The following is a 72,089-nucleotide window of genomic DNA, read 5'->3' on the forward strand; positions in this document are numbered from 1 at the left end:
AATGACTAATCTGTTAACATGTTAAACATGAATGTGTATGTACAATATTCACCAGATTGTTTACTGTTAAGGGGAGGGAGGTAGGAAAGGAGGGTAGGTGGAAATTATATAACTTAAAAATTTGCATATGCATGTGGAGAATGTTGAAAAACTTTCATAAAATGTAATTGGAAAAATAAAATATCACTTGGGAAAAAAAAAGAGCTCTGGGATATATATAGTTCACCTAGGCTTGAAGACTCAATACCTTCAAAATATCAGTTTCCTATTCATCATTTTTGTGCTATTTCTCATAACCTGAAGTCCTTGGTATAGAAGCCAGAAGTCAGATAAGAGTTAAGTAATTCTTTTTCTCTGTTTTCCATTTTAATTTCTCAACTCATCCTGAGCAATAGTTCTATCTCTTCTATGATCCTCCTTTTTTACCCCCACACAGTAGGGGAAATATCCTTTTTGTTGTCTTTGACATTATCATCCTCAACTTCCTCAAATTCTAAGGTGAATGGTCACTCCTCACCATCCTATGCCAATGTTCTGTAATTCACACTTCAGCAATCTTTTTTTGTTGTTGTTGATAATAAGTTTTACTTGTTGGTTCTTCCATCTACTAAAGAATCAAATTATCTTTAAGATAAGCCAAGAATTATGAACTAATCTGCTTTTTACAGAGAACTTTAATATGTGTCCACATAATTGAAGTTGTTCATGAGTAAATTATCATGGCTCCAGGCCAGGCTTGTGATCTGTCACTGAAAGTTCTCTTTCTCTCTAGGTATCTGTATGTCTCATTTATTTTTCCTTTGGTCTTCACTGCTTTTAAAACAGTGGGGTCAAACTCAAATAGAAACAGGTTCCCTTATTTACTCATAGGGATCTTTGCAGATTGTATGTATATTTTTAAATTTTTAAAAATTTATTTAAGGCATAGAGCACTGGCCTTGGAGTCAGGAGTACCTGGGTTCAAATCCTACCTCAGACACTTAATAATTACCCAGCCGTGTGGCCTTGGGCAAGCCACTTAGCTCCATTGCCTTGAAAAATCTAAAAAAAAATTTATTTAAGGCAGTGGGGTTAAGAGTGACTCACCCAAGGTCACACAGCTAGGCAATTATCATTAAGTGTCTGAGGTCAAATTTGAACTCAGGTCCTCCTGACTCCAGGATCTGTGATCTATCCACTGTGTCACCAAGCTGCCCCCACAGCAGATTATATATTGACTTAGTTTTAAAATGTAATGTTATAGGGGGCGGCTAGGTGGCGTAGTGGATAGAGCACTGGCCCTGGAGTCAGGAGTACCTGGGTTCAAATCCAGCCTCAGACACTTAATAATTACCCGGCTGTGTGGCCTTGGGTAAGCCACTTAACCCCGTTTGCCTTGCAAAAACCTAAAAAAAAATGTAATGTTATCTATATTTTATTGTAGTACTTTTATCTTTTAGTTAAAAATTTTTTCCAATAATTTCATCTAGTTCATGGCTATTTTCCCTAATTCCTCCATTTGGTTAGATTACATCTTTTTCTAAGGCAAGGAAACTGTCACTAAGACTTAATTGTGCTAGGGTCTAAGACATGTCTACAATCTTCCTTTCCCTTAAGGGCATAAAAGACGTGTAGAATTAAGGACCTTCAGAGTTGTTAGATGTCTCAAAGTCTTGAGAGTTACTATACCCTGTTAATAATATTCATTTTATTATGGAGATGGGAGGTGCTCTGTTTAACAGACCTAAAAGCAATATCCTTTCTATGCTATGACTCTGCAAACCTTTCTTAAACTTTCAAGTGATCATTTTAATCCAATATCAGAACTGAGTCAGGTCCAGGCCATGACAATTAGAACAGTAAGGAGCTAGAACAAAATAATATTATAATGCTGTTAACTTAAATTGTAGCTAAATGTGTTATGTAACCTTGAGTGAGCCATTTCACCTCTGTCCATCTCAGCTTCCTTATCTGCAAATATAACAAAACAACTCCTACTCCTCCCCCAGAATTATTGTTTTATTTTTATTTTTATTTTTTTTAGGTTTTTGCAAGGCAAACGGGGTTAAGTGGCTTACCCAAGGCCACACAGCCGGGTAATTATTAAGTGTCTGAGGCTGGATTTGAACCCAGGTACTCCTGACTCCAGGGCCGGTGCTCTATCCATTGTGCCACCTAGCCACCCCCCCCCAATTATTGTGAAGATCAAATGAGATAATTATCAAGAACTTAGCACAGTGTCTTGGATTTAGTAAGTATTCTATAAATGTTAGTCATTATTGTTTATTATAATTATAATTATACTGAAAACTGTCAGGGCTCTGTCAGGAATTGATAGATGAGGACTATAAGGCAGGAGATTGAGAACAGAAGTGAGGATGAAACTTGGGAACCAGATATAAGAACGTCCTGAGTTTATCCTATTATTAACCACCCAAAGTATGATTTCATCCACAAAGAGAGCGAAGGAGGGATTTCAGCACCAAGTAACTGGGGAGGTTGAAAGACAATAACCTCTGAAGATATGGGCCAGTGAAACCAATGTGGAAACTGATAAATTTCTGTGGACTTGGTCAGACCTCAGATTTCCTTTTGCAGAATCAGTTAAATCAGGTATAGACTTCAGAGGAAGATCTCCTTTAGTCTCTGCATAATTGGCTAAGAAGGGAAATTGTGCTTCCTGACCCCAAAAAGATTAATTTCTGTTGAAGCTGATTTTCTATTGTGAGTCTACAAGGAAGTGGGGGTGATATTCCTAAAGGAAATAGATTTACTTGATTGTGGCTATGTGCCAACCATTTCCCAAATGACTTGCCATGCCTTTGAAAGGGACAATTATCTATTGCCTTTCAGGAAGATCCCTACCCAAATGATATCAGCTTTATGTATGTGTCTTCCCTGCTGTCAACCTTACTGGAGTAGACTGTTCCTTTGATTTGATTTCAGCAGGAGATCTAGACAGTGGTGACCAGGGCAGATATTACTGCCAGCATGAACAGGCAAAGAGACAGGAGGAAGCAGAGAGCTCAGAGTAGGGTGAGTAGTATATGATCTCATCAATGCTTTTTTCCCTATTCCTATATTGAGACTAGTCAGAAAAAGTTGGTTCTCACCTAGAAAGGAATCCAGTATACCTTTATTATCCTTACCTAGAACTATTTCAGGCAGACCCCCTGAAAGAAATTTCTTGTCCCAAGGGATGTATACCAATATACCCAGAAGAAAATGTAAACCAAACAATACAAGATCAAATGTGACTGAAACTGTAGTTTGAATAAAAGGCAATGTGAGGGATAAATGGTGGGAAATCAAACCTTCAAAAACCTAGGGTTCAGTCCATTCAGTCAAGTTTTTGGCAATTCAGTGTTTAGAAAAAATTCCAAGTAATTTTAGACATATTCCAGAAAAAAAATCAATTTCCCCCTTAATAAAAAAAAACAACTCTTAAAGCTACGGGACTCTTTCAGTTCTGGGGTGTAAATGTTCTTCAGCTGGGTATCCCAATTGACCCTTATTTGCTGAGTCAGCTAAAAACTGACACTTTCTAATGGAGTCAAGACAAGCCGAGTAGCTATCCAATAGTCTCTGTCTCTGCACCTTATAGACTTATACTTTTTGAAGTCTCTGTCCATAGAGACCAAGTTGAGAGGAGTAGACCAGAGTGGCCAGACCAGGAGTTGCAAATTCCCCCAAATGTTCATTTGCTATATCATTTTAAAAAGCAGGTGCTTGTTTTTTTCCTGGACCCTAGTTGTTATTGAAAAGATGGTACAAGGATATATAATCACCCTTTGTTCAGAGTTATCCATTAAGAGTTGGATGAGGCAAAATGGCCTCTGTAGAAAGGCACAGGAAGCTTCTATCATCAAATGGGAATGTACCATTCAAAATCACAATGACCTGGATCCCTCAGGATTTAGTATCCTTCATCTAAAGGAGACAACTCTTGCAGCAATTGAGACCTTTATTAGCCCAATGGATCCTACTTATGAAAGGTTGGTTCCTAAGGAATATTGTTTTGCCTGATTTATCAGTGATTCCATTCCCTAAAGGAGACCTATATGTAACTGAACATCAGTAGCCATTAATAAATAGTGAATGAGGATACCCTAAGGAATGGAAGTCCAGGCAAGTGTTTGTCATGGACTATGCTATGGACCTCATGGCTGTCATATAAAGGATGATTCATCTATATTGATTTCATGACAGTGGTCATGGGTCTGGCCAAGTGGTCTGGGGTTTGGGGGGAACAGGACTGGGCAATCAAATTTATTTGGTGAAGAATTTTCTAGATGCCTTTCACTTTATACAGTTTGTTTTGGGATATATCAGCACCCATGAGTGATATTATTTCTCCTCTACTAATCTAAATAATCAGGTAGAAGCTGATATAGAGTTTGGGGTGTTGACCCATTGCCAATCTGGACATGGGACCCATAAAGCATGTTGAAATGGACCCCAGACAAATGATCTCCCAACTAATTGTAAGATAGTTTGCTACTTCTGCCCAAGTGAGCTTTTTATGCCATTTGCCATGCCCTTTATACACATTATCCTTAACCTCTCTACAATTGGAGAATTGGTTCTATTTCTTCAGCAAAGGGAAAGCGTTTTGACTCTTTGCTCATCAACAGCTTCATTATCATGTACTTGGTTACCAACTTTGGATGTCCCACCTTCCACAAACCATAGTCATGACAAATAAATACCATCTTAGCGAAGGTGTGGACTTTTGCTCCAAAAGTTATTCAGATACACCTTTCAAGGATCCTGTCATGCAGGATGAGTGAAGGAATAAATTAGCTAAGTGGGAGATATGACTTTCATTTCTGGCTCCAACTTTGACTTACTGGGTCTTATGAAATAAGTCACATGGCCTAGATGGCCTTGGCGTTTACTTAAGAAAAATAGAAGTGATGATAAACCATGGGGAAATGTTGATTTTTTTTATATCAGAACTGAGATCTCCTTGCTATAGGGAACTCCCTACAAAGAAGCTCCTTCTACCAATGCTGAAGTATTTTCAATTTATAATCTTATAGCATTATCTGTGACACTAAGAGAAAGATTAAATTACTTTATCAGGGTTATACTTTAATTAATTCCAAGGTCAGCTCATTATCCACTGAAACAAACTCTCTTTCTAGGGAGACAGATTAGTCTAATTTTGCAAGCCTGAAGTTTTGAGGAAGATACTATGACTGTACCTGCAGGATCAAAAATAAAATCCTTTGAATGTTTGACTTCCAAAACTCTTTATAACCTAGATTATTCCCACTTTTCCAGTCTTATATTTTACTTCCCACTTACACATTTTACAATCCTGTGACCTCCTTATTGTTCTTCAAACAAGTAACTCCATCTTCACATTGAATATTCTCACTGTTTTTTTCCCCATTCCTAGAATATTCTCTCCTCCTCTCCACTTCCTAGGTTCCCTGTCTTTCTTCAAATCCTTTCTAAAAACCTGTCTTCTATGAGAAGATTCTCCTTAACATTAGTGCTACTTTCTCCCTATTGATTATCTTTTTTTTTTAGGTTTTCTTTTTTTTGCAATGCAATGGGGTTAAGTGATTTGCCCAAGGCCACACAGCTAGGTAATTATTAAGTGCCTGAGGCTGGATTTGAACTCAGGTACTCCTGACTCCATGACTGGTGCTCTATCCAATGCGCCACCTAGCCACCCCCCTACTGATCATCTTTAATTTATCCTATATTTAGATTACTTGCACACAGCTCTTTGTGTGTTATCTCCCCTATTAGAATGTAAATTCTTTGATTACAGGAATTGTCTTTTGTCTTTCTTTGTATCCCCAGTCCTACATTTCCTGATACTTAATAAATATGTATAGACATTAATTAATGGAAAATTAAATATAGTTTGCCTAGTATTTCATTTTTCACAGCACAGTTCTCATTTTACTTTCAGTACTCTTGGATTAACATTAAAATTAGTGAGTATTCCCTAAATTAATGTGGAGTAGAAAGTGACAATAGTCATGGGGTTAGAGAACCTTGGCCTAAAAATGTAGTATAGATAATCTTCAGGTAGACTGATGGGTAATCAAAGTTGCTGCAAGGCTAAGGCCCTGGTGACAGACTGTGCTTGTATTTAAAGATAGTACTTGAGATAAGCCTCTGTGAAAATTTAATGATAGTTAAATCATTGGAGGGTAATAAAGGGGACCCAGATAGAAAAGAACCAGGTGTGGATACTAACATGAGGAAAGCCCTGGATTTAGTAAACTTGGTAGTTTTTCCCTTTAGCCTCTGGTCAGTTCTGACCAGTAAGTAGGTCAATTAATAAGCTAGAGTTGATCATTGATATTGATTGTATGATATTGTTAATTGATCAACAAATATGGTACCTGTAAAAATGCTCCCAAACAGTGGCCCCAAGTATAGCTCAGGGAAATGTCTGAGAATTTCAGTGTTTGAAGAGAATAGGGTTCTTTGGTCAGCTTGTCTAATCATACCATTTCCTGGCAAGTAGTGCAGTATAGACCCGCTAAGGTTGGATGAAGAGGGGCAGGGGTCTAATTATCTCAGTGGAACAATGATGTTAGGTAATGGCAAATTACATTTACTTTTTTATGCTGCTCCAAAATGAAAAGGAACTAGTAATAGTCTGATACTCTTAGAAATTTTGCCTAGGTCCTTGGCACCATGGGGATGTGTCTAGCCTTGCTTCTAAGGGATGTTTAACCCTTTATGAGTACACTTTCCAGAGAGGGACAGTGTGTTCTCAGTACCCAAACCTACCATAGGCTACAACTGAGCTTTCATTTGTGAAGTCTCTACTCACTTCTTGCTCCATCATCCCATCCCTAATACTTAGGTCTTCAATTGAGATTGAAGTTTTTGTACAACAAAACAAAAAACTAATTTCAACTAGGCAATAAAAGACATAGAATACAAACTTGGTCATTTTATAAAAACCTAATATATTCAGTTAATGATTGTAGCAGCCTGGTTCAACATAAATTTCAGTTCTCGTGGGGATTTCAGCAATTCTTGATATTTCAGAGTTCTTAGAGATTTTCCTATCAAGCTATTTTTCATAGTAACCTACTTGGGTTATTTGACACAACTCACATGGACACAAATTAAGTAAAGAAAATGAATTAATGAGAAGAGATCTTGGAACCTAGGAATCTGTGTTAACTTCTCTCAGCTCTTTGTAAGCCTTATTGTATCTTAATGAATTAATGCTAGGCCTTCATTCTGAAAGAAGACCATAATATCAGGGAGGTGATGCCATGACAAGCATGTGAATTGGATTTGAGTGAGGGGGTTGCTGTGCTAAGTCACCAGCCTCACTTTCTCCTCCAGAGCCATCTGGGTCCAGTGGTCAGATATAAATCAGGACAACTGGAGATGGGCCTGGATGCAGGGCAATCAGGGTTAAGTGACTTGCCCAAGGTCATACAACTAGTAAATAACTAAGGCTGGATTTGAAGGCTAGTGCTCTATCTTAACAGGGTTAGGAGTAGCTGACTTGGGGGAATAGAAAAGGCCCTATTTACGGGAGAAAAATTTTAATTTCTTTGTCAGTTCTTCCCCAAAGGCACAACCAGCATTTGTTTTTGGGGGACATAGGGTGGGGTGGAAGAATTATTAGCAATAGAATCAACAAACATTTGTTGTGACCTTACTGGTTGCAAGATACTAGATACGAGTGGGAGAGAAAAGAGAAACTGGTCTGAGAACAAATGTTTTTATGTCTATGAACCTTAGGATCAGAACAGGGTGGGGTGCATAGCAGATTGTGAAACCTTGCTTTATAAGACTGGACTCTGATCCCTAGAAGAGAAAGGAAAGGCACAGACTCAGAGGGAAGGAAAAATTTTTTTTATCTTCCTTGATCTGTTGAAAAACCTCTTTTTACCTTCTTACCCTTTTATCCTTTCCTTCTTGGGCCTTGCTGGTCCACATAATCTAGAGATACAGAAAATGGTGATCATGGTTGTCATTTTAGGTGAGATTTAATGCATAGTATCTAAACACAAGCAAATTAGTGATATAATCATCTTGTACCCCAGATTGCTGAGTCTGGAGCCTGGGAAATTCATCTGGGGGGAAGTTTCCCAGAAATGAGTGACCTTGCCTTAATTCTTTTCTGCACTAAGGGAAGAACTCTCTAGCTTTGGAGTGGTCCTTATGTCATCATACTTCCCTAGGATAGTGAGGGGCTCTGTGTACAACTTTGCTAGGAGGGAAATAAAAACACTGACAGTGAGCCCTTTCTGCCATACTAATGGCTTTGATTCTCAAGTATAGCTTACTGTCATCCATACTCAGCTTCAGACATATCTGTCTTGGGGTTCTTCCTGACTTTTCTCAGTTTCTGTGTCTCTTTTGTTAAATATTTGACCTCCTGCTGACTCTTTAAATTAAGGTTCCCCCCCCCCCCCAATGAAGGAGAGTCATTGCCTAGAGAGGCAGTTCATTTCATTTTTAATTAGAAACTTTTTTTTCTTGTTTTTGCAAGGCAATGGGGTTAAGTGATTTGCCCAAGGTCACCAGCTAGGTAATTATTAAGTGTCTGAGGCTGAATTTGAACTCAAATCCTCCTGACTACAGGGCTGATGTTCTATCCACTCGGCCACCTAGCTGCCCCAGTTAGAAAGTCCTAACTGACAATAAGCCTACATTTTTCTCTTTATACTTTATACCAATTGTTTTAGTGCTGCCTTAAAGGAGCCAAAACAGAACAAATGTAATTACTCCTTCACATGGCAGTCCTTCAAATATTCCAAATCTATCCTGTCTGCATTGAGTCTTCTGCTTTCAAAGCTAAATATCACCTGTTATTCCAACAAGTCCTCTGATGATATGGACTTAAGAAACCTCACCATTCTGGTGAACATTCTCTGACATAGCAATATCCTTCATAGTACCTCAAACTGGTACTCTAAATATGGTTTGAAGAGAGCAGAGTGTACACAACAGGATTATTACCAATTCATTTCTGAAAACTTTGCCTTTCTTAATGAAACCCAAGATTTCATTTTTTTGGCACCAGATCACACAGTTAATTAGATTTCACTTGAATTCCACTAAAACCCAGAGATAACCAACCCTTCCAGACAATCTACTGTCTAGCCATAATTTCCTCATTTTTTACTTATGAAGATGAATTTTTGGAACTTAATTGTTAAGACCGTTAACATTGATCTCAAGGAAATCTTAATAGAGTCAGCCCAATTACCTAGTCTGAAAAGATTTTTAATTTTGGATTCTAGTTGTAATACAAGTTTTTGTCATCTGTGAATTTGACGAGCATATCATTTTTGTCTTTGTCCAAAGTCACTGATATGTAGAGATATGAGATGAATGAGATGAAATTGTTAAGGATTACCTGAAATCCAGCTATTCAATCAGTTCACAATTCATCATAAAGTCTAAGTAAAGAACACAGCATTTATCCGCTCATTTACCTGGCAGAAAGGCAAACAAGGTTTGTCTCTCCTGACCTATTTTTGCTAAAACCATGCTAAGTCATGAGGGTCATTCTTTCTAATTTTGAATGTTCAGTAACCATCTAATAATATGGAACAAAGATTGCATTAGAACATTTCTCCCATGAGAATGGCAATACACACTTTGACTCTGTGGGGAGAAGATCAATCAGAATGCTTTCTTCATGCTTTAGAAAAGGAATAAATCATATATGTCCTTCCCCATGGAGTCAAAGTATGCATATCCAGCTACATGGGAAGTGATCCCATACAACTTCTTCCCTCCATCATACTTATGTTCCAGATCTTTGCCAAAGAATTCAAGTCAAGCTTACTGATCTATAACTTATAGATATGCAATCTTTTATGCTTTCCTAATTAGTTTATAATCCTACTCACCACAGTAACTCTTCTCTACCTTTTCATTCTTCCTACTATTCTCTCAGCTGAGAATCTTGCCTTGTATTTGATTGAAAAAAATTGAGGCCTTTTATTAAGGGTTCCCCATTCTCCCCTCCTCATCTCATATCACTCAAGTATTTTCTTTCACTATATCCTCTACTCTTATTTCCCTTGAGGAAGTGACCCTTTTCCATGCCAAGACAAACCTCTATATGCACAAATGATTCATTTCATCCCATCTTTTCCAGAAAGATGCCCTCTTCCTCATTTCTCCCCATTGCTTATCTTCACTTTCTCCTTGTCTACCAGTTGCTTCCCTACTATCTCCTCACATGCTCATGTCTCCCCCCTCATCTTCAGAAACCCATTTGAGCCATCCATTTCCACTAGTAATCTTCTTCTTTTTCCTTTTTTTTGAAAACAAAACTCCTTGAAAAGATTGTCTACAATAGATTAATAGCTGATATTTTTGTTCAGTAATATTTCCTATGTCCCATACATTGTGTTAAGTGCTTTACAATTATTATCTCACTTCACAGGAACACTTGGAGGTAGGTACTATTACAGACAAGAAAACTGGTGCAAAAAAGAGGTTAAGTAAATGTCTGAGGCTACATTGGGACTTGGGTATATCCCCTGCATCACCTAGGTGTCTCTATTTCTTTTATCTCTTTTTAACTCTCTATTGTCTTATCATTCAACTGAAACCACTTTCTCAAAAATTACCAGTGATGTCTTAAATGCCAAATCTGATAGTCCTTTTTCAAACATTCTTCTTATTCTTTATTCAGTCTGTGATATTGTTGATCACCCTCTTTTCCTTGATAATCTCTTCACTCTGGGTTTCAGTGACACTACTTTATTCTGGTTCTCTTTCTTCCTACCTATCTTACTATTTATTCCTTTTCAATCTTATTTGCTAGATTTTTGTCTAGGTTATATCCACTAACTGTGAGGCTCTCTCCTGGGTCCTCTTCTGTTCATCCTCTAGATAATTTAATTTGGTGATTATATCAACTCCCAAGGTTTCAATTATCATCTCTATCCTGATGATTTTTCAATCTATTTATCTAGTCAAACTATCTGCTGACTACTAAACTGCCTTTCAGTTCCAGTTGTTTATTAATCATCTCAAATTGGAAATGTCATAGACATCTTAAACTCAACATATCCAAAATTTTCCCTCCTCAAATTCTCTTCTTCCTAACTTATTGTTAAGAGTACCATTTTCCAGATAGTAGTCAACTTGATTTCTCTCACTTTCTCACTTCCCATATTCAATTTGAGGACAAGTCCTGTTATATTTACCCTTCATAATATCTTTTTGATATACTCCCTTCTTTTTTTGTCATTGCCACCCACTTGATGCAAGCTCTTATCATCTAAACCTAGTTTTTTGTTATATAGCCTATTTGTTGCTCTCCCTGCTTCAAGTCTTCCCTCAAGTCCATACTTCACTCAGCTGTCAAATTCATCTTCCTTAGGTACAGTTCTGAAAGCACATCCTCCATCTCAAATATTCAATACATACAAATGGTTCCCTTTTACCTTGAGGATCAAATATATGTGTATATGCATACACACATACATGTAGATAATGTCTTTCTACATGCCCAGATCAACTAATCTAGAGGTATTCTACTTCTTGGAGAGGTTTCCCTCCCATCCTGAATTCCTCTACTGTGTGGGTATGATTAATTTTCTTTGACTACATTGCTAGAATAGTTTGCACCTTTAAAACTTTCATGCTAGTACTCTACACATCCAGAGGGAAAGATAAAAAACAATTCACCTATACTGTGGTGTATGAGAAGGGAGATACTTTCCCCCCTTCTCTCCTGTAAGGTCCAGTGGTTTGGTATGTTTCTGTTTCCATTATTTTGCTTTTATTCCAGTTTCAAGTAGAGGTGATAATCTTTATCAAACTGGAAATTTAAGCTAAGACTTCAATAGAGCTAGGATTCTATGAAAAATGTTATAGCCAGTCAGCTGAGCAGGGGAGTCCAGACAAGGCAGGAAACCTGGGACTTGGGCCTAACAGAAACTTTTGATTTGGAATTAGGACTAGGATCAATGGGAACTGAGCTAAATCTGGAATTTAACCCTCTTTCCTTCAACAGAGATTAGAGTAATATGGGGAGGGGAGATTGTGCCCATGTGCTGGGAGAAAAAGTTTATATATTTATTTTTATAACTTTGAAGAGAATTTCCCTCTGTTAAAGTTCATCTGACTATTAGTGGGTAAATGGAACTAAAGTACAGTCAATGGCAGAGAATCTAGATATGCCCAAACTTCTTTAAAGGTATTAGGGAAACTTGGTTTACAGGTGAGATGTAACATAATTGATCTTGAAGCAGTGGGAGCCAAGGTGGTCAATCTTTTGTTTGGCATTCAAAGTCCTTCACAAACTGGACCTTTTCTATCTTTTTAATCTTCTTAAACCTCACCCTCCTTATTCTCTAACCCCCACCCCTTGTTGTATTCTCTAATTCTTTGACACAGGCCTCCTGATTGCCCCTTAATAAAGGAACTCCATCTCCAGATCCTGAGTTTTTTCACTGGCTGTTCCTCATGTCTGAAATACTCTCCCTCCTTTTTTCTTTCTGGATTCCCTGACTTCTTTCAAGTCTCAGCTAAAATTCCATCTTTTACAAAAATTTCTTTCCTGATTTCCTCTTAATACTGGTGCCTTCCTTCTACTGATTTTCTGATTTATCTTGTGTATCTTTTTGTTTGTACATAGATAATTTGAATTAGTAGGTGACTTGAATTCATTAAGGGCAATTAAGTATACTCTTATTGTATTTTTATTTATATTTGAAATCAACTCCCTTATTTGTTTTTTTATCCTTTCCAATACAAAGATAATTTTCTTTTTAAAAATATGCTTAAAATTTTATATATACATATAGAGATACTTATAGCAGTTTTTTTCTGATTGTGGGGAGCTGAAGATTGGGGGTGGGGAATGGCTGGACAAATTATGGTATGTGACTGAGATGAAATGCTGTTCTATTTCGAAAAATGATGAACAGGATGCTCTTAGTTAACCCCCCCCCCAAAAAAAAAACAAACTTACATGAGCAGATGTAATGGGAAATGTATTGTATACAAAGTAATAGCATTATTGCCCAATGATCAGCTTGAATGACCTTCCTTTTCTCAGAAATATATCCCAAGAGAACTCTGAAGGACTTATGATAAAGAATACTATCCTTCCCAAAGACAGAATTGATGATGTCTGACTACAGATTGAACCACACTTTTTTTTTCTCTTTATTTTTCTTAAGGTTTCTCCTTTTTGGGGGGTGGGTTATGTTTACTTTTACAACATGACTAATGTGGTTATGTTTTTTATGACTTTTTTTTTTAGGTTTTTGCAAGGCAATGGGGTTAAGTGACTTGCCTAAGGCCAGACAGCTAGGTAATTATTAAGCATCTGAGGTCGGATTTGAACTCAGGTCCTCCTGACTCCAGGGCCGGTGCTCTATCCACTGCGCCACCTAGCTGCCCCCATGACTACATATTTTTAACCTATATCAAGTAATTTGTGTTCTCAGTGAGGGTGGGGGAGTCGGGTGGGAAGAAGAGAGAAAAACTGGAACTCAAGGTTTTGGAAGTGAATGTTGAAACTTGGTTTTGCATGTAACCTGGGGAAAATTAAAATTATTTATTTATTAATTTATTATTTATTTTCATTCAGAATTCAAATAACAAATAAGAGGGACATTTCTATATGTATGTATGTATATATAAAAACAAAATATAGACAAACACATAATAGGAAAATATATATAAGAAATAGATAGGAATATGTGTACTTTTGCAGATATATGTGTATGTATATATGTGTCAAATAGATGTATAAATACATATATTTATATATAGACATACACATAAACAAGTATATACACTATATTTATATACACATAAAGATTGAGGTTCTCAACTCTTTCAAAGTTATTTTTCTTTATAACTTTTTTTCAGTATAACTTTCAGGACAAATTGTTCTGGTTCTGTTTACCTCACTGTTGCACTAGGTCAGATACATCTTTATATCCTAACAATATTTGTCGTTTCCCCTTCTTGTCAGTTTTGATGATATGAAGAATTTCAGAATTGTTTTAAATTTAATTTCTCTTATTAATAATGATTTTTTTTAGGTTTTTGCAAGGCAAATGCGGTTAAGTGGCTTGCCCAAGGCCATACAGCTAGGTAATTATTAAGTATCTGAGACAGGATTTGAACCCAGGTACTCCTGACGCTAGGGCCGGTGCTTTATCCACTGCGCCACCTAGCCTCCCCTTATCACTAATGATTTAAAGATTTTTTTATATCATTACTTAAATTTTCTTATTTTGAGAAGCACATATACTTTAGTCATTTATCAATTGCTTTTTTATATTTCTTGGAGAACAAACCATTATCAGAAAAACTTAGTGTATAGATTTTAATAGTTACTTATTTTAATTATATAAATTTTGTTTATGTAAAGCATATTCAATTTTATGTAATTGAAACAGTTCATTTATCATGTATGATACTCTCTTTCCTTGTCTGGTATTGAATATTTCTACTATTCATATCCATGCATAGTACTTTCTTTTTAAAATTTTAAAAAATTGTATTATTAACTTTAGAATTAAAACAAGCATTTCCATAGCATAGTAGAATAGAAAAAAATGACTATACATATTATTTTCTTCTCTATTTTTTTCTTGCAAGGCAATGGGGTTAAGTGACTTGGCCAAGGCCACACAGCTAGGTAATTATTAAGTATCTGAGGCCTGATTTGAACTCAGGTACTCCTGACTCCAGGGCCGGTGCTCTATCCACTGCACCACCTACTGCCCTCTAATTTTTTTCTGATGTGACCTTTTATATGCAAATCATGTATCTTTTGAAATTTACTGTGTTATATGGCATAAGTCTATTCCTTACTTCTCCAGACTGCACTTTAGTTTTCTCAGGAATTTTTATATAATAGTGATTACTCACCCAGTAATTATGGTCTTTGGGTTATCAAAACTATACTATCATTTTTTATGTGCTTTTATATGTTGGCTATTTAATCTGTTCTAATCAATGATTAAAAACATTTTTTTATGATTACTGCTTTGTAACAATTTGAGATTTGGTAGTATTAAGTTTCTCTTCTACTTCATTCCGTTGTTTTCTTTTAGAGTCTACCTTTTTTTTGCAAGGCATTGGGGTAAAGTGACTCACCCAAGGGCACACTGCTAGGTAATTATTGTCTAAGGCTCGACTGAACTCAGGTCCTTCTGCTCCACTGCACCACCTAGCTTCCCTTCCCTTTAGAGTCCTGACCTAATTTTATTTCTGTATTTTTTCTTGGTTTTATAAAATAATCCTATGGTATTTAGATTCATCTAGCATTGAATAAGTAAATTAATTTAATGAATATTGTCTCTTCATTATATTGGCACAACCTATCCAAAATAATGAACATTTTTTCAATTATTTAAGTTTGTCTTTTTTTCTGAAAACCATTATTTATAATTGTATTTATTCTTAGGTATATTTTTGGTATATAGACTCTTTTTTATTTTTTAAAGATTTCATTTGAGTTTTACAATTTTTCCCCTAATCTTACTTCCTCCCCCCAACCCCCTTCAGAAGGCAAATTGCCAGTCTTTACATTGTTTCCATGGTATACATTGATCCAAATTGAATGTGATGAGAGAGAAATCATATCCTTAAGGAAGAAACATAAAGTATAAGAGATAGCAAGATTATACAATAAGATATCAGTTTTCTCCCCTAAATTAAAAGCAATAGTCCTTGGTTTTTGTTCAAACTCTACAGTTCTTTCTCTGGATATAGATGGTATTCTCCATGTCATACAGCCCCAAATTGTCCCTGATTATTGCACTGATGGAATGAGCAAGTCCATCAAGGTTGATCATCGCCCCCATGTTGCTGTTAAGGGTACAATGTTTTTCCTGGTTCTGCTCATCTAACTTAGCATCACAGGTTTCCCTGAATTCCCATCCCTCCTGGCTTCTAATAGAACAATAGTGTTCCATGACATACAAGTATATAGACTCTTAAATATTTTTTGAATTCCATTTTACATTACTATTTTGAAGGGGATTTCTCTTTCTCTTCCTGCCGAGTTTTCTTGGCAACTAGAATGTTGATAATTTATATGGGTTTACTTTATTTTCTTCAGTTTTGTTGAATTTGTTTTAATTAATTTTAGTAGTTCTCTAGATAAATCATTATATCCCCTACAAAAGTAGCAGCTTTTGTTTCTTCTTTATTTATTCCCTTGATTTCTCTTTCTTGTCATTGCTTTAAGTAACATTTCTAGCACTATGTTTAATGGTAGTGGTGATAATTGGCATGCTTGCTTTACCTCTAATTTTATTGACAAGACCTCTAATATTTCTATATTATGGTTAAGATTTGCTCTTGTTTTTAAATATATACTACTTAAAAGAAATGTCTATTTTTTTCATTTATTTTTTAGTGCTTTTAAAAGGTACAGGATTTGGTCCTACATTCATTATTATAATCATGTAGGTTTTATTATTTAGTTTATCAAAATAGCTTATTATATTTATACTTCTTTCCAATATTGAATCAATTCTATATTTCTGGTATAAATCCAAACTGACCATAATATTAACTCTTTTTATTATTATGTTGCAACCAGTTAATATTTTGTTGAATCAATGATCTTTTCCTTCTTTATTTCTAGTTTAGATGCCAAGACAAAATATGTATCAAAGAAATGAGATGAGTCTCATTCTATTTTTGCTATTATTTCATCTAATATTAGTTATATTAGTTGTTCTTTCAGTTTTTGAGAAAATTCACTTGTAAATTCATCTAGTCCTATTTTTTCCTTTGAGTGCTTTCTCAATCTCTTTTTCTCATATTGAGTTATTTATATGATGTATTTCTTTTTTATTAATCCATGTAGTTTAAAGTTTCTTTAGGTATTCATCCATAGCTCAAAGTCATCATTTTTGTTGGCATAGATTGCATAATATAGTTTTATATTAATGTATTTTCTCTTCATTTGTTGTGAATTCTCCTCTTTAATTTTTGAAACAAAATTTTAGTTTTCTTCCTCTTAAAATTAGATTAATTGCTTATTATTTCATAAAAATTTTAAAATAGCTTCCAGTTTTATTGATCAGTTCAGTTGTGTTTATGCTTTCAGTTTTGTTAATCTTTCTTTTGAATTTTGAAATTTCAACTTTTTTTGGTTTAGTTAAGAGTTTCTGCTTTGTAGTTTTCATTTTTTAGTTTTATTTATAATTCATTGATTTGTTCTTTTTCTCTTTTTTTGATGAAAATATTTACAGATATAAACTTTCCCTTGTTGTTGTTTAATCATGTCCATCTCTTCATGATCCCACGAACCATATCATACCACTACTGTCCTTTGAGTTTTCTTGGCAAAGATATTGGAATGTTTGCTATTTTCTTCTATAGTAGATTAAGGCAAATAGAGATTAAGTGACTTTCCCAGGTTAACATAGCTAGTAAGTGTCTAAGACAGAATTTGAACTCAGGTCTTGTCTCCAAGTCCTGCACTCTATGCACTGAGCTTAGTTACCTAAAACCAAGTTAATCTGCATCACATGTTTTATTACATTGTTTCATTCTTGCCATTTCCTTTGATGGAAAATAGAAAATGACTCAGTCTTATTCTCAAACTCTTTCCTCTTTCTAACGTTCCTTTGATTGCTGATGGTATCATCCTCCTCCAAGTTTTCCAGGCTCACAACTTTGTTGTCATCTTCAGTCCCTTACTCTCTGATATCCCATATCCAATCTGTTGGCAAGTTCTGTCAATTCTACCTTTGTAACTTCTCAGACAAATGACATAGTTGATCAAGAACTGATTGAAGATGCCCTGGTCTCCATTCCCAGGTCAATGAATTGTGTGGGGTTTTCTAGACAACTGTAACTTCCAACTTTTGATTATTTTGAAGATATCCCAAACTCTCCCCTCCAGAGATTCCCAAGCTGTGTTTATATACTTTTGCTTGTTATACAAGACCACTTACCTGGTGAATTTGAGATGCTTTTCAAACTTCTTATACCTTATTCCCCTCCACCTACTCTATGATACTTGAACACTAGCCTCTCCTGTTCTTTGACACAGGAAATTCTACCTCTTGTCTCAATGTCTTTTCACTTTCTATCCCTGGGTCTGACCTCTGCCTCCTGGATTTCCTAGTTTCAGCTAAAATTCCACTTTCTGCAGGAAGCCTTTCTGGATAATTTCCCCTTAATCTTAATGTCTGTTTTCTAAGATTATCTGCAAATTATCTTGTATACCAGTCAATCTTTAACTTGCACAGGTAACTTTCCTTAAAAAATGTCCTGAAAGTAAAAAAAAAACCACCCTCAAATGTTAATATATTGAAACTATAGGAAATAAAGGTTAGTTCCTTCAACCACCACAAACTGTAAATCTTCTTCAGAGACTGCTGTTCTGTGTACAACTCTTTATAATAAAACATTAAGTCTGGTAATATACAATTTTCCTTATATAGTAACCAAAACAAAATTGCTAACATGCAAAACTTTTTTCTTGATAATAATTTCCTAGAATTCTGTGACCTATTATGCTAATATCCCAATAAAAAACACACTGATATCAGACAACATTCAGTTTTCACAACCCATGAAATTTACAGAACCATAAATACTGTTCAATGAGTGAAATTTTTAAAAATGAAAACATTTTTTAACTTGAATCATAGCTTTCACTGTGTCAGATGGTGGTGTAAGGGTATTGTGCTGTATAATATATTGCTAGAAACCTTTTTATCTTGTTTGCTATCTGAAAACCAAGGGAGAGGTTGCTGGGACTTTAGTCACTGCTGTGAGAAGTTGCTGAGACAGGACAAAGTCTCTCTGACATTGTCAGCTTGTCTGATACTGACACCAGCTTCAAATAATCCATTAGCAATATTGGCTTCATGGGTAGTTTAGATTCCTTAAAGAGCTTGGAGTATGGAACAAAACAGAAGAGAGCTGACATTTAACTTTAAGTCTCCAATAGGATTAGCAAACAATGAAAATATGCAATGAATGCATAAGGACCTCTCTACAATCATCTGGTGAACAAGATCAGTGAATACCAGTCACTCCACAACTTATATTCATCACACTTCTCCTTTTTCTCTACTGTACATAGCTTTGAGTTGCTGATGCAAAACTGAAAGTTAGGTTACTGCTAAAATCATGGGAATACTTGAAGTCATGAAAATTAAATGCTGGATTGTTAAGGATTGATTTTATCTTATTTATATATAGTTGTTTGCATATCATTCTTTTAGATTGTGTACTCCTAGAGGCTAGGGACTGACCTTTCTTTGTATCTATAAGCATTCATCCAAGTTCTTTAAACATAGTAGTTTCCCAATAAAAGCTTATTGTTGATATGACTTAAGGTCTTATTACCTCTTACCTGGACTATATAAATCATCTCCCCATTGATGTCTCTGTCTCTAGTCTTTTTCTTTTGCAATCCACAGGATGCCAAAATAGATTTAACAACATCACGCCCTTCTCAAAAATCTTCAGAAACTACCAAGATCCAGTAGGATAAAATACATATTCCTCAGCCTTGAACTCCATAACCTGATTCCTCCCTTTCATATTATTGTCCTTCCCTCTATGTTTTAGCCAACTGGCCTACCAGCTGTTACTTAAATTTGACATTCCGTTTCCTGTCTTCCATCTCCTATCATCATACTGTCACATGGAACATCTCTTATATCTGGAATGTTTGTCCTCCTTGCTTCTGCCCCTTACAATCCTTATCATCTTGAAAGTTCATTTCAGATGTCTCTACCTCCTACATAAAACTAATCCCTATTCACTCCCACACCACACTATTTTCCCTTTAATTATCCTTTTTTGTCTTAACAGTGCACATGCTGAATTCTATGTACCCCTCTTGCAGAAAGTTTCTTGAGACAGAAACTGTCGGAAGATATGCTTTTTTTCCCTCCCCACCCTGCACTGAATTCTACCATTTATCTTCTTAAGAATCGAAAGCTATCACTTCAATTGTTTTATTTACTTCCAAATCTTTATAAGTACATAGTGCAAGGATAGCTATACTTTTTTTTTTAAATAAATGGGGCAAGTGAGGTCCACAGACATGACTAGGCTTGCTCAAAGTCTCATTGAGACCAGGTGGTTAATCTAGGGCTTTGCTGTCATGAAGACAGGTATTATTTTTACTCTCTGCCCTTTCCACTCTGGTCCCCCAGTTTTGTATCTATAGGGTCTAATATGGGACCTGGTTTGTCAATGGAAAGAGCAGAAGATTTGGAAGTTCTAGTTTTAGAACTACTAGTTTTAGGGAAAATCACTTCCTCTTTCTAGATTTTTTTCATAGTTTTCTCAACTATGGTTCTAGATACTACTATATTTTAATGGATACTAAGTGAAGATTAACTGATGAGGAAAGATAATAAGAGATGAAAATTTGAATTTATGGGGAAAAATTCCAAGTCTGCCTTCTCTACATTATGGCTTTTACTGTATATTGACTTGAGAGGAAGAAAAGCATTGGTAAGAACTCAGAAACATGCTTGCCTTTTTGGTTAACCTTTTATGGCCACTGAGTTCTAATCTTTCCCTCCTACTTTGGCAAATAATTAGAAGATTAATAAATGAAGCTTTTATCATTCCCCTTTTCCTTCACCTGTCTTTTCCTAAGAATCTTCCTTCATTCCTTTTCCTTCTCAATGACTTGTCTCAAATTGCCCTTCAGGATCTCTCTGCAGAACTACTGGAACCAAAAACAAATGGAAGGCCTGAAGAATGAAGGACTAGTTATTTCTCTCTCCTTAGAGTAAACAGTTTTGCTTGACAAAGGCTTTCTCCACAAAGAGGAGAGAAAAAAGCTGATTTGGCTAGTTCTAGCTGTTCTACTATGGTTCCATCAGTTGATCACCTGCTTAAAGCTCATCTCTTGACAGACTCTGCCACATGCAAGTATTTCCTCTTCTGATTAGACAGTTTTCATTGAAGGCACCAGAAAAAAAAAGATACAAATTCACTGTGAGAGAAAGGAAACACTATTGATCTCTCTGTAGTTGCTGTGATCCAGACAGTGTTTTATCCTGGATACTATCTCTGAACTCTTATCAACACTCTCCTCTGTAGATGGTTTCTGTTGACTGGCACAAATTCCCCTCAGGGGCTTTCTCTCAAGTTTTTTCTAGCTGATTTGATTTAGTCTTGGTGAATTTTTGTTGTTGTTGTTACTCAGTCATTCAGTCGTGTCCAACTCTCTGTGACCCCATGGACCAGGCCCTACTATCCTAGCTCTCAAAGTCTGATCAATGAACATGAGTTCATTGTTTCCACATTACTGTCTATCTTAATCCTTTCCTGTTGCATCTGTGACTCTCCAATCTTCATTAAATCATTCTGCTGTCTGATTCAGCTTCCCCCTGATAGGTATGGTGCCGGTTACTCAGAGGAGGAAGGGAAGTTATGGTCATGTCAGGTGCTGTGCCCGAGGGTGCTTATTCAATCACCCACAAAACTAGAATTAGGAGTTAGATCTGACGAGATGGCTAGAGTCAATGCCATCTCCTCCCTTTCTCCTCAGATTTGTCTCTCCCTTCACCACCCAGGCGAACTCCCCAGGAAGCAATTTGTTCTGTTTGCTCCAGGGTAAAGACCTGTGACTTCCATAAATGTCCTGCCATCTCTTTCAGACTTTAGGTGTCCATCAGCCTTTATTGTGTAGCTGAGACAAATTTGTCCTATGTATAGATTCTTTGCAGTGACACACCCAGCATGACACAGCACTCAGGTGAATGGTAGTAGCAGTAGCTTCCTGATTGCACAATCATACCTCCGCTTTAGGGGCAGAGGCTCTATTAGGAGGAAGAGAGAGCAAAAAAGAGAAAGAAAGAGAGAGAGAGAGAGAGAGAGAGAGAGAGAGAGAGAGAGAACAGACACAGAGACACAGAGACATAGAAACAAACAGATCCCAATCCAGAGAGGGTAATTTGCATAATTATGCTAGAAAGGTAGCAAGTTAAGATCCCTACAGAATGGAAAAAAGCTGTTGAAGATCCCTTTATGGAGCCAGAAGACAGCAGCCAAGAGGGATGAGCATCAGAGAAGGATGGATCCTTGGAAAAATTAGGTGACTGAAGACTTTAGGTCACAGAAACAGTCAGTGCTGGAACCCTCCTGTATCACTCAGGTAAGAAAGACAAAGCATTGATGAATTAGGAGTATTTCTATGGATGTGCCTGTCTCTGATGGTAGTTGATTGTCCAGTTTTTTCCCATTTCTTTTTCACATAGAAATGTTCTTTCCCTTCTACTCCCTCAGCACTTAATGATAGGGGAAAAAATAATGAGGTTTATTAGAGGACACAATAAGAATTCATCTTCATAGCACAGAAGAGTAGCTAGAGAGTGAACCTTGAAGTCAGGAAAAGTTGGGTTCAAGTTCAGCTTCTGAGACATATTGACTATGTAATCCAAACTCTAGGCAAATCACAACCTCTCACTTCCCCCAGATAATACCCTTCTACCACAAGCTACAGAGGAGGTGCCACATGCATTGATAGAAGGAGGTCCCTTACTGGAGTGTTCCCTAGACAAGTAAAATCTCTATTCTTTAAGCAGGTATATTTCTCACCTTGGGAAAATGTCAATGGGTTTTTTTGTATTTGAGCATTGCAAGTGTGCAACTTTGAATCTAGAAATGGGATAAGTAGGACTTCGTGTGTATATTTTTTATGTTGTTTGTAGAGCTCATACCCTATGAACCTCTAATTCAAGTCAACTCAATAAGTATTTTTAAAGGACATTAAAGATGTGTCATAGCTAAGCAGTGGGGCTATGAAAAAAGACAAAAATTAGTCTGTTCTCTCAAGGAACTCACAATCTGATGGCTGACAGAATATGCAAGCAATTATGAATCAGCAAGATATATACAGGATAAATTAGAGATAATCAAAAAGGGAAGGCATTAAGATTCAAGAAGATAGGGAAAGCCATCTAGATGACACTAAGCTTGTCTATAAATGCACTTTCCTGTTGAAAAGACAGAACACATATTGAGCATTCTCAGCTATATACAGCTTTGATCATAAAGACTATAAAGATGGTCTGATTAAAGGGTCTGGAAAATTAATAAGCTTCAATTCTACTGTCAGTGAAGCAGTTTTTAATCCTGGGCAGGTGTCTGCTTTCTGGTAGTCCTAAAGTTCGTTTCAAACCCTGGCCTTTTAGAAAATGTCAAAAAGGGAGAGCATAAAAGACTTTTCCAGGATGGTCTGAGTTTAAACTGTCACCTGGCTAATCCATAGACCCAGGGAAATATCACAAAACCTTAGGTTTGAAGAGATCCCTGAGGCTATCTAGTTCAACCTTTACCTGAATTAGAATTCCCTCCTTGCATGGTTAATAAGTAATCATTTCACAGTAAAAGATAATTCACTAATGGGGTCTGTGAAAGTATTTTTCAAGAATGTTTGGTAACTATTTAAATTTACTTGTTTTCCTTTGGAATTTTATTTTGCATGTTTAAAAATCTCATTCTGTTGAAGCCTTTAAGTCGAATTAGACTACCAAAGAAGTCTATGAAGCACTTTGCACTATATAGAATATAATAATTATCCCTTCCACATTAAGGGGGGATTAAGCCTCAATGATCTGGAAAATCTGTGTAAAATTTTTTGACCCTCCTTTCATAACAAAGGTCTGAATTATTTATGATATTAAAAGGTAAAACATGTTGATATTTTATATAATACTATACATGTATTTATACTTTTTTGAGTATAAAAAAGTATACTTTTTCTGTGTCATCTGCTGGTCTTTGCGTGTCTATGACTTTCACAAAACTCCCCCAAATACATAATAAATTTTTTGTGCTGACCCATCTCACATACAAACACATATATAAACACATAAACCATCATGGGGAAAGCGACAATGTGGAAGGAATAACTGTACTGGCTAACTGTATGACAAGGATATCATGACAAGGATAACTGTATAAGGATGTATCAAAGATAAGATTTTCAATTAATTGTATATTTCTACCTGTATTATATTATACCTGTATTATATTATACAAGGACAGTTTCTTATTCAAACTTGATAATTTCTTCAGTGATAGTACAATACTCTGTACATAATAAGGTTTTAAAAAATGTTTATTAAAGCCTATGCCTACTTTCCTATCTCCATAAAACTTTAATGAAAATAATCAACATATATGATTCTTACTCAGAACTCTTACATTCAATATCCAATACCAATTCTTTCCTGTAGAAGAGAGAGATTTCATTGTTGTTATAACTGTAGTCCCAGAAATAGATCCTCTGTTTTCTTAGAACCATTCTAGCAAAATAAGGAGAGGCTTACAGTAAACGGGATATCTAGTAGATGATGAATTCTCTGGCCTTGGCAACTCATAAAACAAAGAAAAATACAAAATAGCCAACAGTCCTGTGTGACATCCTTCTATTCCTGTCATTACAGACTCAAAAAGTGATAATTTTTATAGTGCTTACTTTACCCCTGACATAATTAGAAAAGTCTCCAACTTTTTCCATTATAAATAATATTTTCTTTTGATTTTAGATAGATACTATACTGAAGAAAACCCTATTTATTTTTATATGTAATACAGAAAAATTAGATGCTTTTCTAATAATGTCAGGGATAAAGGAAGCATCCCCATATCATTATTATTATATAGCATAGTGCTAGAAATCATAACTATAGCAATAAGAAAAGAAAGAGAAATTGAGGGGAGGCATATAGGCTAAAGGAAACAAATCTAATACTTTTTTTAGATAATATAATGATCTATCTATAGAACCCTAAAAAGACAACTAAAAATTGAAATGAAATGAAACTTTAGCCAGTTTTCAGGATAAATCTTCATGTCATCATCTTTACTATGCATTACCAATGAAACCTAGGAGGAAGATATAGAAAAGGAAATTCACACACCCAGAAATAAATAGAAAACACTTTAAAGAAAAAAACCTGGCCTTAAACAATTGGAGGAATATTTATTACTCAGGGAAAGGTTTTGATAATATAACAAAAAGAACAATATAATCTAAATTAATTTACTTATTTAGTGCCAAACAAACCAAAGGATTATTTTACAGAAGCAGAAAAAAATATGTATGTTTGGAGACAAAAAGGTCACGAATTCCAAGAAACCAATGAAAAAAAGTGGAAATTACGGGAATCTAGCACTTCTGCATTTCAAAGTAAATTACAAAGCAGCAAACATCAAAATGAATTTGAACTGGTTATGAAATAGGGGGTTGATCAATAGAATAGATTAATACACAGCATACAGAAGAAAATAAAAAGTAGCAATGTTTGCAACCAACCCAAAGACTCTAGTTTCTCTAGTAAGAACTCATAAAAACTTCTAAGAAAACTGGAAAACAAGGAGGTAGAAATTAAATATACCCCAATATCTCATTCCATAGATCAAGATAAAGTTCAAATGGGTACATGATTTAGAAATAAAAGGTAATATCTTAGGCAAATTAGAGAAACAAGGATAAAATTGCCTTCAAATTTATGGTGGGGGAAGAGTTCATGATCTAACCAAAGAGAGAAAGGATCACAAAAGATAAAATAGACTATTTTGGTTGGTAAATAAACAAAACCAATATAATTACTGGTTCCTGGGGAAAAGCTTTGCAGCAATATTTTCTGATAATACTCTGCTTTCCAAGATAGAGAAGGAACTAATTTAATTATACAAGAATGGTTGTCATTCACCAGCGGAGAAATGGTCAAAGGATATGAACAGGCAGTTTTCAAAAGAAAAAGTTAAAAGTAAAAATAGCCTTTTGAAAAAAATATTCCAAATCACTAGCGCTTACAGTAGTGGAAATTAAAGCATTTCTGAGGGTCTACCTTATATTTAGAAGATAGGCAAAGATGACAAGAAGGAAAATGGAAAATGAATGTTGAAGACTGTAACAAAATACTCTAATGTACTGTTGGTGAAAATGTGAATGGTCCAACATTTTGGGAAAGTAATTTGACTAGTAGTATTGCTATCTATTTTTCTCTTCTCATTTCTCAACATTCAATTATTTTGCCTATGTAAGCAGGTTCAGTAACTGTCATGAACAGGCTATCCTATCCTATTCTATTACCAGCTGTGGATAAAATGCTGGACTTCAGGTCAGGAAGTTTTGAATTCAAACCCAGTTTCAAACACTTACTAGCTGAATAATCATGAGTAAGTCACTTAACCTATGTTTGACTCAGTTTCCTCATTTAAAAAGTGAGGAAAATAATAGCACTTACATACATGGGAAGGACAAAATAATTGTATAACACAATACCTGGAACATATTATATAATGTTAGCTATTATCATCACCTATCTATATATCTATTTGTCTGTCTGTCCGTCTGTCTGTCTGTCATCCATCCATCTATCTATCATCCATCTATCTATCTATGTATCTGTCTGTCTGTCTGTCTGTCTATCTATCTATCTATCTATCTCTATTCATCTCTATCCCTATCTACAGAGTGGGATACACATATACACACATACCCACACAAACATATCATGTATGTATTTTGCTGTTGTTGAATCATTTCGATTGTGCCTGAATATTTGTGAACCTGTTTGGGGTTTTCTTGGCAAAGATACTGGAGTAGTTTGCTATTTCCCTCTCCACCTCATTTTACAGATGAGGAACTGGGACAAACAGTGACTTGCTCAGGATCATACAGTTGCTATGTGTTCAAGACCGTATTTAAACTCATAAAAGACTCCCTGATTCCCAGTCCAGTGACCTATCCACTGAGACATCTAGCTACCCTAGTATATACATACAAATATGCACATAATTTATAATATATATAAATATACATCTTATGCAAATGTATATAAGATATATACAAATATATAGATAGATAGATAGATACAAATAGACAGCTCTTCACCTGTGTAAAAGGTCTTTCACAAATAGAGGAAGTAGAAGCTCCCCACTATAAAGAAAGCTCTTGGATTAAAGGATAGATTCTCCCACAAAAAAGGAGCTTGGAATGAACCTTATCTATGTTTAGTTTTACATATAAATGAATGCTCATGTTTCATGATGATGGTCCTGGATATTGGTTGTTGTCCTTTGTTCTCAAAGAGGAGCAAAATGACTTTATTATGTTGGGGTCAGTGTATAGTGTATCGAATTGTGAATGATCAGACCAATATGAGCTTAGAAGGTTCTACCACAGATCAGGCACAAATAGTTCATATAATAATATGCTGAATATAATAATAATATATAGCTTTGATGATTTCTTTTACTAAATCTGGGGATGATGAAGAAATGATCTCTCTCTTGGGAATTCAGAGCCTATCCTTTTCCTTTCCCCACCTCAACTTTGTTGTGGGGTGGGGGGTGGAGGGTGGGGGTGGGCAATGGTTTGAATCCCTTAGGTGAAAAACACTTCCCAGTCTTATCCTGATCAAATAACAATAAATCATGTTATTCAGTGGAGGTAATCACCAATTTTTCTTTTATATCAATGGGAATAAATTTATAAACAATGTAAGTAAACTAGGAAAAGACTACCTCACACTTTCACTTATGTCATGCCTTAGGAAATCTGCCCTCTCTTCAGGGATTTGTGGCCTGGTGATGGAACTGACCGTTCTTTTCTTGGATATCCCTGGGAGGATGATGGGCAGATGCTCAGCTTAATAATCACATCTTTCACTCTTTCACTATTCCAAGTTGTCCAAGCTGGATTTTCCATGTTTGTGCTTCTTTTTCAAATTATGCCACATTCATTAATCCTGTGAACTCTGGATAAAAATATTGGCATACCAGGTTCCATCAGAAAGGCCTAGGGCTAAAACTTGTCACTGATATATTCAAATGTACAACCATGAAGCTGTTCTACCTTCTGGTGCTCAAGATAATTTTCTGAATCTATAAATAAGATAAGAATTGTCAGTTTGTAGTGATGAAGATAGTTTCTATATCAGATATTCCCTATATTAAAAAGCCAAACAAAAAGGAACACAAGTTGTAGATGAGCCAAAGGATGAGTCTGGAGTGAGTTAGTCAAATTTAGTCAAAATTTTCTGGAATGAGGTCAAATAGTATCAGAGCAAGCAGGGATTTTCTATTTAGGGTTTATGACTAAGGAGGAGAGGTTGGGTCTGCAAGTATGTCCTGGCTCTTTTCCTTAATCTGAGAATCCATGAGTAAGATACAGAGAATGCAGGTAAACAAGTGTAAGTGAATTAAGTGTACCTCATAATATTTATGTCCCTATGTGATCATATATCATGGGTAAGTACAGGTGGGATGTTAGACTAATTTTGTGAGTGTGAATGTCAATGTAAATGTCCAATACATACCTTTTATCTATCCATATCCATTGACTAGCTCTCTAGACAGTAGTCTAGATAAAAAATTTTGGTAGCCCTATGTTATTCTTCACCCCAATTTTTTCTTACTTATTATGCCCTTCCCATTTTGGGAGAATAACTGGTTCAATGGGAAGTTTTATGTAGGTCCAGAACCCATCCAGTCCAACCTGGACTTGGGCAGGAATTAGTTCTACTGAATCCCTTCAAACTCACACTTGAAGTACTCCATAGAGAACTCATTAGATAGAGAACTGCAACACCACTTGTTTCAGACTAGGCAGAATCTCAAAGGAAGTGAGTTAACAAGCATAGGAGAAAAAGGTCCAGATACAGAATAAAAAAAACTGAAACACCTCTTTTTTCTTTCATATAACCATGAATGTCTTTGAAGGTTCAGGGAGTTTGATATAGATATTTACATGAGCTCCACATTGCAATAGTTTTCCCATATTTATGGTGTTCATTTCTCTTTGCAGGGATAATTTTAAAATCCCAGAATCAGATTTGAGAAGGTCCCTGAGCTAGGCATTCCTTTATCTCCAGGCTAAACTTCCTTAATTGTATAAACCATCATAATACAACTTATTTTTGGAATATATATACAAGCCTGTCGAGATCACATGCTCTAATCATGACCCCCAAATTTGCTCCTGCACTCTAGGCCCTCTTCTCATTTAAAACATTATAGTGAGTTTTAGGCACTCTACCTAGTACCAACCCATAGACAAATCCTGTAGCTGGGATTTGGGAAGTGCTCCTCCTGACCTAGTCTTAATGTTACATTCAGAGGATGATGTTTTTGAGAATGAGAATCTTGGTGTTAGTGATGTTTCTTGTAATCTCTGGCATCACCATCCTCCTCCTCCTAATCATCATTTATAGAGTGCTTTAAGTTTACAAAGCCCTTTACAAATATTATCTCATGTTATATTTACAAGAATCCTGGAAGGTAAATGTTATTATTGTTCCATTTCATGGGATGTTTGCTCATTTGCACATATTCAAATGTAGCTCTTCTATATCAAGTCTTGTGAAGAAACATGTGACTCTCGAGCTTTGTGGTGCCTATTTAGGTGTGTGTATCTTTGGGTGTATCGTTTGGTTTCTAGGAAGAGTTTGCAGATAGGAACAGACTGTTGAATGACCCTTGGCTGAATTTATCTGGTGATGCAGTGCTGAAGAGAAAAGGCACTGGATATGTAGTTAAAGGACCTGGTTCCAACTGCCTTCTTCATGTTCCTATTATATACTACTTCAGTACTTTTAGGAAAGTCACTTCAACTCCCTGGGTCTCATTTTTCTTATTTGCAAAGTGAGGAAGTTGAAATCAATGACAGCTAAATCTAGGAATCTTTGTAATGCTCCAAAACTTGATCTCAAATATAAAGCTGGTTGTTTGGATGAACACAATTGCTTTTGATAATAGATTGAAAATGAAGGCAAAGAGGCATAGTAATAGGAAAATTGACTGATACTCCTAGACAGTCCTCTGAATCTCCATTCAAGATTCTTTCACCCTCAGCTTCATCTTTAATTTCCCACTATCTCCCAAATGCTCTCCCTCTCCATGTCCTCTGCCAAGACTAAATCCTTGGTAAGTCTTAACTCTCCCTGCTATCTGTATTTCTTTTCTATATTTCAGTTTGGCTGCTTTTATTACGTAGGTCCTTGTCAACAAGCCAGACACTTGACCCTCCTAAATATCATACCCATTCACAAATTCTATGCAGGTCCAGGAAAATTAGTGTAGGAATAGAAACTGAATATAGGAAGTGGTAAATTCCTTGTACTGATTATGTGTATTCTTGAGTCCTGGAAAAATCTGACTCTCAAAGTGTCACCATGATTATTAAAATGAACAAATGAATGCAATACAAACTATATTGTATATACAATATACAATATATACATAATATAAAAATTACAAGGTAAGATTATATAACTATTGTATCATTTTCATGTTATTGTATAATTTGGTTAATGGAAGCACCATTAACTGGAAACTCCCACCAAAATAGCAGTAAAATTAGTTGTGAAAACTGATAATAATTAAAGTCAGTTGAACTCCATAATTATACTTCAGATTAGTAAGAAGTATAGCTCTAAAGAGAGCAGACTTTTTTGTGGTCTCAGCAACAGCAGAGAGAATGTAAAATATCTAGAAATACAGACCAGAGGGCAAGTAATTCTGGATTTATTTCAGTGTAGACTTTGAGGCCACACCCACCACAGGAAGAAAGATTGGAGTCAATGTATTAAGTATGACAAAGAGTAGAGAAAGTCTGATACATTCAAGGATAATAGGGGGAAGAGGTCATGTTCAGACAACTTAAGGATAGCCCAACCTGAATGTTGAAACAAAGATTTTGAGGAAAATGACCTTAATGTGGTATGTTACACAGTGAAAGGTACACTTTTAGTCCATGGTTACAGTAATGTGGACAGTGTATAGCTTGAAAATACAGATGTTTAGGTCTAGTAGTTAGAATGCCTAAAACTGGACATTAAGTGCAATGAATGCAGTGAAACCCTTAAGATGCTTGGAATTATGGTTTGGTTTCTGGTTTACATCTGTATACCACTTTCTTAATGACCTAGGGATATATTTGCAAAGAAGAGGTTTTTGGGTGGATAACAGAGTTTAAAGATGCCTAAAGGGAATAACAAACAAGAGAGAAGAAAAAAACCTTTGGTAACAGGAGTTACTGTATTGCTAGTCTGGTAGTGCACATCAATTTGACCATATTTTTGTGCTTGAATGAGATTATCTTAGAACTCATTTAAAAGCTCCATATTCTCTTTACAGTGGAGAATCTCCAACATGAGAACTTATCCTCCCCTGAGTGGAGTAGGTGTCCACCAAAAGATGAATAAGAAAATGTATGCCCTAAGATTAGAGAGAGAATAGGAGATTTATTGATTTAATGACTACTGATCTGTAATAATTGCAAGAAGAAACATAAACACATTCTCCACTGTTTCAGAGTCATCAAGTCCTGTGGGATTGTTGACAGATGTGAACATTCCATGTAGAATAGGCACTGGAGGTGGAAACCTGATTGCAATGGGAGATTCAAGGAGGATGACAAGGATGCTACTGGAATGCAACCTCACTGACAAACTATGCAGTAAGTTCAGGCTACCACAGCACTATGTCAACTCAAGGTTTTCAAGGACAAGCAGGCTCAGGCTTGTTGGAATCATACATTGGAATCATACACAGAGGGAATTAAAGATGGTATTATTAGTTGCTAGAAGAATCTGTGCCATGGTGTGCTGCAGTGGTGTGCTGGTAAATGTTTAATAATGGGCTCTCTGAGGAAAAAAAGATGTACTCAAATTTTTTTGGAGGCATTCAGGATTAAGTTACTTGCCCAGGGACACACAGTTATAGGTGTTTGGGGCTAGATTTGAACTGGAATTTTCCTGACCAGCTCTGGTGCTGCATCCCCTACTCTACCTAGCTGTCTCTTCCCTTTCCACTTATGGATCATAATACTTTTAAGTTTAAGCTATATTATTGGCACTTTCTCCATCTCTTTAATAAGTCTAGATAATCAATAAAACAGCAAATACAGATCTGATTTGTTGCCATTGTTGATTTGAAGGTGTAAAGCCCATACTGAAAATTTAACAATTGGTTCTTGATAGCAAGTTGGAGCCAACTAGCACTCCGCTGATAGTCTCTCTAGATAAGAAAATGCCAAGAAGAATTTTAAATTCTGCTGAAGGAGAGCAGCAGTCCAACTCTGCTGTGTAATTTTTGCTCATCCAAAGAGCAAAGTCATTTGGAGTTCTCAGTGGGGAGCTGGTACATTCCACTTCAGAATTTTGATTTAGGAAAGAAGTCAAGTTGGTTATGGGATTTCTGGTCCATATTGCTTCTACACTTCCTTTCCTTTCTCTCCTTATTGTCTCCAGTTCTACGAGAGAACCAGTATGAAGTTGTCATTGTCCCCACACTCTTTGTTGGAGCCTTCCTTATCCTTCTGGGGATCATCTTATGGCTCCACTTTCGAGGACAAAGGGTCCAGAGACAGCCACCTGGAATGCAAGGTAAAACCCAGGGAGAAGGAATTTCAGAGCCCAGTAAAGTTTCTTCAGAAAGAATGGAAAAGTGAGACAAGAGGACTTATGTTCAAAAGCTCAGGAGTCTTGCCAGGCTGCCTCCAAAGCTGGAAGTTGGGATGAGGATGACTTATTCACAGCATTTCAAAGCACAATGTTGTGAATATACTATAGTAGGCCTTAAGGGCAGAGGAGGTCTTCTGTTCTATTCCCTTTTTCTTCTCTCATAATACCAGAAAATATTCTATGTCTGAGAAGGGAGAACTTGCTCTATGCTGCCAGTTTTATGTATTATGTAGATAAGGTATGGAGGACAAACCAATTCCACCTCTTCCTTTACAGTGTATTGTTGAGGGTGTGTATACTTAATTACAGTATATGAATCTGTGAAAGGTTTCTAAGTCAGAGGTAATGTGTGATCAGCTGATTTTTATCTTTCCTGAAGCTCTAATAAGAGGAAGTAAATTTACTAGAGATGTTAAATATTAAATAAAATGAATACTTTTCTGATGAGAGGCAGTGTGATATAATGGATAGGGAAACATGGAATGAAGAAGACTTGGGTTCAAGTCTTGACTCTGACACATACCTACTATGAGAAGTCATCTTTTAGTGTTCCAAGTAATTATTTAAAACTCTTAAGTTGGAGAGTTGCTCAGCATTAATACAGGAAGTTTTCTCATAGCATTCCCCTATACTAATGACATCACTAGTCTAGTCTCCCACCCTCAAAATACTTCTGGGAAGGGATATGAGACCGTAGAAAGAGAAAAATAAAAACCACAAAGTGCTCTCCTTCGCTGGAGATATCTAACAATAAGGAAAAATTCAAATTTTTTTTATCCAACCAGGACAGAGATAATCCCACCTAGAAATAATAAGATAGTATCAAGCAGAGATGTCAACACGGGATGCAGTTCACTTCAGGTCCAAAATACCCAAAATGCTTCCAGGTTTCCCTGAACCAGATTATAATATCACTGAAAATATCAAAATATGGATAACATTAATATGTGGTTTTCTAAGTCAATATGTGGACCACAGGGATCCTTATGTATAATTTGGAGGCCTCTGTTTTCCTTTGAGTTTGACTTCACTGGTATAGAAGGTTTTCATAGACTGAGGACCCTAGGTAAAGGGCATAAATTGGAGGGCTGAAACAGTTCAGAGAGGAGAAACTGATTAAAGAGTAACTTTCTCCCCCTAAATAGAAGTCACATAGTTCAACTGGTTGAAGTCATTTTATTTCCCTTTGTCTCCTTAACAGTTAACATAAGTACTTGGGTACCCGAGGCTCTGGGGAGCCTATTGAGGTGAGATCTTCTCATTACTCTGAAACTAACCTCCTGAGAAATAACCTACAGTTTTAGGAAGATCAAGTAGAAGGAGAAGAAAAGCCAGTATACTAATTAAGTCAAGGATGGTGGGGGATCAGTCATTCTTCATCTTCATCAAAGAATTAATTAGAGGGTACAAACTTGGCATTTTATTGGTGGACTATCTTATGTTGGTATGGTGGTCTTAGGGGATATTTTGGTCAGAGGAAAAAAGAGTTGCAGGATCTTCTTGACGTATTCCCATAGGTCTTCTTTCTCTGGCACCCTAATTCAGCAAAAATCTCAGGTGATGTATTTCCTCTCTTTGCCCTAGGAATTGCCCCTATGCCTCCATCTCGGGGCCTGAGCTGGGAAGAAGCAGGGCTTGGAAGAAATATCTTTGTGCCACAGAAACAGACTTCAGTGGAAGGCCTTTTACAGGCCACTGCACCTACCCTGGCCAAGCTGCAAGTGCCCAGGGAACAACTCTCAGAAGTCTTGGAGGAGATTCACAATGGAACTTGTGGAGCCATATATCGGACCAAGATGAACATTGGAAACTCTGCTAAGCCTAAGAGTGTTGTTCTTAAGGCTTTGAGAGGTAAACCAAGGAGGTCTTCTCTGCTCCCTTCCTCTTTTTATTTCCCTATTATGCACATACCCACAGAGATAGATGTATGATTTTTCATTTTCATACTCATGAATGAAAAAAAAATGATGTAGTGAAAGGAATATTTCACTAAGGGATAGGAAGCCAGCATTCTAGAGCTTCCTTTGTTACTTGACTAGCTTGGACTTTGGTTTCCCCATTTGTAAAATGTCAGTGTGGAATAATAAAAAAGCACAGCTCTTAAAGTCTAAAGGATGTATATTCAAGTCCCTGATCTGTAAAATGATAGAAATAGACCAGATAAGCTCTAAGTTTCCTTATAGCTTTAAATCTATGATCCCATGAATAATATATTCACCCAAAGCAAGAGTTCATATTGTCAATCACAATTTTACAGATGAGGAAACAGGTTCATGCGGCTAGCTAATCTTAAAATTTGAGTCAAATTTGAGTCTCCTGGCTCCCAGTTCACTATTCTTTCAGTGTGTTGATCTCTTGCAGTACCTTTCAGTTTTAAGATCTATGATTTCCTCCTTTGAGAAAATGTCAGTAAAGACCTTAGCACTGTATCAACTTCTTCAAACCAACTTTTTAACTACACAGTTCTTATCTATCTTGACCACTAACTATAAATCCCTTTCTTGGGGCCTTGGAAGAATCTTAGGCAATATTGTTCTTTGCTCCACAAATTCCTCCACAGTCATAGTGTTCTGTCTGCTTACCATCCCTGTCTCCTATCTTCTGCAGAACCAGCAGGATTTCATGAGGTACAAGATTTTTTGGGAAGGATTCAGTTCCACCATTTTCTAGGCAAGCATAAGAACTTGGTCCAACTCGAAGGTTGTTGCACACAGAAGTTGCCCCTCTATATGGTATTTGAGGATGTGACCCAGGGTGACCTGCTCAACTTTCTTTGGACTTGCCGCCGGGTGAGCTGGTGTATTCTGTGTGTGTCTGTGTGTTTATGTTTGTTTTTATATGTGTGTGAAGAGTTTGGGGTTTAAAGACAAGAGAGATGTGGAACTCCATTTTTCTGATTATTTCCTAAGTTGTCAGACCAAAATTGTTTTCCTTCTTTAGTTCTATCTTTAACTTCTATAGATATGGGCTCAAAAAGATGCATTTATTTCTCAATATATTTCACTGGATTCATGATCTCAATGATGTGGATCCTAGCATGAATTGTAACAAATCTAAGCCTTTTTATCAATTTTTTTGGTATCAAGGGTTAGCTTGGGATAATTTAAAGCACTATACAATTTCAAAAATGCAACTTTAGGAGCAGCTCATTGTCCATTTGTTGTGCCCATCCAAACTATAGAAAGATGTAGATGGATTGCCCACAAAACTGAATATCACAATACAGACATTAGTCATTCTTCATTTGTTTGACTTTTCCTAGGCAGACTCCTAGAACCATATCCCTTGAGTCATCCTAGATTTCACTGAGGAGACTGCTTTAGGGCTTGAAGCATTTTGACAATCATAAAAAAAGAATATTGAGAGGGTTTGATGATCTATGAAGAATTATTTTTTTCATTTAGATACTGACAATAGTGAACATTTTTGGTAAAGGATATGTGTATCTGGTTTATGCATTCCTTAATTCTAATAATAAAGAATTATAGAACAAAGTTATTGCTCTTGCTTTGTTTATCAAAAATTTTGTATGATCTTAACATTTTCCTGGGATACAGTTGGTTGGAGGAGGTTTTATTTTTTTCTTCTTATAAAATCAACCAAAATAACCAGCATAATTTTCTATTCTGAGATGTAAACTCAGGAAGAAAAAAAAGTTTCTATAAACTCACCTATTCTTTCTTTTCTTTTTTTAAAATTTAATTAATTAATTTATTCTTATTTTTGTACAAATGATTTTTTATACATTACTAAAATATTCTTGTTTAAAAGCAAACATAATGCCCCCTCCCTGCCAAAAATATAGACCCACATGAGTGATAAAGGAAAGAGAAAAATTAAAATTAAAAATAATATCAATATTAATAATAATTATTATAATAATAACAATAATAGGTACATCCAGGTGGTGCAGTGGACAGAGCACCAGCCCCGGAGTCAGGAGCACCTGAGCCCAAATCTGGTCCCAGACACCCAACAATCACCCAGCTGTGTGACACCGGGCAAGCCACCCCAACCCCACTGCCCTGCAAAAACCAAAAAAAAAAAAAAGGACCCAAAATAAAATAATAATGATGATGATGATAATAATAATAATAATAATGATAATAATAATAATAATAATAAGGGTGGCCAGGCGGTGCACCATTCCTGGAGCCAGAAGCACCTGGGTCCAAATCTGGCCTCAGACACCCAACAATCACCCAGCTGTGCAGCCCCAGGCAAGCCACCCAGCCCCATTTGCCCTGCAACCTCCCCAAAATAATAATAGTTAAAAATGTGTTTCAGTTTGTGTTCCAACACCTCCAGCTCTGTCACAGGTGGATCATATTATTTATGATAAATCCATCACAAAAGCTACTTCCATATTTTTCCACTGTTGCCATTGCTGATTGCAACTCCCTCCATTTATACTTCCCCACTACCATATACTATATTTTCTCTCTCCTTTCACTCTGTCCCTCTTCTGAAATGTGCTGTAGGGTAGCTGAGTAGTACAACAGACAGATCCCCAGCCCTGGGGCCAAGAGGCCCCAAGCCCACATACCACCCCTTAAACCCATTATCCACCTAGCCCTATGGTCTTGGACAGGTCATCCAGTCCCAGCACCTTGCAAGAAGTAAAAAAGAAAATGTGTAATATCTGACCACTCTCCCCCAACAGTCCATCCTCTCCTCCATCACTCACATCCCCCCTTCCCCCTGTCCCCTTCTCTCCTTCTTACTCCAGATGTCTATACCCCATTGAGTATATATGATGTTTCCTCTCCTAGCCACCTCTGATGAGAGTAAAGGTTCCCTTATTCCCCCTTGCCTTTGCCCCTTCCATATCATTGCAATAGCTCATAGTAATAAAAAAAAATCTTATTATATGAAATATCTTAGCCTGTTCCACCTCTCCTTTTTCTTTCTCCCATTACATTTGCCTTTTAGCCATTGACTCCATTTTTACCCTATATTATATCTTCAAATTCAGCTCTCTCCTGTGCTTCATCTATAAAAACTCCTTCTACCTGCTCTATTAAATGAGGAGGTTCATATAAGTATTATCAGTATCATTTCTCTATGCAGGAATACATGCAGTTCATCATCATCAAGTCCCTCATATTTTACCCTTCTCCACTCTCTATGCTTCACCTGAGTCCTGTATTTGAAGATCAAAATTTCTGTTTGGCTCTGGTCATTTCAACAGGAACATTTGAAATTCCCCTGGTTCAGTGAAAGTCCATCTTTTTCCCTCGAAGAGGACATTCAGTTTTGCTGGGTAGTTGATTCTCAGTTGCATTCCAAGCTCTTTTGCCTTCCAGAATATTGTATTCCATGCCCTACAAGCTTTTAATGTAGTTGCTGCTAAGTCCTGTGTGATCCTGACTGTAGCTCCACGATATCTGAATTGTGCCCTTCTGGCTGCTTGTAATATTTTTCTCTTTGACTTGGGAGTTCTGGAACTTGGCTATAATATTCCTGAGGGTTGTTTTTGGGGGGGATCTCTTTATGGGGGAGATCTGTGGATTCTCTCAATTTCTATTTTACCCTCTGCTTCTAGGATATCAGGGCAATTTTCCTGTAGTAATTCTTTGAAAATGATGTCAAGGCTCTTTTCCTGATCATGACTTTCAGGTATTCCAATAATTTTAAAATTATCTTTCCTGAATCTGTTTTCCATATCAGTTGTTTTTTTTTCAATGAGATGTTTCACATTTTCTTCTAATTTTTCATTCTTTTGGTTTTGAAGTAGTGTCTTGATTTCTTGTAAATTCAGCAATCTCCCTGAGTTCTATTCTTTGTCTGAAGGGTTTGTTTTCCTCAGAGAGCTTTCTTATCTCTTTTCCCATCTGGCTACTTTTTAAAGTATTCTTCTCCTCAATAACTTTTTGAACTGTTTTATCCATTTGACCTATGCTGGTTTTTAACATGTTATTTTCTTCAGCATTGTTTTGGATCTCCTTGACTAAGCTGCTCACTTCTTTTTTCATGTTTTTCCTGAATCTCTCTCATTTCTTTTCCCAATTTTTCTTCTATCTCCCTCACTTGATTTTCAAAGTCTTTTTTGAGCTCTGTCATAGCCTGAGCCCAATTTCTGTATTTCATGGAGTCTTTAGATGCAGGAGCTTGTACTTCCTCATCTTGAGATTGAGTATTTTGATCCTTCTTGGGATCATAGACAGAATATTTATCAATGGTCAGGTTCTTCTTTTTTCTCTATTTACTCATTTCTCCAGCCTGTGCCTGGTTTTAGGGTGCTTCCTGAGCTTTTAAGTATTATTGGGACACCTCCCCCCACAAGGATCTCAGTGTGTGAAGCTCTGTCTTCCCTCCTGGTCTGTGAATGACCACAAGCACACCCCTCTGCCACAGGGCTGAGGTGGGGGGGCCTGCTGTTCTATGGGGGGCCTAGACTGCCATCAGCATCTGAATATGGTCAGAGCCCCAGAGTCCTGTTCCAGGGACAGAGGACAGACCTTGGCAGTCTCTCTCCACTCCCCTCCCTAGTCTCAGCACTCAGGCCTGGGGGCTGCTGCTTAGTAGCTCTGCCTGCTTCTGGTTCCTGGATCTGGGTTGCCAGCACCACGCTGCTCGCTGAGTATCCTGAGGGCTGGGATTCACGTGCTTGCTCTGGCAGAAGTCCCCCAGCTGATCCCCCAAGTTGTATCCGATGCTCCCCAGGGTGTAGATCAGGAAACTGTGCCTCTGCATTCCTTCACTCTGGTGGCCACCCCTCTAACCCTGTGGAGTGGAGCCTTTCTGCTCTTTTCCAGGTTACCTTGGGCTGGAGAATTGCCTCACTGCATCCCTCTGTAGGTTCTGTCTCTCAAAAATTCAGTTAGATTCCTTATTTTATAAGTTTGGAAATATCAGAGAGAAAGCACCTAAGAGATGATCCTCTCCTGTTGCCATCTTGGCTCCTTCCCCCTCATCTATTCTTTTCTAATATTTTCATCAATGATACCTTTGATGCATAGTTTATCATTATTAAGTTTTTATAAAGATGAGAACACAGTAGTTTCTGATGTCCTCTTTTTCTTGGAAAAATTTTTAATTCCGTTCAAATGGCATTTATTAATCATTGCTAAGTATGGGGACTACTCAAATTGATTTGGAAATTTCTTCTTCAATGCAGATCCAAATGCATCCATGCCTGACCAAAATGTGTGACTTTTATCTATGTCCTACCTTATGTTCACCACCCATTGTTCTGGAGACCTTCCTCACTATCTCCTGACAGCAGTGGAATATTCTATTATTCTCCTGTTATCTATTACTCTCACATGATGAGATTAGCTTACAATTCTTTGAGATCTTTTTTTCTTGTTCTTCATTATACAGTCTGCTTATACTCACCATTTCAATCTCCATTGCCCTGTGTGTAACATTTTTAATTCTTCAGCTACTGTTGGATTTTCTATCTCACTGCCATACAACTATATAAGCACAATGTCAGAATTAAGAGAGGAATCTATGCATCATGGAAAGTTCTAGGTTGGGGCAGCTAGGTGGCTCAGTGTATAGACCACTGGCCCTGGAGTTAGGAGGACCTGAGTTCAAATGTGACCTCAGATCCTTAATAATTAAGCTAGCTGTATGACCTTGGACAAGTCACTTAACCCCATTACCTTATAAAACCAAAAAAAAAAAGAAAGTTCTACGTCATTAAAATTTTCTTTGGGAAATTGTACTTTCTCTGTTCAACTATGGACCAAAATTATCATTCCTTTATACTGTCTATAACAGATATAAAGATAGACAAGTTCCACAGATTGTCCATCCAAAGAATACTGTAATCTGATCAATAGACATTTTTCAAGTGCCTGATCTTTCCTGTGTGGATAGTCAAGTCAACCTTTTTGAGAGGTTATACATTTCTTGAAGAAGACTCTGTGATGTCTTAGAGAAGCTTGTTGTAATCAGTACAAATATGTCCCCAGATAGAAGCATCTAGGGGATCTCATTATCCATAGAGAAATTCTCATCAATTTATTTGCTTTTTTGCATTCTCTTGGAAAAAACAAAAAAAGTTCAATAAATTCCTTTTTCACAGAAAGACCCTTGAAATACATCACTTAGTAGATGTGCTACTGGTGATGTCTCTTTATCTAATTACCTAAGCTGATCTTCCAAGAGAAGGAATGAGCATTTTGTCCTCAGAATTGTACTTGAAGCCTTCCTAGCTTTACAGATTCTGTCAGACCTACATTGTATTGGTTTAACCTTCCTAACCATTTTGAATAGGATTTGGGGGAATAATTTCATATTATTAAATTAAAATATTTAGAAACTCTTGCTCCTTCATCTTGAATTCTTTTTTCTTAAATTTCTCCATCTTCTTCCTTTTCAAAAGTCTGCTCATGTCCTTGGTCCTGTGTGCACTCATTCAGCTATAAAAATGAATAAATATTAGTTGATCCCTCACAATGTGCAACAGGCCTTTGCTGAAGATATTCATCTCCCCTTGAGTGAGATTACAAGCTCTTTGAGGGCAGGGCATGTTTCATTTTTTCATTTGTATTTCTAGGGCATCACACAGTAGCTGACACATAATAGTCACTTAAATTTGTGTTGGCTGATTGATTGATCCTTCCATTTGGGATCTAATAATTCAAGGATGCAAAATGAGAAGCATAAATATATATTTTATTTAAATATTTTTCTCATTATTTATTTGGTACATTTTCATCTGATTCTTGGCTTATCTGCCATAACCATTAATGCCCTTCATCTCATTTATCTGGATACAGAGAGGCAATATGATGTAGTCCCCAGAGTCCAGGACAGCCTTCAAATTCTACCACTGATACATGTTGGTTATGATCTTAGTTAAGTTACTTAATTTCTCCATACCCTAACCAATTTTTCTAAGTTTGGCATTTATAATTGAATTGTTGACACCTACTGATAAGGAGTATTCTTACCAGAGTTTCCTATGCTGATAAAATCATAGGCTTAACTACAAAATAATCTGGGGATAGGTAGAGGCAGAATGGCAAGATATTTGAAAGTCAAGATGATTGAGTACTTAGTCCATTGACTTCTAATTCTCCCCCACTGAGTCTCAAACTTGTTCTATGTACTACTTATCACTTAGACCCAAACACAAGTGTCAAAAGGAATTGCTATCCAATGGGATAATGAAATGTGCAAATGACCTTTGTAGGCATTTTACTATCTTTTGATTTTTTTGTGATTTTTAATCTGATTCCATCATTATCTCAATTCATTTCCCATAAACATTTATTTCTTCTGTGCTCTGTGTTCTATTGTACTTTTCCTGTGTATCTCTATCTGAAAAATCTATATTCCCATGTCTTTTAATCTGCTCATACTATAATATCTTTCACTTGTCCCTCTAGTTCTAGTTTTCCTCCCTATCCTTCCATGTATTTTTTTTAAATTGTCAGTCTTTCCTCCTGTTATCATGCCTTGATCAGCTCATTTTGGTATATCTTTAATGAAATGCTTTCTTTCCTCTTTTTAAAAATCTCTTTAGGATGTCATGACAATGGATGGTCTCCTCTATGATCTCACAGAAAAACAAGTCTATCATATTGGGCAGCAAGTTCTCATGGCATTGGTAAGACTTGGCAGAAAAACTCATAAGTTTTTGCAAGGGAGGGGAGTGCTGTTATCAGAATAAGATAATCAAGGTATTGCCCCAAATTTAGAGGGTTAACCATTTGTAGTTACTAGAATTGTAGGAGCAACAGATCTTTTGCAAGTAGTCAACATGACTAGTTAAAATAAGCTACCCCCAGTGGGTTTAAGGAAGCCATTTCCACACATGGACCTTTTCCTTCTACCTCCAACTAAGAATTTACTTCCCAAAGCTTTCCCCATTGTTTGTAGTATTTGCTACTGGTGCAAAAATTTGTAGTCATGGATCTGGTTCCCATGTTTTTAGTCCATCATTTAACTTCACAGTTTTCACTCAGTATCTTCTGAAAATAAAGGGTAAAAAGGAGAAAAAGATGCATTGTACACTGGAAATAATGTTCTTAATCTGTCTAACAAAGAAAGATATAGTCTTATAAACTTTATTTCAGAGACTCATTCAGTTAAGGTTTTAAAGGAGGCAACAGCAGGAGTTTAGAAAAGTCTCTCAGGGGTGGCTAGGTGGTATAGTGGATAAAGCACAGGCCCTGGAGTCAGGAGTATCTGGGTTCAAATCTGGTCTCAGACACTTAATAATTGCCTAGCTGTGAGGCCTTGGGCAAGCCACTTAACCCCATTTGCCTTGCAAAAAACCTAAAAAAAAGACCAAAAAAAAAAAAAAGAAAAGTCTCTCAGTTCCAAAGAAAAGATACTATAAGACAGCTGATTCTATTAAAGGACTAAAGTGTCTACTTAGTGTTTATGAATGGAGGAGGAATAAATCAAGCAGTAAGATGAGAGAGGATATTTTTAGAAAGGGACTGAAAGAATGCAAGGTCATAGGAGTTGATGGAAGTATATATTCTTAATGCTTGAAAAGCAAATAAAATTCTCAAAGTTCATATTTCACCTCCTGAAGATATTCTTCTTCTTCTTTTCTCTCTCTCTCTCTCTCTCTCTCTCTCTCTCTCTCTCTCTCTCTCTCTCTCTCTCTCTCTCTCTCTCTCACTCATCAGACTAGTTATAGGCCTGTTAAGGAGCTAGAGGGAGAATTATAGAATTAACAAACAACAAAAGTGAAGGAGGGTACAGAAAAGGGTATCAAGGTACTCTGAGTCTCTGGAAAAGCAGAGAAATTGAAGAAACAATTGAGAATTAGAGAAGAAATGTATATATATATATATATATATATGTATATACTTTTGCCTGAATTATTCAAGTTATCCTTCTGGTTTCTCTAGTGTAATTAGCTAAATAATTGTATTCACTGATTGACTTAATTACTGTTCCCTATGCATAGTCTCAAGCCTTTTCCTCTAACTTTTCCTTTAAATTTCTTAGAAATATCCACAATTCTAATATTAGAGCTAGAAGGAACCTTACAGATGAAACAGCTTAACTTCATTTTATAGATGAACTTCAGCTGTTTAGCTTAGATACCTGGAATCTGAAAAAACTTCTGATAGGAAAAGAGAAGAATGAATGAAGGCTAAAATTCCTAACTTGTGAAATAGAAGCATCTTGTTAATCATGGCATTTTGTTGGCAAGGTTGTTTTGTTACACAAACATGGAATCTAACACTGTCCTTGCTTCTTGACCATTCACATTGAGCCAAATCCAGGTTGAATTCAAACTTTTTGGGAAAGGGTGGTATAAGAGGAGGGCAAGGAGAGAAGCAGTGGAGGTATAAATGTCAAGATCCTATAACTGAGCATTAACTGGGTTAATATTCCTCAGGTCACAATGCCACTCAATTGTTTATCCACCAACATTACTTTAACTTTCCATTTTTAACATCTCTTAATGTTCTTCCTTGATCTGACCCTTCCCACTATAGCATAAGCCCTTTACAGTATTCAGTTCTCACAAGAGATAGAAATCAATTGATCACCCTCTTCTGTGTCCTAAAGATTGCTGTTCTTTAAAGAAAATTTCCCCAAATTTTTAGCAGAGACAATTTTTAACATTCATTTTTACAAGATTGTGAGTTCTGAATTTTTCTCCTTTTCCACCTCTCCTCCCCATTTCTTCCTAAAATGGTAAGCAATTTGATATAGGTTATATATGTGTAATTATATAAAACCAGTTCTATATTAATAAAAATTGTGAAAGAAAAACAAATCAAAAGGAAAAAGCAATGAAAAAATAAAGAAAAAAGTAAGCTTCGATCTGCATTTAGAATCCATTATTTATTTGGATGTGACTAGCATTTTCCATCATGAGTTCTTTGTATTCTATTGGATCACTGTGTTTCTGAGAAGAGCTAAGTCATTCATAGCTGATCATCACTCATGATTCTAATACTGTATACAATGATGTCCTGGTCCCATCCATTTCACTTTGCAACAGTTTGTACACATTGTTCCAGGTTGTACACATCAACTCATTGTTGCTAATACTGTATAAAATGATGTCCTGGACCTGTTCATTTCATTTGTTACAGTTTGTATACACCTTTCCTGGTTTTTCTGGAATTTACCTACTCATCATTTCTTAATTGCACAATAGTATTCTATTATATTCATATAATACAACTTGTTCAGCCATTCCCCAATTGAGGAGCATCCTCTCAATTTTCAATATTTTGCTACCATGAAAAGAATTTCTATAAATATCTTTGCAAATTCTTTTTTAATGATCTCTTTGTGTATAGACCTAGTAGTGGTATTGCTGGATCAAAGAATATGTACATTTTGTTTGCCCTTTGGGCATAGTTCTATATTTCTCTCCAAAATGTTTTTCTGGAGTTCACATCTCTTTTTGTCTTGTTTCCTTTTTATGGGACTGTTTCCCTGCCTCTGGTGGTTTGCTACACCTGCCTGCTTCAGTGGTCCTTCCTGGCTGTCATTTGCCCCATCACTGCCTAGCTCTTCACCTGTTCCCTTTTCTGAAGGGAAATAGTTCCTGATTTGCACACATACAACCCCATACTTTGTACCATCTTCTTTCTGAAACTCCTAAGTAGATCTAAGACTTTGATCTTGTTTCCAATTCTTTGTGCTTTAAGGGCTATGTAGTCTTGATGTGCAAGACAAATACACACAAGCTTTGGGCTTTAAAAACCATCCATCATCATCCTGCCTTTTGGACGTGTTCAGTATATTTATCTGCTGGGGAGAAATTAATCTGGGGAAAGGTTAGGAGAAGAAAAGAAGAAGGGGGAAGGGGAGAGAGAGAGGGGGAGAGACAGAGAGGAGGGGGGAGAGGGAGAGAGAGAGAGAGAGAGAGAGAGAGAGAGAGAGAGAGAGAGAGAGAGAGAGAGAGAGAGAGAGAGAAAAGGGGAGTTGGGGGGGGGCAAATGCAAGAGCTCCCAAGAGCTCCCAAGGAAATCTGCATGCAGATACTTCCTCCAGACTGGCCAGGGATGCCGCAGTTGGATGGGACAGCCCCCTTTCCCCCTGGCTCAGCAAGCCACAAACTTGACCTTCCTGAGCATTTCAAGGAGAGTGGCACTCTCTCTCCCTTCCCCACGTCGGCTCCACCAGAGCTACTGTGTGCCTCCTTCTGAGAAATCAGTAGCACAGTACTAGCACTCCAATAAACACACATGGGGGAGAGCAGGGACCTAGCTGAGGCTAGATCTGGACTTCACATCTCCACCAATAATGCATGTGTCCCTTTTCCCACATGCCTTTTTAGTTTTTATCATATTCTTTTTTTTGTCTTAATAGCCAAAGATTGTTGTTCTTGCAGCATTTCTTTTCATGTTCAGTGTTTCTAATTGCCTCAGTTTCTTGGTCTCCAGTTCTTTAGTCATCTCATGCCAGGATAGAATAAGGGATGAATTAGCAATTAGTGTATAGTTTTTGATTGTATTTCAAAACAAAATGGAAATGCCTTTGGGGATTACTCATGTTTTTTTGTCATATACACTAGATTTTCCTTCCATTAGCATAGGTAATTGAACCATAAGTTTATTATTAATGATGTCTTCTAACTGGAGTAGAATAGCCGAGACTAACTCAGGTGTTGTTCTTTTCCTCAGTTCTCCAAGACAGTGGGCAAGTAGGTGGCCCTGACCTTGGAGGCAGGAGAACAAGAGTTTGAATCCAGCCTCAGACACTTGGCACTTACTAGCTGTGTGAACTTGGGCAAGACACTTAAACCTTATTATCTCACATCCAGGGTCATCTCCAGTTGTCCTGATCTACATCTGACTACTGAACCCAGATGACTCTGGTGGAGAAATCGAGAGGATTGTAACTTAGCACAGCACCACCCCACCCCACCCCCACTCAAATCCAATTCTTGTGCTTGTCATGGCACCTTCTTTGAGAATGAGGGACAAATATCATCATCCATTATCATCATCAAGTCAGGGGTCTTCATAGTCACAATCTCCTCTCTATTTTTTTATCCTGACAGGAATTTCTCCAGGGGAAGCGACTATTCCATGGAGATATAGCAGCCAGGAATGTCCTGATCCAGGGTGATCTCACTGCCAAACTCTGTGGCTTGGGTCTGGCATATGAAGTCCATGCTCGAGGTGCCATCTCCTCCAAGCGGATAGTACCCCTAAAGTGGCAAGCCCCTGAGAGGCTCCTGCTGAAGCCTACAGGAATCAGAGGAGATGTGTATGGTTTGTTTTTACTCAGTTCATACTGAAAACTAAGCCCAAAGAAGGTTTCCTAATACCATACATAGAACATTAGTCTGTAAAACAATAATCATTGGGGCAGCTAGGTAGCATGCAGTGGATAGAGCACTGGCCCTGGAGTCAGGAGTACCTCAGTTCAAATCTGGCCTCAGACATTTAATAAGTACCTAGCTGTGTGGCCTTGGGCAAGCCATGTAATCCCCTTTGCCTTGCAAAAACCTAAAAAAGAAACCAAAAACATCTCATTAGTGAGGAAGATCAAACCTAAGGAAATCTGAGAAGGTGAAGTTTGTCTTCAATCCCTTTTCTTTCCTTGTTCCTTCCCCTAATTCCAGTGCCTGATTCTCTTTTAGACATTCTAGCTCTTATCTCTTCCAGAGAAGAAAATAATCTGATAAATTCATTAACATTAAATTAAGGTGCTCAAGATTTGTGTTTATGTGTTGTTCTCCCCACCATCTTTAGAGTACTGTCAAGATCTGCAAGAAATGAATTGTTAGTTATAAAATGTCCAGCATTAATAGTAGATAGCCCTTTAATCTCACCAAAAAGACTGGTTCCACTTGTCTGTAAAGCTCTCTGCTCTCAGGTTTTTCTGGGTTGGGCCAAGTGACTCTGATGAAACAGGAAAGAGAAATAGCTAAATGGGGTTAGGAGTAGAAAGGAGAATGGGAAGGAAAACAGAAGAATAAATTTCAGTGGAAAATTTCTGCCTTTTTCTGGGTTTAGAACTAGGTGGACCAAATGGGAATCAATTGATGAGAGTTATATAGACAAGACAGTCTCTAAAGACCAGAAACTGGAAACCAAATGGAGAAGACAAGTCAACTCTTACCCCCTCCATAGACTCTAACTCTGGTGGCGCTTAACCTTATTCTTTCTCCTTTTTTATTCTTTATGTTACCTTTCTATTGGTATCTATAGACATCAAAAAAAAAATAGAGAATGAGCAGGTTTATTTTGTTTGATTTACAGATGGTCCTTTGGAATCTTGCTGTATGAAATGGTGACTTTAGGTAAGGATGATACCCCAGTAGAAGAGAGGTGGATATAAACCAAAAACTTTGAGCAAAACTAATGGGGTGGGAATTCAAATTTAATTCTGAGAAAAAGGCAGATTTGGCTATTAATCAGCTGAATATAATGTAGTTTGCTAGTTTTCCTTTTGGGGGATGTAGACATATTATGGTATCAAACTGGTATCAAACTCAAGTAAGAAACCCTCCATTAGTATCCTTGGACATACTGACTTAGAAAACCAATTGTTTACATTATCTATATTCTATTATATTTTTTACTTGTTTTCTTAAATATTTTCCAACCACAATCTGGTTCAGTTTCACTGGGCAGTACTGTTGCCCTTGTGATGAGTATTTGACATATTTGTAATAGATAATAAGACAACCCAAATTGCCTCACTTTTCTCCTCTCAATCCCAAGATATGTTTTCAGAGCACAGGCCTCTATAACATAAAGGGGTCAGATTTAAGGAGTTCTTAAACTTTTTTCCCATTATGGAAAAACACAAAATAACACAAATAACCAAAAAACCCACAAAAAAACTTTTTGGTGAAGATTATGGACCACTTTTCAGAGTAATGCATGTGAAAATATAAAATGAAGTACATAGGATTACAAATGAATTCAATTATATTAAAATATAATTATATAAATGTAAAACAATAAATTCACAGACCTTAGGTTAAGGATCAGAGACTAGGCAAACCATTGCTAATTTTTATTCATTTGACTGAGGTTCTATAGCATCTTCTTTTGTGGTCTTAGTTCTGATTTTCCTTGGCACAATCAATTGGTATGAACTCATTCCTTTTGGTTCCAAGTGTCTTCAAAAATGTTTCCCATGGAATAATTCACTTGACCAGCAGGTGGAAAACATATTCTTTTTTTCTAAAATTCTTAAATATTCAATTTTTTGTGGAAATTAATACATCAAGATGGAGTGAGGTTGATGAAGAAGACTGCTATCATTAGTCCTTAATTAGGCAGGAATCAGGATTCTTCCTGGAGGGTCACTCTCTGTTGTTGCTTTTTGTTTCCTTTGCAGGGGCTCCACCTTATACTGAGATCCCTCCTAACAGAATTCTACAGCATCTCCAGAGGAGAAGAATCATGAAAAGACCCTCCAGTTGTTCATCCACCATGTAAGCAATTCCTTTGAGACATGCTTCTCTTCCTCCCCACCTTGACCCCTCATGAGCTGCATCTCCTTCAAAGAGTACAGAGTGGTCAGTCATTCATTGTTCTCTTTGTGTTAATGTGCATACATACAGTACAGTAGTGGGTAAGATCTTGTTGTATTCATGTGAGAAATGAGAAAATAATGATGTAATATGATTAGAAATAATAATAATAATAACATTTTGACTTGCATCATGATTCTATTACTATAAAGGAGTTTCAGAGAAGTTTAGGGTAACGAGGGAAGAATTAATGATGGCAAATTCCGAATTAGTTTTTGACAGAAGAGATGGATATGAAATGATGGAAAGGAAGGGAAAGGGATATCTAGTGTTAGATATGTGTATGTGTAAATGATATTCTATTGCTTACCTTCTCAATGGATAGGAGAGTGATTTTAGGGAGAAAGAGAATTGACAATTCAAATTTTTTAAATGAATGTTATAGTATAATTTTTTATAAAATAAAAGTTTGTTGAATTAAATATTAAATGAGCTATGATATTAAGTTGAACTCAAAGATATTAAGATCCCCTCAAAACCTTTTTTTCACGAATTAATAACTAAATCAAAGAGATATATAAGAGATCCTTGTTGTTGAAAATAATTGGTACTAGAAAACAGTCAATGTGAATGCACTTATTTGGGGGATCAGTAGAAAATAGAAAAAAAGAGTTCATGGGGATTTCATTTTTAAAAATGAAATGAAATATATGGACATAAGTTTGTTTTATACTTAACAAAAATTACAAAATACAGTTACAGCTATGTACTAATTTTTAGAATTAAAGAAAAAAAAGGTTTTTTGTGTTATTTTTTCAGCAAAATTATATAATGGAAAAAATCATAACAAAAACAGTGATCATTACAATAAAAAAGAAATAGCATGAAGAAAGTCATAAAATTGTGATTTAACAAGTCCATCTAAGTAAAATGAACCAGATTACATATATGATATGTCTGACAAAGTAATTTTCTCACAAACACCTTATGAAATTAGAAGTATATTCCCCATCTTACAAAAAAAGGGAGACAGAGGTTCAGAGAGAAGGAGGGGGATTGACCATGGTATCCTAGTTGTTTCATAAGCTAAGATTAGGTCTATTTAGTTTTGCCCTCCAGTGTGAAGAGCATCTTTTGTCTGACAGGTTTAAAGGTCAGCAGAAGTGGCCCTATTTTTTAAGAAGTTGAGTCAAAAGATTTGTGCTCTGTCTAGTGATCAAAAATCACTCCCTCTATCCCGTCAACTTGACTCACTGAGAACTCCAGTTTTGAATCAAGGGAGTCGCAACCTGCTAATAAACAGAAAACTCCCTCTTCAATGGTCAACCTAGAATTGTGAAGACCATTTTTCCCCCTGCGACCTACTGATGATGGAAGGGGAGGTTTAATTGTTCTACCTCAGAAACTCCCTGTCTTTCTTCCCTCAATTTCAAATAGCTAAAAAGGTATCTTGGTGTCCAGAGATAATTTCTTTTCTTTTCTTTTTTCTTTTTTGCAAGTCAAATGGGGTTAAGTGGCTTGCCCAAGGCCACACAGCTAGGTAATTATTAAGTGTCTGAGACTGGATTTGAACCCAGGTACTCCTGACTCCAGGGCTGGTGCTATATCCACTGCGCCACCTAGCTGCCCCCAGAGATAATTTCTAAATATTATCTCCTCATAAGGGATACCTAAACTTCTTAATTAAATCTTTCTGAAAACCTCGACATTATATAAGATTTTAAACTAGAATCTTAAAAATCATCTATCCAATTCCCTTAATTTAGGGATGAGGAAGTGACTTGTTAAAAGACTTTGGAAATGGTAAATAGGGCAGCTAGGTGGCTCGGTGGATACAGCACAGGCCCTGGAGTCAGGAGTACCTGGGTTCAAATCCAGTCTCAGACACTTAATAATTACCAAGCTGTGTGGCCTTGGGCAAGTCACTTAACCCCATTTGCCTTGCAAAAACCTTAAATGTTTGGTAGAATTCACTTGTGAATCCATCAGGCCCTGGAGATTTTTTTTAGGGAGTTCACTAATGGCTTGTTGAATTTCTTTTTCTGAGAGGGTTGTTCAGGTATTTAATCTCTTGTTCATTTAACCTGGGCAACTTGTATTTTTGTAAATATTCATCCATTTCACTTAGATTATCAAATTTATTGGCATAAAGTTGGGCAAAATAATTTTGAATTATTACTTTAATTTCCTCCTCATTGGTGGTGAGTTCACCTTTTTCATTTATAATACTAGTAATTTGGTTTTCTTCTTTCTTTTTTTAAATCAAATTGACCAGAGGTTTATCAATTTTATTGGTTTTTTCATAATACCAACTTCTGCCTTTATTTATTAATTCATTAGTTTTTTGCTTTCAATTTTATTAATTTCTCCTTTGATTTTTAAAATTTCTAATTTGGTATTTGGGGATTTTTGATTTGTTCTTTCTCTAATTTTTTTACTTGCATGTTTAGTTCATTGATTTCCTCTTTCTCCAATTTATTCATATAAGCATTTAGAGCTATAATATATCCCCTGAGAGTTGCTTTGAATGAATCCCATAGGTTTTGGTATGTTGTTTCATTATTATCATTATCTAGGATAAAATGGTTAATTCTTTCTATAATTTGTTTTTTGGTCCACTCATTTTTTAAGATGAGGTTATTCAGTTTCCAATTTGCTCTGGGTCTATATCTCCTTGGCCCAGTATTGCATATGACTTTTATTGCATTGTGATCTGAGAAAGATGTATTCACTATTTCTGCCTTTCTGCAGTTGATCATTAGGTTTTTATGTCCTAGTACATGGTCAATTTTTGTATAAGTTCCATGTACTGCAGAGAAAAAGGTATATTCCTTGTGATCCCCATTCAGTTTCCTCCATGAGTCTACCATATCTAATTTTTCTAACAATCTATTTACCTCCCTAATTTCTTTCTTGTTTGTTTCATAATTTGATTTATCTAGATCTGATAGCGGGAGGTTGAGGTCTCCTACTAGTAGAGTTTTGCTGTCTATGTCTTCCTGTAATTCTTTCAGCTTCTCCTCTAAGAATTTGGGTGCTGTCCCACTGGGTGTATATACATTCAATATTGAAATGACTTTATTGTCTATGGTACCTTTTAGGAGGATAAAGTTTCCTTCCTTATCTCTTTTAACGCTATCTATTTTTGCTGCTGCTTTGTCTGAGATAAGGATTGTTACCCCTGCTTTTTTTACTTCAGCTGAAGCAAAATATATTTTGCTCCAACCTTTTACCTATACTCTATATGTATCTCTCTGCTTCAAATGAGTTTCTTGTAAGCAGCATATTGTAGGATTCTGGTTTTTAATCCACTCTGCTATTTGCTTACGTTTTTAAGGGAGAGTTCATCCCATTCACATTTAAGGTTATGATTACTAATTCTTTATTGCCCTCTGTGCTATCTTCCCTCTATTTGTATTTTCCCCCTTTTATCCATATTCCCCAGTATTTTGTTTTTGAATACCACCCCCTTCAGTGTATTTGCCCTCCTATATCACTCCCTCCCCTTTCTTTCCCCTTTCCCTGTTCCCTTCCCTTCCTTTTGTTATTTCCCCTTATTTCCTCCACTCCCCTTCCCTTTCTCTGTCCCCCCTCCCCTTTTCCCCTATTACTTCTTGAAAGGTTAGATGTTTTATAAGTTAACTGAGTATGTGTAGGTTGACTTTCAGCCAAGTCTGATGAGAAGAAGACTCAGGTGTTTCTCCTCTACTCCCTTCTTCCCCTCTATTACCATAGGTTTTTTGTATCTCGTAGTATAATGAGATTTGTCCCATTCAGTCCCCTCCGTTCTCCCGTCTCTTTCCTGTCCCCCTTTTTAGGGAGGTAGTGTATTTATTTTTTTTAGATCATTCTATGTAAGTCATAGAAAATTATGAGTGTCTGACCCTTCTAGTTCAGTATATTCTGTTGAATAGAGTCCAAATTCCTGAGAGTTATTAGAGTCTTTCTCCCCGGTGGAGTTAAAGCCAGTTACATCCCATTAGATATCAGTCTCATGGATAGGTCATGGATGTCCAACATTTCTGGCTAGGTATATTCTCTCTGTTAGAGTTACATTTCTCAGAATTCTCAGGATTTATGAGAGTCTCTACCCCCACCCCCCCATGCTGGGATATAGCCAGTTTCAACTTGCTGGATTGCATTTTTTTCCTTTTACCGTCCCCCCCCTTTTTTTTTTACCTTTTCATGTGTCTCTTGAACCTCCTGTTTGATAACCAAATTTTCTGTTTAGCTCTGGTCTTTTCATCAGAAATTTTTGGAATTCTTCCATTTCGTTAAATGTCCATCTTTTTCCCTGGAAGAGAAGGCTCAGCTTTGCAGGAAAGTAGATTCTTGGCTGCATTCCAAGCTCCCGTGCTCTTCGAAATATCTCGTTCCAGGCCCTTCTATCCCTTAAAGTTGATGCAGCCAGGTCCTGCGTGATCCTTACTGTGGCTCCTTGATATTTAAATTGTTTCTTTCTGGCTGCTTGCAGGATTTTCTCTCTTATCTGATAGTTCTGGAGTTTGGCCACAACATTCCTTGGTGTTTTCCTTTTAGGATCTTTTTCTGGTGAGGATCGATGTACTCTTTCAATAACTACTTTGCCCTCCGATTCCATGATGTCAGGGCAGTTTTCCATCACTAGATCCTGTAATATTAAGTCCAGGCTTTTTTTCTCTTCAATGTTTTCAGGAAGTCCTATAATTTTCAGGTTTCCCCTCCTCGATCTATTCTTGAGATCAGCGGTTTTGTTGATGAGGTATTTCACATTTGCTTCTATTTTTTCTATTTTTTGATTTTGTTTAACTGACTCTTGCTGTCTTGTGGAGTCATTAGTTTCTGTAGACTCCATTATTTTTTGGGGGGGAGGAGTTTTCTTCATTAACCTTTTCCAATTGGTCATTCTACTTTTGAAAGAGCTTTCCATTTGACCAATTGAGGTTTTGAGAGAATTAATTTCTTTTTGCATTTGTTCATTTGAGGATCTGAAAGAATTATTCTCATTTTGCAAGGTATTAATTGTCTCCCCCAAATTTTCCAGTTGATTTTTAAACTCCTTCCTTATTTCTTCAAGGAAGTCTTTCTGTGCTGGAGACCAGATTGTATTCTCCTCAGAGGTTCCAGGTCTCTCTGGGTGGGGTCTTTCCCTTCCAGGAATTTTTCTATGGATCCACCTTTCTGCTGACCCTTCTTAATTATGCTAAGACCTTGAGTTGGGCGGGGCTGGTTCACCTGGGCTTGGGATCTCTAAAGGCTTTACTGAGTGCAGTTTCTCTGGCTGGCCAGTAAGAGGAGCTGGTTGCCCTCTCTGGGGTGTCTGTGACCTTGGTTGGGAGGTCTTCTCCCTTTGCTTGAGGGAGGGAATTCGAGCTATTGAATTCTTTTGCCTTCAATCAATGATGGGCTTGACCCTGGCCTGAGGTGATTCCTCAGCTGGGCTGATTCTTTTGCTCACACACCTGGGCCTGAGGCAGAAATAATTTGCATTTGTTTGGGAGGAGACCTCAGTGCAATGGAGGCGTGGGCTCAGAGTTTCTCAGACCTGAGGAGCCCAGATGGTGTCCGCAGCTGTCCTGCACCAGACCTCTCCCCGCAGCCCCTTCCCCAAGCTCCAGGGGGACAGCACCAACACTAGCGCCTCTGCTTCCCTGTGGACCCATGCCCCCTTCGTCCAGCCCCACCGCTGATCCAGCAGGTCCGGCTCTCAGGCCCTCAGACTCCGGGTTCCAATTCAGCTGTTGGTCTGGCTGATCTTCCCTGGGAGCTCAGACTCACCTGCCGGTACTCAGCCAAGGCTGCTGCAGGACACAAATCCTGAGGTAGATTTTCCTCTCCTGGCTTTTCTTTCTGGGTTTCCTGGTTCGGATTTCTTTTAAGAGGTTTGTTTCATGTGATAGATGGGGAAGAGATCAGGAGACTTTAGAACTGTGCCTATCTTCTCTCCGCCATCTTGGCCCCCTTAGAAATTTTTAAACAGATAACTCAGGAGTGCCCCCAATGCCAGCTCTTCAGTCAGCACTCCATACCTCGAACTGTAACTGGAGAATTGGCTAGAGGCACTTTGCCTGCCCAGATTTGGCAGATTGATTATATAGGCCCATTACCTCTAAATCAAGGGTGCCAATATGCTTGTACTTGTGTAGACACTTATTCAGGAATACTGATTGCTTGCCCATATAGACGGTCAACCCAAAAGAATACTTGTAAGACTATTGATATTATTTCCTTATACTATGGAACCTCTATACAAATTCAAAGTGACAATGGAACTCATTTAAAGGAAAAGGAAATTGATACTTATTGTGAAAATAGTAATATTGAATAGATATATCATATCCCTTACTATCTACAGGCAGCAGGCCTCATTGAAAGGATGAATGGCCTGTTAAAAGAAAGATTAAAGAAATTGGGGGATAATAACTTAAAGAAATGGAAGGAAAATTTATTTGAAGGTTTGAGACAGTTAAATAATAGACCATTGGCTGATGGAGAAGGTACTCCATTGTCCAGAATGACGATTTCTCACTTACAAATAAAGAGACTGTCAAATATTTCATGATAATGCTAGGGAACCTTGGAGGACCTCACTTGGGCCCACAGGCTATGATTTATATGTAATACATGATGTGGAAATAAAACCTCAAGGCCAATTATTATGTAATATCGGTATTGGGGTCAAACTACCCACTGAATATTATGGTCAGCTATTCTCTAGATCCAGCTTGGCCAATAAGGCACAGGTACATGTACTGGGAGGAGTAATAGATAATGATTATAGAGGAGAAATTAAAGTTTGTTTGCATAATTCCCATGTGTCTGAAACCTACTCCTGTAAGACTGGGGAGAGGATATGTCAGATGGTTATATTACCATACCTCATTGGACAATGGACAGAAAAAAACCCAATCCCCTGAAAAGACTACTAGAGGGGATAAAGGATTTGGTAGCTCAGATGAAATGCAATTGGTACCTGAGAAGATAATCCCAGGAACCAAAGTATGGATCAAAAGACACCCCACAGACTCTCCTAGGCCAGCTGAATTACCCCAAGGGAATAATAATACAGCTATTATTTGCTATTCAGGAGATGACACTTGGCATCATGTTCCACTAACCCAAATGTTTATTTGCAATTAAGTGTTTCATAGGCTTCTGGTTTTATGCTGCAGTATGGACTTGGACTCCAGGAGCCAGGTTGAGATTCTCTGGGAACAAGATCCAGTTGAAGTGGTGGTGGTCTATTGTTCCTTCACAACAGGGAAATTACAACTGCCCTACACTCAGCTTTTGTAACATTGCTAATTGGACTATCACTAATGCTACGTTTTATCAGACTCCTTCATCCTATATCCTGAAAAGGCCTTCTTCTGTGAACTTAAGTTTTACTATCTCTTCCAAGAGTTAATTAACATTTCATGTTGTATTACTCTTCTTCCCTTTGCATCCCCCACCTCACAGTGTAACATTAATTGAAAGTTGTCCATCAACAATGGAACAAGAACTAATTAAGAATTGTACACAGTGGAATATAGATAACTCTACTTATAATATAAATGTTACTACTGAAAATAGATACCAGTATTTAGTCTGCTCTAATGCTTCCACTATAGTTAACCAAACTACATGGATACAATATATATCTTTGTTAGCAGAGACTCCACCTAATCAGCATCCTCCTTCAGTAGTAGGAGTCCCTAAATCTTGTGTAAATGTATCTATTGCTCAACATAAAATTGTACTTTATTATAATGTATCCCTCCCACCTTTATTGCCCTGTAATAGATTTAAAAGAGCTTGGTATGACACTCTACTTGGTGGAGCTGGAACAGGTTTGGGTATAGTAAATTCATTAGATCTTGAGACCTTGGCCAGCAGACTGTGCAGTGCTGGGCAGGATGTATCTCAAGCTTTAACAATTAATGCTAATTGGTTGCCCACAATGATCTTGCCACACCAACATACTTTAAAATACCAAGGCCAATTCTTATGAGTTTTTAATGATAGCATTCTAGCTAATATACAGATGGATACCCAGATAAATGCCCTGTTTAAATGGACCAAAAGTTCTTTACAAAATATGTACAATTTAATACAAAAAGAGAATGCTCAGAGGTTGTTACAAGAAGGAGATACCCATATTTGGGACAGTGTATTCCCTAGAATGATTAAATATTGGAAGCAAACTAAACCTGAACAAGCTCGATGTACTCCCCTTTGGTGTAGTGGGACTGTAGTATATTATCAAGTCTGTATATGGAAAATTATGTGTCAGTTCCATGTGATTCCTTTTGTGTTACATGATTATTTTCCTTTGCCACATGTATGTAGCAACTATGTAGATCAAGACAATGTAACTCACACTTTACAGGACTGTACTTTCACTAACCAAGGTATTGTGTGTGGGATGATGACCTGGCAGATGGAGCCCGGCCTTCTCTCACACTCCTCTAACCTATGGGACTTAACTGTATATACTCTTTCTAACTTTTCAATGTTATATGAAGTACTTTCCCAATACATTTGTTTAACCTCTGATAATAGTACTGATTTAGACTCTGTCTCACAGAAATCCCCTTTTTCTGGATGTCTTACTAACCTCTCTTTCCTACACTGGCAGGGTGATGATTTTTACTCTGACCAAGTGGATAAAGTACATATCTCTACTGTTGAGGTGATGATTTGCTTTTGCTCTTCCCTGATACAGATGTTATTAAGAATTTGCTCTGGCAGGGTGATGATTTTTACTTTCCCCCTGATACAGATGTTATTAAGAATTTGACTTGGGTACCCAAGTTGTTACCTTTTCCATATACTTCTTTATACTAAATATTTTAACAGTTTAGCCATTCCTATATTATTGTTAATGATTTTCTTCCTATTATTATGCATTTGTAATTGTTATAATCAGTTTACTCCCACAGACCTGTCCTCATACATTTCTCATGACCTTAAGGCCAAATGTATAAGAAAATGAAATTCTTATATGAGTAAGTTCACTTGAGCCTGTATGAGAACATATCCTTCCCCCTTGGAATATGCCCTATGTGATTTGACCACCTTCTTAGAGTGCCAGGAACTAGCCATTCCTTGGAACATAAACAGTACTGAAAAGAACTGGCTATTCTCACAGTACTGACCTTAATTATGCTGTGTCTTGTGGCCCCATATGGCATCTTCCTAAAATCATAACATTTACTGACTTCCTATGTTCATGATAAGAACTCTGGGATCCTTTCCAATTGAATTTGGCAAAAAACCTTTGTTCCCCCCTAATAAATATCCTGAGACTCCAATCATTCACGATGCAGATGAAGATGAAGAAGAAGAAGAAGGAGAAGGAGAAGGAGCAGGAGCAGAAGAAAGGGAATCCCATCCATGGAGAAGACATTCTGCCTTTGACTCTCCCATTGAGGACTTGTGGCTGTCGAACCAGAATTATCCAGCCAAACTGATTAAGAGTTGGTGCTCCCCAAATTGGTGATGTTTTCCTTATCTTTCTCTTCTACTTTTGTTATAGTATTAATAATCCTTTCTCATATATATATATATATATATATATATATATATATATTATTTGCTATATAGAATATTATTGTAAGCAATCTATTCCTTGCATTATTAAAATACTTTCATTTTCAACTGTGTGAGAGTGTCATTTACAGGAAGGAATCTGAACCTCATTAAAATCACAAAACAATTGGACAGATGGAAAAAGAGATAAGAAAATTCTCTGAGGAAAACAAATCCTTCAGACAAAGAATAGAACTCAGGGATATTGATGAATTTATGAGAAATCAGGACTCATTACTTCAAAACTAAAAAAAATGAAAAATGAGAAGAAAATGTGAAACATCTCATTGAAAAAAAAACAACTGACTTGGAAAATAGATTTAGGAAAGATAATTTAAAAATTATTGGAATACCTGAAAGTCATGGCCAGGAAAAGAGCCTTGACATCATTTTCATTTTTGTTTTTTTGTTTTTAGGGGTTTTTTTTGCAAGGCAAATGGGGTTAAGTGTCTTGCCCAAGGCCACACAGCTAGGTAATTATTAAGTGTCTGAAACCAGACTTGAACCCAGGTATTCCTGACTCCAAGGCTGGTGCTTTATCCACTATGCCACCTAGCCACCCCTACCCTTGACATCATTTTCAAAGAATTACTACAGGAAAATTGCCCTGATGTTCTAGAAGTAGAGGGCAAAATAGAAATGGAGAGAATCCACCGATCCCCACCCCCCAGAAAGAGATCCCAAAAAAACAACCCCTAGCAATATTATAGCCAAGTCCAGAACTCTCAAGTCAAAGAGAGAATATTATAAACAGCCAGAAGGACACAGTTCAAATATCATGGAGCTGCAGTCAGGATCACACAGGACTTAGCAGCAACTACATTAAAAGCTCGTAGGGCTTGGAATATAATATTCTGGAAGGCAAAAGAGCTTGGAATGCAACTGAGAATCAACTACCCAGCAAAACTGAATGTCCTCTTCGAGGGAAAAAGATGGACTTTCAATGAACCAGGGGAATTTCAACTGTTCCTGTTGAAATGGCCAGAGCTGAACAGGTTTGATCTTCAAATACAGGACTCAGGTGAAGCATAGAGATTGGAGGAGAAGGGGAAAATGTGAGGGACTTAATGATGATGGACTGCATGTATTCCTGCATAGAAAAATGACACTGATAATACTCATGAACCTTCTCAGTTAATAGAGCAGGTAGAGGGACCTTTTATAGTTGAAGCACAGGAGAAAGCCAAATTTGAAGATAAAATATGGTGCAAAAATGGAGTCAATAGAAAAAAGGGAAATGTAATGGGAGAAAGAAAAAGGAGAGGGGGAATAGGCCAAAATATTTCATATAATAAGATTTTTCTTTATTACAATGAGCTATTGCAATGATATGGAAGGGGGAGGCAAGGAGGAATGAGGGAATCTTTACTCTCATCAGAGGTGGCTAGGAGAGGAAACAGCATATATACTCAATGGGGTACAGACATCTGGAGTAAGAAGGAGAGAAGGGGGACAGGGGGAAGGGGGGGCGTGAGTAATGGAGGAGAGGATGGACCATGGCGGGAGAGTGGTCAGATATAACACATTTTCTTTTTTACTTCTTGCAAGGGGCTGGGATTGGATGGCCTGTCTGGGACCATAGGGCCAGGTGGATGCTGGGCCTAAGGGGTGGTATGGGGGCTCGGGGCCTCTTGGCCTCAGAGCCAGGGATCTGTCTGCTGTGCCACTCAGCTACCCTATAGCAGAGTCAGAGTGAAAGGAGAGAGAAAATATAGTACATGGTAGTGGAGAAATACAGAAGGAGGGAGTTGCGATCAGCAATGGCAGTGGTGGAAAAATATGGAAGTAACTTTTGCGATGGACTTATCATAAAGACTGTGATGGGGCAGCTAGGTGATGCAGTGGCTATAGCACTGGCCCTGGAGTGAGGAATACCTGGGTTCAAGTCCGGTCTCAGACACTTAATGATTACCTAGCTGTGTGGCCTTGGGCAAGCCACTTAACCCCATTTGCCTTGCAGAAATCTAAAAAAAAAGACTGTGATCCACCTGTGACAGAATTGTTGGTGTTAGAACAAAGACTGAAGCACATTTTTTAAATTATTGTTATTTTTTGGGGGGGTGCAGGGCAAATGTGGCTGGGTGGCCTGCCTGGGGCTGCATGGGTGATCATTGGGTGTCTGAGGTTAGATTTGGACCCCGGTGTGCCTGGCTCAAGGGCCAATGCTCTATCTGCCACCCAGTCACCCCTACTATTATTACTATTTTATTTTATTTTTGGTCTTTTCTTTTCTTTTTTCTTTTTTTTGGTTTTTGCAGGTCAGTGGGGTTGGGGTGGTTTGCATGTCTCACGGCTGGGTGATTGTTGGGTGTATGGGGCCGGATATGGGCTCAGGTGCTCATGGCTCTAGGGCTGGTGCTCTGTCCATTGCTCCACCTGGCCATACCTACAATTATTACTATTTTTTTATTTTAATTTTTTTCTCTCTCCTTTACTTTATCGCTCAAGTGAGCCTGTAGTTTTTGGAGGGAGGGGGTATTGTGTTTATTCTTAAACAAGAATATTTTATTAATGTATTAAAAACATTGTACTAAATGAGAATAAATAAATATTAAATATTAAAACAAATTAAATTAAATTAAAAAAACAACAGGTCTTCTGCTCTCCAAAATGTGCTATTCCAGTTCTGATCCTTCACTGTTGAAGCTGATAGGTCCTGTGTGAGTCTGATTGTATTTTTTTTTGTATTTGAATTAATTTCTTTTTGCTGCTTGCAATATTCTCTTCTTTATTTGAGAGTCCTGGAATTTGGCTATTATAGCCCTTGGGGTTTTTATCCTGGGGTTTCTTTTTGGAGGGGTTCTGGGGATTCTTTCAATGGTTATATTGTTATCTTGTTCTAGTAGATTTGTATAGTTTTCCATTATAATATCCTGCATGATGTTTTCCATGTTCTTTTTTCTGATCCAGGCTTTCTAGTAGATTGGTAGATTGTCTCTCCTGGTTCTACTTTCCAAGTCATTTGTTTTCCCTAAAAGGTAATTTACATTTTCTTCAATTTTTTCAGCCTTTTAATTTTGTTTGACAGAGTTTTACATTCTTGTAAATTCATTGACTTCTATTTCTTCAATTTTTATTTTTAGGGTTTTATTTTCTTCAATTAGCTTCTGTCTTTCCTTTTCTAATTGGTTATTTTTACTTTTTTTTATTTATTTAAGACAATGGTGTTAAGTGACTTGCCCAAGGTCACATAGTTAGGTAATTATTAAGTGTCTGAGACCAGATTTGAACTCAGGTTCTCCTGACTCCAGGGCCAGTGTTCTATCCACTGTGCCACCTAGCTGTCTCTGTTTATTTTTACTTTCAATGGAGTTGATTTCTTTGGTCAACTTTTTGTAATTTTCCTGCTTGACTCTCATTTCTTTTTTCCATTTTTCTTTTTCCTCTCTTCTTTGGTTTTAAAATTCTTTTTTAAGCTCTTCAATGAGCTTTTGTATTTGAGTCCAATTTATAGGCTTTTTTGATACTTCCCCTGGGAGTGATTTTTCACTGTTTTCTTCTTCTGACATGGCACTGTTATCATCTTTGTAAAGTAGTTTTCTATAGTGAGTGCTCTTTTAGCTTTTTTGCTCATCTTTGTTGTTTTAGCTCTGCTCCTAGAGTATAGGGAGTATAGATCCAAGCTTTTTTTTTTTTTTTTTTTTTTTTTGCTGGGGCTGGAGTTTGGTCCCTGGCTTGTCATTAGCCAAGACATTGCCCATGCTATCCAGCCTTGCCTTTGCAGAGACTGTTTTCCTCCTTTATGTCCAGATTCTGACTTAATAGTGGTTTGTTCCTGACCAAGTCCAATCTTTTACCATAGACTTTGTTTGGGGATGGGGACCTCTCTGTTGGCTTGCTATCTAGCTGCCAAGACCTCTGCTGTTGTTAAGCTGTTGGGACCTGGATTGCACTGTGACTAAAAGCCTCCTGCTGGCTTTCCCTGCTCTCCCGACTCCTGTGCTTTACTTCCCTTTCCCCTACAAAAAGACAGACCTTCACAGAAGATCCTCCACAATGTCTACAGTTGAAAACGTCTTTGAATCTTCTCTTTTTCTTGGTGGGATCTTTAATATGAATGTCAGAGTAGAGGCTACATTTATCTTTGGTAGGGGAAAGTCCAGGAGCATCTTAGCTTTGTGCTGCTACATTGGCTCTGCCCCACTTTCCCCTTTCTCCTTGTGCATCTCTCTTTCTCATCCCTACATTTTTTTGAGGTCATTTTAACATTATCTACTTACACATGCCCCCTGTTTATGCAGACTCCTTCTAACTACCCTAATAATTATAAAACTCTTAGGAGTTATTGTAATATCTTCTCACATAGGAATATAGTTTACCTACATTGAGTACCTTATGATTACTATTTCATGTTTATCTTTTTAAGCTTCATGTTCACATTTTTAAGCTACTCTTGAGTCTTCTGTTTGAATGGCAAAGTTTCTATTCAGTTCCAAGCATCAGGAATGCTTGTAAGTCATCTATTTCATTAAATTTCTATTTTCCCCATAAAGATTATACTTAATTTGTTGAGTGAGGTATTCTTGAATGGTATGCTAGATCCTTTGCTATCTGAAATATCTTTCAAGCCCTCTACTCCTCTATTATGGAAGCAGCTGAATCTTGAGTGATTCTGAATGTGACTCCCTAATATTTGAATTGTTTCTTTATAGTTTCTTCCAATAATTTCTCCTTGACCTGGGAGCCCTGGAATTTGGTTATAACATTCCTGGGAGTTTTCATTGTGACATCTCTTTTAGAAGATGATTTTGTGGATTCTTTCAACTTCTATTTCATCTTCTGCATCTAAAATATCAAGACAATTTTTCTTTATAATTCTTAAAAATATGATGTCTAGTTTCTTGTTCTTGAGCATAACTTTCAGGTAATCTAATAACCCTTAAATTAATTCTTCTAATACTATTTTGTAGGTCACTTGTTTTTCAAATGAGAGATTTCATATTTTCTTTTATTTTTCATTCTTTTGACTTTTCTATTTTGCCCAATTCAATTTTTAAAGAATTATTTTCCTTCATGAGTTTTTTTGTACCTCCTTTTCCATTTAGTCTATTTTACTTTTTAAGTACTTTTCTTTAGTGTATTTTATGCTCTTTAACCAAGCTTTTAAATCTCTATCCATGATTTTCTTGCATTTCTTACATTTCTTTTCCTGATTTTTCCTCTATCACCCATCTCTTTCTTTAACTCTTCCAGGAATACTTACTGGATTTGGGTCCAATTAGAATTTTTCTTTGAGGCTTTTTTTTTTGGTTTCACTCTGTTGTCTTCTAAGTTTGATCTCAGTCTTCTCTGCCACAGAAGTAGCTTTTTATGCTTAAGTTCCTTTTTTTTCAGTTTGCTCATTTCCCCAACTTATTTCTTCACTCTGAACTTTATGCTAAGACTCACCTGGGAGGGTGGAGATGCCAAACTGAAGCTTGGCTTTTTTCTGTGCTTATTTTCAAAGCTAGTTATGAGGGATTTGCAAATATTCAATGCTTCTCCAGCAGGCCTCCTAAGTTGTTTTCAATGGAAAAATGCTTAAAGGTGTGGAGGGGAAGGGGAAAAGGGGAGAGAATTTGGAAAAGAATGTTAAAATTGTTTATGCATATAATTGGAAAAAATAAAATATTAACATATTCCCCTAAATAATTCTTTTATTTAGATATTTTTAATGATGAAGACCATGGCATCTCTAAGGTAGCCATTCTGTTGTTGAGTAATTATGATTATTATAAACATTTTCCTTTATATTAAGCTGAAGTGTATGTCTATATCTTTTCCCCATTCTTCCTACTCTGCAGCAATCAGAAAATTCATCATTATCACATAATACCAGCTTAGCAGTGACTCATTGAATAAAGTAGCTTCATTAAATCTCCAACTCCTTGAATTGGAAGCAGGCAAGAATAAGTGCTTATGCTCTGTATGACCTGATAGGAAGTACAAATCCAAGCATGTCCTAAGGATGTGGCATTCACTTGGCAACTCTCTAATCCCTATTTTATAGTCATTAAAAGTTGCATAAATATTTTCTTTATGTTCTCTTCCTGATCTCTAGGATTTATGTCTTAAAAATGGAAATAATGAGGGTTGACATTTTTACAATAATTTTATGTTTTGTCACTATAGCCTCCTAACAACCTCAATGAGAAGGCATTACCAGTTTTGTTATACTGAACTTACAATTGAGCAAGTTAAGGTTCAGAGACATAAACTGACTTGTTCTTGAATTTATGGCTACTAAATAGTAGGATTTGAATCCAGGTCTCACTGCTGTCAAGTCCAGTAGTGTAGATGGGAGCAGATTCTCTTGTTACTTCAATTACAATGGCTTTTCCCCTTATCTTTGGAGAACCTTGAGAAGGTTGCACTGACTGTGGCAAAAGGAAGGAAATTTCTACTGAGCTCAATGGTGGAATCAACAGTTATCACTGTAGGTGACTAGGTGGCACAGTGGATAGAGCACCAACACTGGAGTCAGGAGTACCTGAGTTCAAATCTGGCCTCAGACACTTAATAATTACCTAGCTGTGTGGCCTTGGGCAAGCCACTTAACCCCATTGCCTTGCAAAAAAAAAACTAAAGAAAAACAGTTATCACTGTATCTGAGGCTTTATTTGTGTGGTCTGAACTCCACTAGGTCAAGCCAAATGGCACAAGTTCTGAGGTTACAACCCTAATGAGGAAGAGTCACATCTATTTATAGTTTCTGTATAATGCTAAAACCTGAATAATGATCATTATTTGTGGTTTCCCAGTCCTAATTTTTTTTTACAGATATGTAAAAAACAGATAAAACAGAGTACAGTGAATCATAAAGCTCACATGATATGGACACTGCATATTTCAAGGTAGAATTTCTTCTTTGGGATTCCCATTCCAATTACTGAGGAATTTTCTGTTTTTTTGGGGGGGGGTTTGCAAGGCAGTGAGGTTAAGTAACTTGTTCAAGGTCACACAGCTGGCTAATTATTGTGTGTATGAGGCTGGATTTGAACTCAGGTCCTCCTGACTCCAGGGCCAGTGCTCTATCCATTATGCCACCTAGATAGCCCTACTGAGGAACTTTTCAGCTGGACCCAAGACACTAGAGATTTCATGCCACTTTTTTTTTCCTGTCCCCAAGTTCACTATTTGAAGTAGATTTATTACTGGAAAAGTCTTCCTTTCATGGTTAGGCATACTGCTCACACATTCTTTGGTGTGTTAAATCTTCATTCTCAGGGACGGGATTGCTTATTGGTGCAAGTTTAGGGACTTCTTGAGGTAATGGAAGAACATGGATTTGGAGGCAGGAAGACTTGAGTTCAAATTCAGCCTGTGACTCTGGGGAAGTCACTTAATCTTTTATTATCTGACAAAAGGATCCTCTAGAGTGGGATTAGCAAATCCAATTCTTTGCCAAGAAACCACAAGTCCACAGGATCACAAAAAGTTGTACATGACTAATTGGCTAGGGACTTCTGTTTTTTTAAAAAAAGGTATTTAATGTATACAATATGAATGAAGCATAGGACAAGTAATCTATCTCTGCATGGAAAAGGAATGCTAAACATAGGATACTCATAATGTTAATTTGACAAAATAGGATTCAGTTACTTAATCTGCTGGATTGATGATATTTATACCTTATCAGAACATAAAGTGATAACAGGACTGTTGATAAGGCATAAAACATGCCACTTCAAGTCTGCACCATTAAATTGATAAAAGCATTCACTGGTCCTCTCTATACCTACTAAATCCTTGAGAAAGGATGTGGGCATTCCAATCAGAAACTATAGCATGGAAAAAGCTGAACTTAGAGAAAGAAGACCTGGATGTAAGTCTCATCTCTTCTATCTATTCATGACATTGTCCTGAGCTTCAATTTCCTCATCTATAAATTTGGCACCTATATTACATGCTTCAGAATGATTTTGAGAAGACATAATACTTATAATAGTAACATAATAGGTTGTCTTTATGTAGCATTTTAAGATTTGTAAAATTCTTTACATGAGTTATCTCCTTTGATTAAGTGAGACAGTGGATGTGAAAGTGCTTTGTAAAACATTACATAAGCAGAAAGTTTTAACATTATTGGGGAGGATTCATGGAGAGGTCAGAGAAAGAGATAATATGGGTTTAGAATGAAAAAGACTTGAGTTCAAATCCAACCTCAAACACTTACCTGTGTAACTCTGAACAAGGCATTTAACCTCTGACTCAGTTTTCTCAGTTTTAAAATGGTGATGTTTATAGCACCCATATCTCAGAGTTGTGAGGATTCAATGAGATAATATTTATAAAGTATCTGACATAATAGGTACTATATGAATATTAGTTATCATCAATAATCATCATTATAATATTGTTAAAATAGATATTCAATTAAGGATGACTTAAGGATTTCAAATTCAATTAGTCTTTTCTATCATTCCACTTCATTCTTTTCTCTACTTCTATGCCCCCTAAACCATTTAGATTTTAGGGTTACTCTGTCTCATTTGTTCAAAGGAATTCATTCTAAGTCATGGACTTCATTTTTCTCATTGCAAGCTCTTCTCTCATTTGGAAATATCAACATCGTGCACATTTCCTTTGTGGTTTTCACATATCATCATTAACTATCAAAGCTATCATAAATAACTTTTCCTCATTGGGTTTAACCTATATACAATCCTGGACAGCTAGACAAAGACATCAGCCTTTTTCTCTTTTTTATTTCTTTTCAGCATACATAGGATCAAGATGGAGGAATCATCAATTATGAACCTTTCCAACAGCCAGGAAAAATCAGAAGTTGAACAGCCAATGAATGATCCAGGTATTTCCACCCAATCTTTCCAGGATGTCTTTATTAAAAGACATAACTAGAACTTGTTTTCTTTGGTGCCTGAAGAAGGGAGTTTAATATCAAGGGAGAAATACATTTGGGTTCTGGTAAGATAGCCAATGAATTTCTAATTCAGATACTTAGAGGAAATTTCCTTATGGTGATTTTGGGAATGACCATATAGGTAAGTTGAGTAAAAACTGAGTTAAATTGCCTTCCTAGCTTAGGGGATGTGATCTGTGGAAGGAGTGCTTAACTTGGAGTCAGAAAGATTGCAATTCTTTTAACTATTCTGTTTTCTCATATGTAAGATGAGGCTAAGAATATTTACAATGCTCTCACAGGATTGTCATGAAAATCAAATGAGGTGATCTAATTGAAATATCAAATTATTCTTTCTAAAGTTTCTCTTACAGAGAAGTAAGACATCCTATTTCTGCTTCTTTTGGTCTAACCTTTTATAAGGAAAGTAATTAATGATAGGAAGAAACATGGTATATTGCCAAGACCATCTGACATTGTATCAGGAAAATCTGAGGGCCAGTTTTAGTCCTGACACTAGTCTTGTGACTCTGCCATAGTTAATAAACTCCTTCAAGTCTCAATTTCTTCATTTGTAGAATGGGAATGATTTTCATTACTCACAGAACTGTTAAGAGGAAAGTACTTATAAAACTTAAAATACTACATCAGTGTGCTTTCTTATTAGTGATCATGCCACTGGTGTCATTTCTTCTATTCTGTCTTGTGAGATGGATGGAGTATGGAGGAATACAGAACATTTTTCTCCTGGTATTGGAACAGATTCTTGCTAGGACCTCACATTCTGGCTCCTAATATTTCTCTGAAGGTAAAGTGCATGCCAACCTACATCCTGGTGGAGCAAGATAGGGCTGGTTGCCAAAGACTTCTATTTCTTTCACTTTGTCTTCTAATTCTGACTCATCCTTGTTCTGTTCTAATATCAAACCCTAGCCCTAATTATTTCATTGTCTTTCAACTCCAATTCAAATCCCACTCATTTTCCAATGTTTGTGTGACTAATTAGAGGTTTTCTCTTAACTATCAAAAACTACAGAGCAAGAGACCTCGACCTTGGTAGCTCCTCTTCCTCCTTCTGCTGAACCAGAGAATGAGTGGGGACCAATCCCCAATGAATTATTCATCAAAGGTATCACTTACTTAGAATTCTCAGTCTTTATTCTTTCTTTTATGTATTTAAACTGTTAAGTGGATCTGATTTTTAAAACTCAAAATGAAAATTTATATAAGACCAAAAGATGAAGGCATCATGATAAAAAAAAATAAGAAATGTGCACCAAAGCAAAAAATCCATGTCAGTTCACAAAAGGATTAAGATATGTGCTTTTCTAGTAGTAAAAATGTAATGTAGATTTCTGGACTGAGAGAGATGCTACAGGCTTTGGTTCTAGTCATGAATCAATCATTAATTATTGATGTGACATGATCAGATCACTTAACATCTTTTGCTCTTTGTTTCTTATGTGGAAAATATACTGTTCCAGATGATCTGTTAAAATTCTTTTCAGATCTAAGATTCTATGATCTTCTGAAAATAATACACACAATAAGTACAGGGTAAACAGAAAATAGGCACTTAAAAATGCTTGTTGAGTTGGGTTAAAATCCATCTATATTGACAAAAATTAAGTGGTATTGGTCACCTTGACCCTCATTTCAAGGATAGAACCTTCAGGCCTGCAAGTTATATTGGTGAAGTGGCATGTTCATAAATGCTTGAGAATATTTATTTAATTCATAAAGTCATCCCATTTTATAATCATATTTCTCTGCATGGTTACTTATACCATAATTCCTTAGATTATCAGGAAATTAATAAGCATAAGTAAAATAAAGAAAATAAACTTTTCTATTTGTTTATAAAGACATTGCATATTATAAAAATATCTATAGAACTATGGGATATGATAGACTTTTTGTTAGTACTGAATTAGTTTATGAATGTGCTAATTGGTGGCTAAAATAATTGTAACCAAGATAAAACCCTCTGTGACTCACAAGAAGTCCTTCTATATAGTATGAATATTTATACTCTCTCTACTAATCTATATCAATAAACAGTGTGTATATATGCATTTGAATACATACATATATGTGTCTACTCATATGAGAAAACTGCATAAATTCACATAAATTATGAAAATGTCATTAATTAAGTAAATCATCATTTTAATATTGCAGTAGATAATTTTCCTAGCAGTTTCTAGGTACAGTATGTAGGTACTGGACCTAGATTCCAGTTTCAACATTTACTAAACTTTGTAAATCTTGCTTATACTCTCTCTGGACCTTAGTTTCTTTATCTGTAAAATGAGATTTCCACTGTACTCAGCTTCATTTAGTCAACATATAAAGTACTATCTTCAGTTTAGCTTAATACCTTGGGAGGACATTTTGATTGTAGATTTTTTGAGGGGTAGGATCAGAATAGAAAATTCTGAAGACTCTTCCAACTTTTAGGCTCCTTAAGATTACTTATTCAGGGCTACAAGGGACCATCTAGTCCCACTCCCTAATGTTTTTCTAGGTTTAGTCTCTGTAGCTCTCCTAAAGTAGAAGTGTGGGGGCTATTCACAGGCCTGGACCCACTATAATATTAGCATTGGAGTGTTGACTTGTTGCATTTCCAATCTAGTCCAGTTCATTCCTCCTTAAGTAGTTCCTAGGAATTTACCACATTGGCTCTGGACTTTGTAAGGACAACAGATTGGCTTTAGAGCCAGTTGGCTCAGAACGTCTGAACTCAAAAACTCCAGATTCAGACTTTCTGGTAGTAGAATTTACAGGTGAGCTTCTATGTCTCTATTTCATTTTACAAATGAAAAAACTGGGGTCCATGGAGATTATGTGGCTTTCCTAAGGTTAGGATAATAAGAAGTATCCTGAGACGAACTTGAATCCAAGTTCTCAGATATCAAATGTACCCTTGATAGGGCAGTTAGGTGGCACAGTGACTAGAACACTGCCCTTGGAGTCAGGAGGGTGGGAGTTCAAATCGAGCTTCAGACACTTATTAGCTGTGTGAACTTGGGCAAGTCACTTAATCCTGATTACCCCACATTCAGGGCCATTTCCAATTGCCCTGATTAATATCTGAACACTGGACCCAGATGGCTCTGGAGGAGAAACTGAGGCTGGTGTCTTAGCACAGCACCTCTCACTCACATCCAATTCACACGTTTGTCATGGCATCACTTCTCTGATGTCAAGGTCTTCTTCAAAAATGAAGGATAGACGCTGTATCTTTGGTAATCTCTAAGGTATATTTAAACCATAAAAATTTATCCCCTTATTAAGTTATATATGTTATAAGATAACCTAAAGGCAGAATGTACAGTAAATGAAGCCCTTATCCCTCCCTCTCATCCCTACCCCCTTTTTTTGCCCTCTCTCTTTTTTCCCTCCATTTGCTCAGAAAGTCACTTCCAAACTTTGGACAGTTTGAGATAGGCTGTATCTAATTTAAAAAAAATAGAATTTCTTTATTCATTCATAAGGTAGGAATCCACATCATCTCTAACATTTCTTCACTTGTCTCTATTAGATGTTCCTGACACCCGGTCTCCATGGGCAGTTATTGTGGTGATTCTAGGGATGCTTAGCCTACTATTGATGATAACAACTGCGTTTTTTTGTTACCAATGTAAGTATTTCAGAGCAAAATAAAGAGCAAGATTTGTCCATAAATAGAACAAGAGCCTCATATTGCTCAATTACGGAATAGCTTATTTTTATTTTTAAACAATAGTGACTTTTTGTTTTTTAACACTGAGATTTTTTTAGAGGATATAATAGAATTTACTCTTCTCATTATTATGATGATGATGACAATGGAAAAATAGAGAAGAAAAGAAAAAGAGAAAATAATATATAATAAATATGATTGCATATATAATAAGCAATATTACATTATAACTAATGGATAGTGGGTCAGTAATATTAAATATTACATTGTAATTAATATTTTCTAATATGTTGTTATAATTTTTCATATATTACTTATTATATATTATATATGATAAATATAAAATAGTATATAAAATAAAGCAATATATGCACCAGATTACTTAAGTAGAATACTAGCTATACTAGGTGTATGAGAGATAGACAATTATTTGTGATGAATCTATAATTTTAAATTTTCTATACCATATCTCTTTGATGATATCCTTTGAGGTCCCCTTTTGTGTACTTCTTCATTAATGATATATTGTGTTGTTCTTTCTTTTGTTATATACCTCTATGGTAAATCAAGAACTTGTGCTGCAAACATTCAATTGCGTATATGGATTTTATATTCGTCTATAGATTTTCAAAATGAACAGGAATCAGCTAGAAGGATGGATGACCTCATCAAAGTATCTGTTTCTTTTCACAACAAAGTAGAAAACTTCACTGAATCAATGAAGAAAATACAAGAGGGTAATGAGGCTTAGAATTTGTTTTCTTTTCAGTGTTTTAGAGTTCCTTTACTTATTCTCTGCCTATTGCTTATAGAGTTTTTAACTATACTTTAAAACCAAACTCAGATAGGATCTCTTCCATGAAGTTTTCTTTGATATCTTTCCTCCCTTAAGGTGCATAAAGAAATTTGTTTACACTTCTGTTAGTTACTTTAAAATATTTTAAAATAGTTTTGGCACAAATAGCTAAAATTATAAGAAAAGCAGAACATTGCAGAAAAAATCTTCAGATTAGGGTCTCATTTCTCAAATATGTAGCGAATTAGGAAAGATTTATAAGAATAAGAAGCTAATTTCTTCCTTGTTCCTCTACATTGTTTATGCTGTGACCTTTTACATCTAGGTAATATATCTATTAGATTGACATAAGATATGAGGCATTGGTCTGATACCCTTAGTATGTATTATTGAATAATGTATTGTCTCCTTATTAGAGCAGAATGAGGATAGAC

General features: G+C 36.6%; 2 protein-coding genes across 2 annotated transcripts in view; both read left to right on the top strand.

Annotated features, from left to right (window-relative positions):
- The first annotated feature begins 21,766 nt into the window (after positions 1-21,766).
- Positions 21,767-48,745, top strand: STYK1 (serine/threonine/tyrosine kinase 1). Its single transcript, XM_074195322.1, has 9 exons — positions 21,767-22,069; positions 31,247-31,390; positions 32,184-32,318; positions 33,981-34,247; positions 35,004-35,185; positions 41,881-41,964; positions 46,348-46,556; positions 47,555-47,595; positions 48,645-48,745. Exons 2-9 carry the CDS (start codon positions 31,327-31,329, stop codon positions 48,743-48,745), a joined length of 1,083 nt encoding a protein of 360 aa, XP_074051423.1. The 5' UTR covers positions 21,767-22,069; positions 31,247-31,326.
- An 18,246-nt stretch (positions 48,746-66,991) lies between these two features.
- The window catches only part of LOC141493973 (killer cell lectin-like receptor 3), an 8,352-nt gene continuing 3,254 nt past the window's right edge, over positions 66,992-72,089 (top strand). The window contains exons 1-4 of the mRNA XM_074195189.1: positions 66,992-67,123; positions 68,211-68,303; positions 70,719-70,817; positions 71,483-71,596. Of these exons, the coding sequence (XP_074051290.1) occupies positions 67,048-67,123; positions 68,211-68,303; positions 70,719-70,817; positions 71,483-71,596 (382 nt within the window). The 5' untranslated portion in view covers positions 66,992-67,047. The remainder of the gene's footprint in view (positions 67,124-68,210; positions 68,304-70,718; positions 70,818-71,482; positions 71,597-72,089) is intronic.

This window comes from Macrotis lagotis, chromosome 7 (assembly GCF_037893015.1).
Source record: "Macrotis lagotis isolate mMagLag1 chromosome 7, bilby.v1.9.chrom.fasta, whole genome shotgun sequence".
Lineage (NCBI taxonomy): Eukaryota > Metazoa > Chordata > Mammalia > Peramelemorphia > Peramelidae > Macrotis > Macrotis lagotis.

Coding starts and splice junctions, on each gene's coding strand:
- STYK1 (XM_074195322.1), top strand. CDS start 31,327: ATGGGAGATTCAAGGAGGATGACAAGGATGCTACTGGAATGCAACCTC. Junction 34,248..35,003: donor TGTTCTTAAGGCTTTGAGAG/GTAAACCAAGGA, acceptor TATCTTCTGCAG/AACCAGCAGGATTTCATGAG. Junction 35,186..41,880: donor TTCTTTGGACTTGCCGCCGG/GTGAGCTGGTGT, acceptor AAATCTCTTTAG/GATGTCATGACAATGGATGG.